The sequence below is a fragment of the Benincasa hispida genome, chromosome 9 (genome assembly GCF_027475165.1).
Source record: "Benincasa hispida cultivar pf3 chromosome 9, pf3_genome.v1.1, whole genome shotgun sequence".
Lineage (NCBI taxonomy): Eukaryota > Viridiplantae > Streptophyta > Magnoliopsida > Cucurbitales > Cucurbitaceae > Benincasa > Benincasa hispida.
Genome location: NC_143486.1, coordinates 42,076,118 through 42,148,206, shown reverse-complemented (window position 1 = coordinate 42,148,206; position 72,089 = coordinate 42,076,118). Strand labels below are relative to the sequence as shown.

The 72,089-nt window shown below is 33.0% G+C and overlaps 2 protein-coding genes across 2 annotated transcripts; one reads left to right on the top strand and one right to left on the bottom strand.

Annotated features, from left to right (window-relative positions):
- Positions 1-35,224: 35,224 nt before the first annotated feature.
- LOC120085777 (uncharacterized) lies at positions 35,225-39,274 on the top strand. The gene is made up of 2 exons (XM_039041961.2): positions 35,225-38,336; positions 38,665-39,274. Exons 1-2 carry the CDS (start codon positions 35,528-35,530, stop codon positions 39,117-39,119), a joined length of 3,264 nt encoding a protein of 1,087 aa, XP_038897889.1. The 5' UTR covers positions 35,225-35,527; the 3' UTR covers positions 39,120-39,274.
- Positions 39,275-40,124: 850 nt separating this feature from the next.
- On the bottom strand, positions 40,125-42,587 carry LOC120085778 (Thioredoxin superfamily protein). The gene is made up of 9 exons (XM_039041962.2): positions 42,187-42,587; positions 42,041-42,106; positions 41,874-41,954; positions 41,677-41,730; positions 41,533-41,601; positions 40,937-40,999; positions 40,769-40,851; positions 40,608-40,673; positions 40,125-40,506 (listed from the first exon to the last, which is right to left on the bottom strand). The coding sequence occupies exons 1-9, from the start codon at positions 42,403-42,405 to the stop codon at positions 40,476-40,478; spliced, it is 732 nt and encodes a 243-aa protein (XP_038897890.1). The 5' UTR covers positions 42,406-42,587; the 3' UTR covers positions 40,125-40,475.
- Positions 42,588-72,089: the final 29,502 nt, after the last annotated feature.

Sequence of the window (72,089 nt, the reverse complement as noted above, 5' to 3'; positions counted from 1 at the left end):
GTAGTTAGTACAAACGATGTGATCCTAAACCGTTCATATGGAGATATGAAAATGGGAGCATCCTATGTAAAGAGTTTACATAAGACTGAACCATGAAAAAGTCACTTTTTACGTTCTAAATGTCGTTTTAATGTATAAAACTAACTATTTCGTTAGTTGATGACCTAGGTAATTTAATCTTAATCCTGAGCTAACTATGAACTTCTGTTCACTCGGAATTATCCTTAGATCTACATAGGTGAGGGCAGCTCATTATCGTTGGCCCAATAAACCTCCAATTTCAAGGGTAAGATCAGGTGGATAGCTGGGAACATAGGGTGCAAGACGGAATTCACTCCTACCCATTATAGGGATAGCTGATAGGTTGTTCCTTTTAGTACTGAATCCAGGTCTTGAACAAGGGGCCCCACTCATTGGCTCGAGAGAGGTTCGGTTTATAGGTTGGACCTTAAACCAATTGTTCATTAGAGGATCAGTGGAACTTAAGGAATAAGATATAGTCTGGAGGGTAAAACGGTTTTTATGACCCAGCCGAGATTACGAACAACCTGTGAAGGATTAACTTACTAATCATGGTTATATTATATGGACACAAATATATCTATAGTGGAAGGAGTGCAACTATGGGACTATAGTGGAATGACTCGTGAGTTAACAAATGTTGATTAGCTCCATCAAAAGAGTTTAGCCAGCTAATCTTGGATCGTTGGAGCCCATAATCTATAGGTCCATTAGGTTCCCTTATTAGCTCATATGGAATAAATTTAGAACAGTAGAATAGAATAATTCGAATTGTTCGAATTAGGTGAAGAGAGAGAAACCGATAAATATATGTGATATAGTGGTCGATTTTTCAGTTTAGAGATACAGCTTTAATATTTAAATGTGATTTAAATATCAAGAATATGAATACGCTCATTTTCGGAAGCTCGAAAATAATGGAAATGGTCAAAGATTTAAAAAGTCAAAGAGTTGGCTTTTGACTTTGAAAAGTCAAACTTTGACCGACCTCATATTCAAATGTGATTTGAATTTCGAGAAAATGAATATGGATTCAAGCTTGGGAGGTCAAAATTAGTCAACATGGAAAAAATCATAAAAAATCAAAATGTTGACTTCTTGGTCAAAGTTTGACTTTGACCAAATGACTATTTTGCCCGTTCACTAAAGTTAGTGGGAAAATCCAAACTTTTGTTGGATAATTCCACTAACAAAATAGTGGGCTCGGTGTTGGCTTATAGTGGAGACATTAAGCCCACTTAGATAGTGGATTCTAGGTGTTGGGTTTTTATGAAGTTGTTTCATGCAATTTTGCATGGTTCTTTTCTATAAATATGGGCTTTTGAATTTGGATTAAAAACTTTTTGACAATTTGCAAAAATTAGATTTTAAAAATTGGGCTGAAAAAAAAACCAAAACCCAACCCAAAATTCATTCTTCTATTTTCATCTGTTTCTCTCTCTCGGGTTCTTCATCCATCGGGTCCACAACCCGATTCTGAGTCCAGAGGATAGTAGGTCAGCTCTAGTGGTTGTCCGGTTCGTGTTCGAGCGAAGATAGGAGAGTTTCGGGAGCTTCAAAGTTAATGTTTCTAAAAAACCCTAATTAATTGATTTAGGGTTGTATGTTTAATTTATGCAATTAGATCTTCATTTCCGCTGCGCGTGCCTATTTTTCCATCAATTTAAACATATGGGCTAGAAGAACCTTGGTTAACATATCTGACAAATTCTCAACTACATGAACCTTGACCAGTTCAACATCTTTCAGAGCCACAACTTCTCTGATAAAATGAAATCTGACATCGATATGCTTAGACCATTCATGATTAGAAGGATTCTTTGTAAGATGAAGGCTATCACAACGGACGATAGGAATGAACTCCTGCGACAACAACCCACCAATTATCCTTTTCAACCACACTGCCTCTTTAACAGCTTCAACCACCGAAATATACTTTGACTCAATAGTAGACAAAGCAACAACTGACTGTAGAGCAACCTTTCAACTGACCACATTACCAAACAAACGAAAAATGTGACCTGATAGAGACCTTCTTTTGTCAAGGTCTGCAGCGTAATCTGCATCTGTGAAGCCTTCCAACAGTGGTAATTTATCACAATCCCTGCTAAAACACAATGATACACAAGCACTACCTTTCAAATATCGAAGCACCCATTTAACTGCATTCTAATGCTCCTTCCCAGGATTTGACATAAACCTACTTATCATACTCATAGCATATCCCAAGTAAGGCCTAGTACAAATCATCAAATACATAATACTTCCAACAACATTAAAATAGGGAATATTAGACATCTCTAACCTTTCTTGTTCAGTAACAGGACACTGAGACGAAGATAGCCTAAAATGAGATGCTAAAAGTGTCGAAACTGCCTTACAACCAGAAATATTATACTTCTCAAGCAGTTTATGCACATAACTCTCCTGCTAAATTGTTAATAAACCTTTCTCTCTATCTCTTTTCACATTCATGTCTAGGATCCTTTTCAGTTCACCTAAATCTTTCATCTCAAATTCACTACTCAACTGTTTCTTGAGATCACAGATTTCAGAATAATTCTTAGACACTAGGATCATATCATCTACATACAGAAGTAGATAAATATATGTACCTTTCTTAGATAGTTTCCAATACACGCAAGCATCATATGAGCTCCTATGAAACCCCTGCTTCAGAATAAAGGTGTCAAACCTGATATACCACTGTCTCGGTGATTACTTCAGTCTATAGATGGATTTTTGAAGACAACAAACCATGTCTTCCTTTCCTTTCACCTCATAGCCCTTAGGTTGAGCCATGTCCTCCAATTCTCCATGAAGGAAAGTTGTGGTGACATCCATCTATTCAACAAACACATCAAAGTGAGCAATAATAGATAAAATTAATCAAATGGACAAATGCCTCACCACCGGAGAGAAAATCTCATGAAAGTCAACTCCATCCTTTTGAGTGTAGCCCTTGGCTACCAGTTTAGCCTTATACCTAGGCTTGCTGTCACCTCCTGTACCTGGCTTGATTTTATAAATCCACTTTGACTTAATGAGTTTCTGATTAGGAGGCCTCGGAACCAATGACCATGTCTGATTCTTCTGCAATGAGAACAACTCTGCTTCCATATCATCCTTCCATTGTTCCTTCGAATCAGATACAATTGCCTCCTCAAAAGTGAAAGGCTCTGCTTCAATACTATCAACTGCACAAGTAAGAGCACAAGCAACTAAATCAGCATAACCATAACTCGTAGGAGCCTGTCTCACCAGTTGAGGCTTGTCACGTGTAAGTTGATAGTTTTGTAGGTCACTGCTACTTGAACTTTCTTCATCGAAAGCTCCCTCATCAATCAAAGTCATTTGCAGTTGAGGTTGTCTACCATCAGAACTGGATGCCTGATCACTGGATTCGCCTGAACTAACTGATGGTCGTGCTTTAGAATCAATTCTAACCTCTGCCTTAACCTGATCAATTGTCTTTTGTTTCTGCTGCTCTTTGACACAAAATGGCATCTCTGCTGATAATATATTTATTTCTGCTCTCTTCCAAGCACCAAAGTTTATATCCTTTAACACCCTGAGAATAGCCAATAAACATACATTTTAGTGCCCTCTTATTCAACTTTCCTTCTTTAACATGAGCATAAGTTGAACATCCAAACACTCTGAGATGATCCAAACTTGGAGCTTTCCCTATCTATATCTCTTGAGGAGTCTTTAGGCCTAAAGCGGAAGATGGACTCCTATTAATAAGATAACAGACTGTTTGGGCAGCTTCGTTCTAAAACTTCAAGGGTAGTAAAGAATTTGTCAAGAGACATCTTGTACGCTCCATAATTGTTCTCTTAAATCTCTCAGTTAAACCATTCTATTGTGGAGTGTACGTAACAGTGAAATGCCTCGTAATTTCCTCAGATTTGCAAAATTTATCAAATTTGTTATTCAAAAATTATAAATCGTTGTCTATCCTTAGATACCTTCCTGCCTGTTTGGTTCTCAACTTGCTTTTTTCATTCAAGAAATTTCCCAAAAGCTTCATCCGTCTGTTTCAGTGGATACATCCAACCCTTCCTTGAAAAGTCATCGATGATCGACATGAAGTATCTCGAACCTCCAATAGAAGGTACCTTTATAGGACCCCACAAATCTAAATGAACCTAATCCAAAATTTCTTTGGTAGAATGCTTCCCTTTCCCAAACTTCACTCTAGTAGACTTTTCCATTATGCAATTTTCACAAAATGGAAGTTCAATGTCTTTAACTCTTCCAAGCAAACCTTGTTATGAAAGAGCTTAAAGACCTCTTTCACTCACATGAGCTAGTCTGTTATGCCATAACATAGACTTATTTTTTCTTTCCCAGATGTAACAGCAACACTACCTGAAACTACAGTACCCTCCAACACATAAAGACCATTCCTCAAGGTCCCTTTCAACTTAACCAAAGAACCCTTGATAACCTTCAGAACTTCATTCTCAGATTTATAGGAATAACCTACTCTATTTAATTCACCCAGAGAAATTAGATTTCGTTTGAGTTATGGAACATAGCTTACATTTGTAATAATTCTGATCATTCCATCATATGTTGCAATTCGAACGAACCCAATTCCTTTTATGTCACAAGCACCATTATCACCAAACAAAACTGATCTCCCATCATTTTCATGAAAGTCAATCAAGAAATCTCGATTAGGAGTTATGTGAAACGTGCACCCTGAATCCATAATCCAGGCATCCTAAATATCCCTGCTGGACACCATCAAGACCTCTGTTGAATCATACCCATCAGTGACATTTGCCGCACTAGATTCCCCTGCATGCTTGTTACTTGATGCTTCCTTGCTCTTATTCAAAGGGCAATTTTTCTTAAAGTGTCCTTCTTTATGACATAAGAAACACTTTCTGACTTTCCCTTTTGATTTTGACCTGGATCTCAACTCTTTTCCTTTTTCGTTCTTTTTCTCACTTCTGCCTCTGGCCATGAGTAATTCTTCATCATTGCGTTCCTTTTTAATCTTAAGGTTTCTCGTTTTCAAGGCATCCAACACTATATCCATGTACAATGAATCTCGTCCATATTTAATAGCTTCCTTAACTTCTCGATACAATTCAGGCAATGAATTCAGAAGAATAACTACTTGATCTTCATCCGATATATTCTCATCGATGTTATTGAGATCAACTATAATCTTCTGAAATTCATCCAAGTTCTCTTATAAGCCTTTACTAGAGTCCATCTTATATCCAAAAAGTTTCTCTTTCAGATATAATTTCTTCCATAACTTCGCTGTAGTAGTGGCCTCATCTACTATAATCATCGAATACGCCATTTCATCCATATACTTTTTTCAGCTTTTGCAATTGTTGGGAGAAGGTCATTTTCGTCTAAGATTTTGGCTACCTTTTGTTGTACCAAAATAGCTCTAATCTTTCATCAAATCCATCTGTCAAATTAATTTCAATAAAAAATTATCCTGAACAAAGAATATGTCAGCACACTACCACACACCCTCCTTGGATCGAATGGAGCGCTGATACCACTTGTGAGTTTTGAACCTAACTTAGATGGTCAAACAGAATGCAAACAATCAGCAGAATAAATTGAAAACACCAAGATATATAGTAGTCAACAATAATCACCAATCTTTAATTTGATACCCACTAATACCGAGAGATCCGCACACAACGTCGCCTCTGAAACCGAGAACAACCCGTTGGAAAAACAGCCCATGTCGAGTGCACTGCTACCTGCTCTGATCAGCGAACACACGTGTAGCCTCACCGTTGGACACAACCTACTGCACGTCAAAGCACAATTTTCGCCACCAGACGAGAACGAAAATCACTGCAGACCCACGTCGAACGATACCCACGACGGACTCCCAGACTACACGGCGAAAAACGAACCGTTACCTCGTCAGACGCAAACGTCCACTGTCGAATGCCTCAACCGGTGAACTCACGCCGGTCGCCTTGCCTGTACACTGCCGGAGAAGACACACATGGCCAAACAATCGTCGGACCCTCTCTTTTCCTCTGCATATGCTTCTCCCTCTAAAACCGGCTGCCTCTCTTTTTCGTCGCTTAAGCTTCACGATTTTTTCAGCCCTAAAAAAGAAGATGGGTTTAATTACAAAAATGTCATTTGTCCATAATTACCATAATACTGTTGGGCTTTAATTTCACCAAAAATCCAATAAAGCCCACTTAAATTCCTTGTTATTTTCTACAAGCAATGTCCCACCATTGTCCATTTTTTAGCTCTGCAACAACATTTTAAAGCCATCCTTGGGGTTGAGACACTTCCTCCTTAGATCTATGGGTTTGAACTCCAATTTTCATGATTTGATTGCTCAATTAAATCTAATTTGATCCTGATTTGATCAAAGCACTCCAAAACAACTAGATTTACTCAATTTCTTAACACTGACAATGAAGTACATGAGAGTAACAAATTTAGCCTAAATAAAGGACATAAAATAGTATAGTAAATGTGTCATTAGGCATGCATAAATTTTTTAGTTATTCAAGAAAAGCATAGTGTTGAGACTCTATCCATAGTGTCTTAACGCTGTGATGATTTTTACTTATTGATTTCTTTTGTTATATGATTTTAGGGTATCCTTTCGTTAGACTTTTTCATAGTTTTTAATATGAGCAAGCACACGCGTCGAGTAATAATATAGTTTAAAACGACCTGAGTCGAGTATTTTCCTTTGGAAAATTGGTTTGATACTCTTAGCTACTCAGAAATTCTTCTAATTTTATTTAAGGAACCGAACTGTGATGGAAACTAAATTGAACTAATCCTAGAAAGCAAATAAATGATAACATCAAGGAAAAACTAGGCAAAGACATGTCTTAGGGTAATACTAGGCAAAGACATGTCTTAGGGTAATGACTTCATTAAATGGATTAACCAAATTAATTTTTTAGAACGCAGATTGATTTTATGCTAACTATAGACCTAGGAGTCTTATATCTAGGTATCCTCTTCAATCCTTTCTAATACCTAACCACTAATTCAATTTGATGCAATTAATTGATTGGCTATAACATTAAGTTTCTCCATTATTGATCTTTATTACTCTCTTATCAATCTTGTGCATACTCGAATAACAGTTTAACATGTTTGATCTGACCTAACACTCTCCCGCAAGCAAGACATTAAGTAAAGAACATTCAAACAATGGTCAATCGCTCAAATGCATTAAGATTATACATGCTAAAATAGATTATGCATAAATCAAATCCAAAAAACAACTAACAAGGTCTTGAGAAATCCATAAAACTAAATCAGATACCTTGAGAATACAAATCAATCACTCATGTCTACGATATGAATAAAGAAAATTGACAGTATTCTAAAGAAAAATTAAGGATTAGAGAAGGGAAAGAAAGCAAGTCGGGCTCTTAACTATTTTCCTTAACCTGGGGATCACTCTTCGATGGTCTCCTTGACCATCAGCTTCTCTAAGCTTCAAGATGTCGCCTCTGCTAAAAAATCAGCTCCTCGTGGAGGCCTTGACAAACTATCAAAATAAACCCTCAAAATAGCCTCCTAAGCTTGACAGCCAAATGTTGTATTTATAAAATTTTTTACAACGTTGCAGTCCTGTCTAAAAAATGAGTTTATGTCGCGCTGGAAAATTCATAGCGCCACGGCATTATCCTGTTTTTAGCCCTCTAGGGTTTTTGCACCGAGCACAACACCGCAATGCACCATGCACGCTCCCTTCCGTGTTTTTAACCCTCTTTTGACCTATTTTCTTGCCCTAGGTCAAAGTTTGACCTTCTTGGGATTTTGGTCATTTTACCCTCAAAATTTCTTGTTTCGATCCAATTGCTTGATTTCTTATAAATTAAACAAATAAAACATCAAAGAACATAAATTAAGCATGAAAACTTACAGAACTCTAAGCCTAAGAAAGCACTTTTTGAGTGCTTTTACCATACCAGACTTGGAATTTTGTTAGTCTCAAGTAAAGAAAGAACAAGACTATAAGAAAATTCAAACAAGCATGTAAGTGATTCAAAACATCATCATTCAAAATAAACACATTAGAATCATTAGCAGAAATTTTCAAGCACATTCTAACATTAAAGGATTTCAAGGCCAAATCTTATCATCCCTCATGTGTGTGTGCGTGCGCGCAAGCCTTTTCAAGTAAGTCATACTAGCTTGTCATGATTTTAAATTAACCTCTCTAGTTTTTCCCCTACTCTAGTTCAGTGAAACTCATCCGAATTTTCTTTAATCGATTGTGTAGCAAAAAGATCACTAGATTGAACTTTGTTTTGTTTTTAAACAAAATTAGAACTTCTTAAGACATACTACCTTCATTTTGGCTTGCCCACATGGGTTACATGAATGATATCCAACTACAAGCAGTGTCTCAATCGAAGTGCCTAAGTTTACTCACTTACTAAGCTAGCATAAAAAGGAAGGAGGAGTAGTTGTCTTAGAAACCTATTTTCTTTTGCTTATTCTTTATTTATTTTTTTTCTTTTTCAACATGCCTTTCTTTTCCACTCAATCTATTAGCAGAACTACATAATACATAGAGAACTTCCTAAATGATTTCAAGATCTTTCGAGGTAACAACCTGATTAACTCAAGTAAAAACATGCTTCACTAATAATAACTAAAAGAAAATGGCTACGTGCTCAAATATGCAAGAGACTTAAAGAGGAACTTAAAGATAACTTAATTTAGGAATATGCTATCCTATTTCCATAGCAGATTATCTTACATGCAAATTTAGGATAACTCATAGCCAATCATAATCATCACATACTCATAAAATTTCACAATTACAGCACATCAAATTTCTATTCAAAACTGGGAAAAATTCTTCAAAATTCAGCCACTTAAAATATTCATTCATAACATGCATAATCAGTTTTTCCTAAATAACATGCGTAACAGGATAAAAACAACAAGAAAAGCAAAAGTATACCATATTTTCCCACCTTAAACTTAGAAACATGCATTGTACTCAATGCAATAAAATAAAATAAAGCATAGAGAATATGTGAAATGGGCCTGATTAGTGAAGTAGTCCAATAAAGTTAGACTTGTGAACTACTGTTTTATTTGAGGGCTCCTGTCAAACAGAGACTCAAAATATATAAGATCAAATACCATGAAAGCTGAACAAAAATAAATAAATGGAATAATGAAAAGCAAGTAAAACTTGGGTTGCCTCCCAAGCAGCAGTGGATTTAACGTCTCAAGCTAGATGATAGGGGAGATTATACGTCAAGGTACATAGAAATTCTCCCATTTTTCAAGTTCCTTCTTTCTCGAATCAGTATAACCTACAAAGTCTTGTAGGCTTACCCTCTTCTCTTAGGTACCTGAAAGCGTGAATTTATTTTTGCTATTTTTAATTTGTAAAAAGTAAAAGACGGAAATTAAAAGTAGGTTCATATTTACAAGGCTTATAAGAAAGAGAAAAATCAAGAATGGGAGCACTCTCAAGGGATAGAACAATAGGCCTTTCAACCTTAATCTTAATCACTCGAACGTCTTCATCTAAATTAGGCACATTTTCCCTCTCAATCTCATAAACCTACTATTGGTGCGACTCTAATGCATCTAACTCATCCTCATTAGAAGACCTCTCTATCTCAGTGGTAATGGAAAAATTCTCTTCATACAAAGCTCAAAATGCATCAACTATCAAACTAAGCTGGTCTATTACTACTTGAACTTCTACCCTATCCAACCTCTCCCTCCCAGCCATACAAAACCACCTAATTAAGTTTGGATTTTAAGATAAACCCTTTTATTTGATCTTCTAGAGAAGGTTTCTCCTTTACTGGGGTTGGATAAGTATAAAAATCTCTATAGTCATGGGAAGGATAGCTGACAGGATAAGGATATGAGTTAAAAGGAATTGGTGGTGGTGGTGGTGGTGGTGGTGTTGGACCTACGTTATGTTAACAAAACCTATAAGGCCACCCATAATTATAATAGGGCATAATTAATCATGCAAACACTACAAAAAATCAACCAAGTGAAGATTCAAACAAAATAAAAATAAAGATACAAAATAAATAAAACTAATTTACACCCTAAACTAAAACTCAAATCTCTTATATTAAAAGAAATCAAAATACAATTCTCCAGCAACTGTGCCAAAAATTTGAGACGGGCAAGCACACACATTGAGTAATAATATAGTTTAAAACGGTCTGGGCGGAGTATCGTTCTCTAATAAATTGGTTTGATACACTCTTAGCTACTCAAAGATTCTTCTAATTTTATTTAGGTAACATAATTGTGGATGGAAACTAATCTAACCTGATCATAGAAGGAAATTAAATGATAACGTACACCGAGGCAAAATTAGACAAAGACATGTCTTGAGGTCATGACTTCGTTAAATGGGTTAACCAAATTAATTGTTTAGACCTCAAAATGATTTTATGCTTGTTGGGGCTTATGTCCTCGCGGTGTATAATATATAAACAAAATTCATTTATTTATTTAATAAAATAAGGAGTTATTTTATTTGACATTTAGATTTGTGTAACTTAATCCAATAAACTAAGATCCAAAGTTATTTTATGTAACTTCAACAGTATATGGTTGACATATAGGTGGATCATGTTCAAGTAATAACCTAAAAGGTCTATAGTATATGGATAAGGTTGGGTACCTTATCTTGGTAACACTATGGATACGACCCACTTTGTAAGTGTTACAAATGATTTGATTCAATTTGTTCATGTATAGACATGCGACTGGAGGTATCCTATACAAAAAGTTTGTATAAGATAGAATCACAAAATAATTAATCTCTTTTTGTAACACCGTTGACTTAAGAGATTAATATTTAATAGGATGACCATATGTAACTCAATTTCAATAGGATGTCCTTTGATTTGTATGAGTGAGAGTGACCCGAGTCATCGACTCAATAAGCCTACCATTTTGGCGACGGGACCGAATGAGGAGTTATAGAATTCCTAAATTTAGAGTAAGTAGATGAGTTGTTCTCTTAAGTATTAACTTTGGGTCTTGAACAATGAGTCCCCTCCCTTTCATTGACCTAAGAGGAATTTTGTTTATAGTTGAACTATAAACATATTGTTTATTAAAGGATTAGTGGGACTTAGAAAGCAAGAGGTAATTGCAGGGTAAAATGATAATTTGACCCAACTATAATTATGAACGATTCGTGAAGGATCGATTTACTGGTTATATCCATGGATATAGAATATTCTATGGTTGCTTTGTGCGAAAAGTGCAAATACGGATCTTCAATGAAGTGACGGATAGTTAATGAATGTTGATTAATTTAATTAAAGAGTTTAATTAATTAATCTCGAATCATAGGAGCTTCTAATTTGTAAGTCCATTGGATCCCCCTACTAGCTCACTAAGGATAAAATAAAGATTAATTAGTTTTGAAAGAATTTGAAATGTACAAATTAGATACATTATATTATAAAGTTAATTTTGAATAAGATTCAAAATTAAACTATGAGAGAATAATGTATTTGAATAAGATTCAAATATTAAATAACATGAATGAGATTCATATTAAAACTATAGGCTAAAATAGATTATGCATAAATCAAATCCAAGAAACAACTGACAGGGTCTTGAGCAATCCATAAAACCAAATTAAATACCTTAAGAATACAAATCAATTACTCATGGCTTCGATATGAATAAAGACAGTTCACAACGTTCGAAATACAGAAAACTAGGGATTTGAGAAGGGAAAGAAAGCAAGCCAAACTCTTAATTATCGTCCTCAAACTTGGGATCACCCTCTAATGGTATCTTCGATCATCATCTTCTTTGAGCTCCAAGATATTGTCACCTCTGCCCAGAAATCAACTCCTGGTGGAGGATTTGACGAACTATCAAAATAAACCCCCAAAACAACCTCGCCTAAGTTTGACAGCTAAATGTTGTATTTATAAAAATTGTCATAGCGTCACGATGTTTTTTAAAAAATGAGTATCTGTTGCACTAGAAAAGTCATAACGTCACGACACTCTAAGGCAGCGCCCCAGTGCTACACTATTTTTAGCCCTCTTGGGTTTTTGCGTCGTGCATACTCCCTTTCATGTTTTTCACCCCCTTTTGACCTATTTTCTTGGCCTAGTAAAAATTTGACCTTTCTTGGGTATTTTGGTCATTTTACCTTAAAATTTGCTTGTTCCGGTCCAATTGCTCATTTTCTTACAAATAAAGCATCAGAGAACATAAATTAAGCATGAAAATTAATAGAACTCTAAGTCCAATAAAATACTTTTTGAGTGCTTTTCAGTTTATGCATAGACTTCATGAAGAACTTTGGTTGTATTATCCTAATGACTGGGTATAGCTCCCTGCTTCTTATTCAAGGGCGATCAAGTTCAATTGTGAGGCTATGAGGCTTCGAGTTTCGTTGCAAATTCAGTGTTTAATTTAGGTATTGGTATCCTTTTATTCTTGTTTTTATTCCTCGTGTGTTTTCATTGATTTAATTGACACTTCAATTATATTTGATTCATTGTATATATGTTATACTTGCAAGCTCATAAGGAATTAAATCCATGAAAGCTTAATTGATTATAGGATAGGTAATTGTCTCGATTGATTGCTTGATTATAGTAGCATAAGAGTTGGCTCACGTGTATTTTTTTATGGCTTTTCTATAACTACATAGAATAAAATAAATGAAATTGGTTTAGTGTAACTATCTCTTCTACCTAGTTTTATCTTAGTCTTTCCATCGTGGCTCTATACATGTTATTATATTAATATAGAACACTATCGTACCCAATAATAAGATACCAAGATTTGGTTGTAATACTTTGTTATAAACAACAACCTTATGAAAGTTGACTTTAACACAATTTTTTCGAATAAAAAGATTAATTATTTAGATGCTTGATTGATTTATTTATTATAAGTTTGGGATCAAAATTACAATCCGACGAGACTACCTTGAAATAATAAGATTTGATTTCTTCTTCTTGCTTATATTTGTCTTTAGTTATTTTTTTTCTTGTTTAATTCTAACAATCTCTCCTACTTATGTTTATTTAAATTTGTCTTAAACTATTCCTTTGGTTCTTTGAAAAATTGACATGGTCTACTATTTCTATAGGTTAGATTAGGAAGCTAGCTGGCCTCAATAATTCGAATAGTCAAGTTCCATCTCTCTAGGGATGTACATGAGTTTGATTGAGTTGAGGATGTTTCTTGGACCAACCCGAAAATTCGGGTTAGTTTGATTGACAGTTCAAATGATCCAAATAAAAATTCCAACCCAATAAAAATAGAAAAATTCAATCCAACCCAACCCAACCCAATCCTTACATTTTAGGTTAGGTAGTCCGGATTGTTCCGATTGTTGGATTATTTGAACACTCTTACATCTTCCCACATGTTTATACATTGCTCTTTTTTCTTTGCAAATGTGCTAATGGCAAACCAATGTTATTTGTGAAGATGAACAAACAGGACAAAGATTCCATAACTTTTTTCTTAAGTAGAAAGAGAGAGTATTATTGGTGTGGGCTTTTATGTACAGAAAAGCCGAAGGGAAGAGAGATTAAAAAAAAAAGGAAAGTTTGAGTGAAGTGACAGAAAGGGTATATATGGTGTCAACAAAAATATATGATGTTGGTTCCATTCAATCGAAGAATGAGAATCAAATGCATACTGATGTAGTGGTTGTTGGCGTAATCCGATTACGGGATGACGAGTAAACATACTGATGTAGGTTTTAGTAAACATTGATCAATCGTAATTAAACGAGTCCAAGAAATTTCTATTTTTGTTTCTTGTTTATGATTCCCATAGAAGTAAATAGGGCCTTCGTATCTATATTTAGTCTATGAATATTTCAAAATGAATACTTTCGACCATGTTTGATAACCATTTGGTTTTAAATTTTTTAAAATATGTTTTTGGTTTTTAGTTTTTAAAAAACCATACATGTTTGGTTTTTGTTTTTAATTTTCTATTTTTTAAAAATGGAAAAAGTAGATGCAAGTTTGATAATTTTTTTTTTTGTTTTTAAAAATTCAAAATAAGTTTTGATGGCTTTTTTAGTTTTATGTTTTTGATAAAAATAAAATCAAACCTTTTTTTTTTTTTTTGCAATATTTTTATATCTAATATACATAATTATAAAAATTATATATACTTTTAACTTTTTTAAAAAATTCATATTGGAAAAAAATATTAATATTTTAAATGTTTTGATAACCCGTGAATGCTTCAACCACAGGAGTAGCGACAAACACTACATGTGAATAAGTACATATAAAAGAAATTGAGATTTGAGCGAATGATTCTCTATATTTTTATAGACTATATGTGACAACTCAAATAATTACATATTCTACGGAATTATTTCTTTTGATAAAAGGTGTATCATTTCATTAAAGTTAGTGTTGATATTAAAAAAAATAAAATAAAATAAAAAAAACTTATAAAGAGTTGTGGCATTCTAAATTCTTTAAAAGTAAATTAATTTTATGAATAGTTTCCCACAATTTTAACTTTTAATTTTGAAATTGTTTAAAAAATTGAAGTTGTTCCCATCGAAAAGAGAGAATTAATTTAGAATTGAAGTGTAAAAATAATTAGTTGATATTTATCCTTCAATTTCATAAAAAAAAATGGAAAATGTTATTATAAAATGGAAAAAAAAAAACTGAAAACAAATGTTGCAATTGTGATTCGAACTGAAAGCACTCTAACGTCTAGGCACGCACCACAACCGTTGGATATCATTGATTAAACATGTCAATTTTTATACTTCAAAAGCATGTACGCGTGCATTTTTAAAATCAGAAACAGGTCTTTAAAAACGGTTCTTTTTTATTTATAATTTTTTTAACAATTTTGATAACGTCTTTAAAATAAAAAAAAAAAAACAGAAAATTAAATCGTAAATCAAACATACTCATTTTCAAAAATTAAAAACCAAGAACTAAGAGGTCGTTTGGCAACCAATTAGATTTAGGTCTTTTATTTTTTTTTTTAATTTTTAAAAAATGAGTTTTTTTTTATATTTCCAATTAAGTTTTCTGTTTTTCTAATTTCAAAAACGTTTTTCAAAATGCTAACAAATTCTAGAAAAGAAAAAAGTCGTTTTCAAAAAAGGTTGTTTGTTTTTCAAAAACGCACGCGATGTTATTATATCGTAAGGATGGGTTTTTCATATTATTTCCGTGGTTATGGTATCTGCCTACCACCGTGCCTGCCGCCTGCGTGCCTTCGAAGCCGCGGATTGTATCATTTTAAAAAAAATTTCCCTTATACAATAACAATTTTCATTTTATGTGCAAATTGTAAAATATAACGGTCAATATAAAATAATGATAAAAATGGTTTATACTATTATATATATAATACAAAAATAGATGTTCAATGCTTAGTGTCCTAAAAATTATTTGTCATTCTTCCATCTCTCCATATGTCATTTTTCATGTTGTCTATGCACCTTATAATTATTCATTTTTTGTGTCCATGTAAGATCGTAGTTACCAAAATAGTGGCATTTGGTGGAATATAAAGTGTATATACATTGGTGAGAAATTTTCATAAATTTCATATTTTTATTTTATAATTTTCTTTAATTATTTTATTTTAACTATTTATTTTAATATTATATTTTCTTTATATCTGTGTTTCCGTTGTGCACCATTTTGCTTTTCATTTTTACAACAGGTGCAAGCTCTTGTTGTTTCCCCTGCTGAAGATAAGTTCAAAAGGTAGGTCGATTTTTTTCTCCTTATTATAATTAATAAATTAAATGTTATTTTGCATATTTGTACATATTAAATTTAAAATATAAATACAATGTTTTATGATAGTGTTACCATGACAAACTTTATAAAATTAGAATTTGCAGCCCTTGACATTAATGACAATAATTATTTTTCATGGATACTCGATGTTGAAATTTACTTGGATGCTATGAATCTTGGAGAGACTATTAAAGAAGGGAATACAACATCCAGTCAAGACAAAGCAAAAGCTATTATTTTCCTTTGTTATCATCTCCACGAGAGATTGAAAATGGAGTTTCTTACAGTAAAAAATCCTCATATCTTGTGGAATAATTTGAAAGAAATATATGGTCATAAAAAAACATTTATTCTTCCTAAAGCTCGTTATGAGTGGGTGCACTTAAGAGTATAAGATTTTAAATCAATAAGTGATTACATTTCTGCATTTTTTAAATCAATTCAAAGTTGTTGTTTGCAAAGAAAAATTATTGATGCGGATATATCAGAGAAAACATTTTCTACTTTTCGTATCTGGAATATGTTCATGCAGCAGCAATATCGGGAGAAATGTTTTAAAAGATATTTTGAATTCATCTCATGTCTTTTTGTGTCAAATAAAATAATGAGTTATTGATGAAAAACCACGAATCTTGACCAATTAGAACAACATCATTCCTTGAGATGAATGCTGTGAATTTTAATAATCGTGATCGACGTTGAGGTCGAGGTCGAGGTTGTGACCATGGAAGAGGAATAAATAATTATTATTTTCATGGTGGTCGTTTTAATCATTCAAATTTCAAAAGAACCACTCGAAATGATGATCATAAAGTAAATGCTCCACAAGATAAGAATTCAAAAGGTGATAACAAAAATGCTTCCGATGTGGTATGACTGGTCACTGGTCACGTATTTATCGTATATCAAAACACACAGTTAATCTATATCAAGCTTCCTTGACAGAAAAGGGGGGAAAATATAGGAGCTAATTGTGCCTACCAAGATAATAATGTATTTGACCCATCCAATCTGAAAATTTTGGATGTGGCAGACTTCTTTGAATTCTTGAAGAGAAAATCGACACAGTAGATGGAACAATAAGTGTTTCTTTTGACTTTGAGAATATCTAGAATTAATGTTGTTGTTTTCTTTATCTATCTTCACATTTTTTTTCTTAGTTAATGTTAACCTTTGTATATTCTAAGTGTTGTTTTTCTTATTGTAATTATTTTATTTTAATGAGAATCATTTTCATATTGTGTGTGATTAAAAAATTATCAAAGATCTACGTTTGTCAGACAATGGAATTACACACACAATACTTATAAGTAAAAAAATACTTTTCTAAATTGACAATGTTGAAAGTAAAAGTAAATACAATATCAGGTTCTACAAACTTGATTAATGGTTTTGGAAAAGCAAATCTTACTTTGCCTAAAGAGACAAAATTTACAATTGATAATGCATTGTACTCTAGTCAATCAAAGAGAAATCTTCTAAGTTTTAAAGATATACGTTACAGTGGTTATAATATTGAGATTGATAGTAAGAATAATGTGAAATATCTATATATTATCTCTACCGTCTCACGTGAAAAAACGTATATTGGAAAAGTTATCTACTTTATCTTCTGGATTGTATTATATTCATATACGAGTAATTAAAACATATGCAATAATGAACCTAAAGTTCATGAATCCAGACATATTTACAAATTGTTATGACCAATTAGGTCATCCGAGGTTTATAATGATGAGAAGAATTATTGAGAATTCACATGGACATCCATTGAAGAGCTAGAAGATTCTTCAATCTAATGAATTATCATGTGATGCTTGCTTTCAAGACAAATTATGAATTAGACCATTACCAGCTAAAGTGGGAACTGAATCACTTGCATTTTTTGAATGAATATATGGTGATAACTCACCAAGTGGACCATTTAGATATTTTATGGTATTAATAGACGCATCTAGTAGTGTTGGGATTGATATCCTAAATCTAGTATATCTTGTGGTTTGTAGTTTTGTTAACACAATTTATTTATTTAATAAAATTGGATGTATTTTATTTGACATTTAGACAACATTAATTCAATTCAATAAACTAAGATCAAAGGTTATATGATGTCCCTTGAATAGCATGTGATTTACATATAGGCGATTCATGTTCAAGTAATAACCTAAAATGTCTGTTGTAAATGGATGAAGGTTAGATATCTTATCCTTGTAACACTAACGATACAGCTGATAGCACCAAAAAGGTGCTATCTCTCTCATTAATTCGGGATCGTTAGGCTATTTAATATGTTTAATTGATAATTTGTAGGTCTCGAATGTATAAGAGGTCGAATGAAGCATTCGGGGCGAAAAGACGATAAAACAGCCAAGTTGGGAGCTAAATTACAAAAAGGGAAAGAAAGTCGAAGTATTACAATTTTGCCCTCAGTCGGAACATTGCAACGCTCAAAAGGAGCGTCGTGCAACGCTCAAAGATAGAAGTGTTATATTTGTGTGGAACAGGGCATGCAATGCTACGAATGCCAAATGGAGGCGCATGCGTTGGCTTGCGCAGCGTTGCGACACCCGTGCACAGCATTGCAACGCTGCGCACCTGCTATATATCACATTTTTTGTCCAAAATGTAGGTTATCATGTCGTTTTGTCATTTTTGGGCGTGTATTCCTTCTTTCCTCAACCGAATACTGTAATTTCTTGCCATTTTTAGCATCATAGAGCTTGATTATTGGTTTTAAAGCATGATTTGTGGCTAAGAAGTAAGTACTTAGCTTGAGTTTTGTAGTTTATCTCTATTCCTTCTTTATTTTTGAGACTTGGATTGTAATATTGCTGAGATTGTTCTAAATTTTATGAGATTTCATCTCGAATTATTCTTCAATCTATCTTGCATGGGATAATCTGACAAATTAACTATGTTAGTGAGATTGATTGCTTTGATTAGCCCTAATTTGTAATCGTTAGGTAGTTAATCACCTAGAAGCAGGTTAAGTAAGTTTGTGATGTCAAATTGGGATTCCATTTGATAAGCATTATTTTTTAATCTAGATAAATCTCTCTTGAATAGTTGGTTAGACGACGGAAATCAATTATTCGGCTTAGCGTCGCCCTTAATCTTAGTGCTTGTTGTTTTATTGATTAGTTGAGGATTCTCACTATTTCTTTAAATTAACTCGATCTTAAGGACTACCGACTAGTATTCTAAGTGAGTAGGCTAAGCTTTCATTCAAAAATCTCACATTAATCTTATGATTAAATCCATGATAGAATTGAAAGGGAATAGAAAAAACTAGGCCGACCCGAGCTAGGTGTTTTGTACGATTGATAACTTTCACACAAAAATTCACTCAATTCACTCTATGGATATATTTTACTCCGCACCATTTTAATTTTTGTACAACTTACGTTATTCATTTTCACAACCTCTTCCCCCCTCCCCCCCCGGTTACATTCTATAAGTTTCAAAGTTAAGAAATCTAAATCGGCTCTCTGTGGATCAACTCCATACTTCCCTTGCTATATTTAGTAAAGTAGGTAACGAAAATTAATTTGGGGTACGATACGACCTAGCGCATACCAAATTTGGCGCCATTGTTGAGGAGTCAATGGATTTCCTTTTTTTTTTAGGCTTATAGTTCCTTCCTTGCTAATCCATTTTCTCTTTTTGGTGCATGATTGACACTCCCAAAGGGTCTAGACTATTCTATTTTGCAAAAATTTATCGGAAGGAGCGAAGAATCAGAAGAGAGAGGAGACAACAAGTTAGGCTTGAAAGAAATATTTGTGTTAAAGACAGGCCAGAAGAAGAGTCTGAAGAAGAATCCTGAAAACGCACCACCAATCATGGTTGAACATGAAAAGATACTTAGGGAGCTCGCAACACTCAATTTTACTCAACAACCTCTTTGCATTGCCTATCCAGAAACAAAAGGTAATTTTGAACTGAAATCTGGATTAATTCACTTACTCTCTTCCTTTTCTGGTCTACGAGGAGAAGATCCGCACAAGCACCTGAAGGAATTCTACATTGTGTGTGATGGCATGAGGCTAAATGGGGTGACCCAAGAGCATATCAACATAAGGGCATTCCCCTTCTCGTTGAAGGAAGACGCCAAAGAAAGACTCTACATCCTACCACCATGGAGCATTGCTTCCCAGGAGGAGTTGTAGAGGTAGTTCTTGAAGAAAATTTTCCCTACATCACGAGTTGCTAGCATAAAAAATGAGATCTAAAACATAATGCAGTTTGATGGAGAAACACTTCATGAGTACTGGGAACTTTTAAAGAAGACCTATGCAAAACTACCTCACCATTAGATTTCAGACCAGCTACTGAGTCAGTATTTCTACGAGGGGTTGATGCAGGCCGACAAGAGTAGCATTGATGCAGTTGCAGGAGGAGCCTTAATAAAAAAAACTCCCACTGAGGAGATGAAAGTGATAGCAACCATGGCTGTCAACTCTCAACAGTTTGGCACGAAAGCCTCCATCAGTGTGAAATTAGCTAATGAGGTAAGTGAACTTCGTAAGGAAATATCTAACATTGTTTCTATTGTGAAATAGTTAGCAAAGACAGAGAAGGGACAACCTGCTATTGTTTGTCAAATGTGACATGGATCGGGACACACAGCTGATGTTTGCCCAAGTGCTCAACAAAGGACAAAATCTAAGGTAAATGTTTTTGGAGGGTACAATTTCAATGGGCAAAACAGACGACGAGACCCCTATAGGCAAACATACAATTCTTGGTGGGAGGATCACCCAAACTTCAAATGGGGCAGACAGAATGAGCAAGCTCAACCTAGTCATGGAGCTTCATCTAGCTCAGCTATGTCCATGGAAGATATTGTTAAAAGTCTAGCTAACCATTCTCTTAAATTTCAACAGGACACCAAGAATGCCCTTGACATTTTAGGGACTCAAGTCGCTCAATTAGCCACCTCAGTGAGCAAGCTGAAGAGACAGTCTGGAAAGCTCTCATCTCAACAAAAATTGAACCCTATAGAGAATATGACTATCATAACACTCAGGAGTGGTAAAGAGTCGGAGCTACCTGTTGAAATTAAAATTTAAAATGGTTGAAAAATATAAATAAAATCATTTTCTGAATTTAGAAAACCAACTTTTTTCTCCTTTATAAAACACTACGTCTTTTTTCAAAAAAACACAACTTTATACCAAGAGATGTGATTATATGCTACAAATAGTCTATAAAAACATAGAGAATTATTCTCCCACTTCTCAATCTTTTTTATATACACTCATATGCTATCGTGTTCATTATGTTTTGTGGTTAAAGTGTTGCATTTACACGTTATCAATTTCTCCTATCTTGAGAGATACTTTTTCATGACACTTTATGTTGATACCCAATTTTGAACAAATAAAACAAACCTGACCTTCACATGACACCTGCAGTAAATTTGTTTGATGGAGAGAAGAATGTGGTTTGCAAAAGAGAAAATCTATATATTGGTGTGGAGCTTGCAATGCTTAAGTCAAAAAGTGAAAGAGTATGGAAGCTAAATAGTTCGAAAGTAAGTCTCAAATTACCCCATATGAAGTTATAATTATGTATTTATAGAGAAAGTTGATCTGAGTGCTTCCCTAGAGTTTCAAAGTCACCTTAGGATAATTAGATAACCTACCAAGCCAAGGGACATGCCCAGTTTCATGTTTGGTTAGTGTCGGCCTCGACCTTGACCAAGGTCGAACATCTTCTTTAGGCCATATTTTGATCCTAAAATAATCTTTTGGGTCAAAGCATGGGTAAAGCATGCATTTTTAGGTGGTTCGTAAGGCTCGGCCCCAGACTGAGCACACTTGACCCAAGTCAACCCCTTTTCCTATATCCATTTTGGTTATAAGTTGTCATGTTCGACCTGTATCATGCTTTCTTCTTGATTTTTTCGTCCTTACGTATGTTAGATGTCAATTATATCCTTTAGTTCAAAATCACTCATAACACTTTGAATACAATAGAGTGAACAAAATTGTCATAAGAAAACATCGTTAATTCATTAGGTTCAGATTAATCGTTTTCATTATTTTTTTTATTCTACTATAATTTACTCTTTCAAAATCGATACTATTTTCTTATATTTTCTTATTTTCTTCTTTTGATTTGTAATTAATCAAAATCAAAAGCATTTAAAGTATTGATATCATTTTATAAATATGGAATTTTAAAAAAAATGTTTAAAGTAACTAAAGATATAACTTTATAGCTATGTATATTAGATAGAAGAATATTTTAAAAATAACATGATTTTATTTTTATAAAAATAATATATAAAATTAAAATCCATCAATAACTTATTTTGATTTTTTAAAAAATAGAAAAAAAAAACACAATTATCAAACATTTTTTTTTAGTTTAAAAAATAGAAATCCAAAAACAGTTACCAAAAATGTTTTTGATTTTTTGCATTTAGAAGACAGAAAACAAAAAGGATTAACCAAACATGTATAATTTTTGTTTTTTAAAAACTAAAAATTAAAAGCAGGAAATTATTTGATAACCATTTCGTTTTTTATTTTTATTTTTGAAAATTAAGTCTATTTGATTCACATTTTTTACAATGATTTACATCTTTTTTAATTATAATTGTTGAATTATTAACTAAATTCAAAAAACAAAACCAACTTTTTGAAAGCTACTTTTTTAGTTTTCAAAATTTCACTTGATTTTTTAAATCATTGGTGAGAAGTAGAAAACAAAGGAAAAAATTTTGAGGTAAAAGTAATAGTCATAGGCTTAATTTTTAAAAACAAAATGATTACTAAATGGGTCTAAATGATTATTAGGAAGGGCCTAAATTTTCCTTTTCCTTCCTTCCTTCCCACCCTTCTCTCATCCTCTTTTCCAATTTCCCCTATGTTTCCCTTCTTCTTCTTTGGAAGTTGTGTTGCTGCCACGCCAACCAGTCTCCTTTACCTCATTATTTTATTAGCATTTTCAAAATCATTTCTCTCTACATTTTTCATGGAAAATTGTCTGTTTTCATCCAAAAACTTTTTTCCCATTTAAAAATAACTTCATCTTTAAAACTTACTTTTTTTAACCCTTTTTTCAACATTTCAGACTTTAAGTGGATGAACCCACCACGTAAAAATAAAAATTTTCTTCTCAATAAATGGTCATTTCAAAAAGTTAAATCAAATCTCATCTTTCCATGGAATTTAAGATTTTCTATTCTTATTCTTCTCATTGAGTTTTCTCCACCATTATTGAACTTGCTTCTCGCTAAGACTTCCCTATCTCTGTAAAAATTCCCATCTTTCATCTTCTTTTACCCCTTCCCCGATTCGGATTTTGACAAAAGGTACCTTTTCCATTTTCTTTCTTTATAAATGTATGGATTCTATTGTTTATAGGGGGAGTCTATGTGATTTGTAGCAGGAATGTGTGGTGAAAAACACAAAACCTCTTTTTTATCATCCTTTGAACTTTAACAAACTTGAGGTAAGGACTATATGTTCGTCTGGGTTTGATTTCACATTTTTTTGGGTGTATTGAACTTCACGAGACAAATATCGATAAATATCTCGTGAAATTGTTGTGAATATTTGTCTCGTGAAGTATTCGCAACCGTGAGAAGTTTTTAAAATAGCTCGAAAGCTCTCTATCATTTGTCTCGTAATGTTGTAAGTTTGTCTCGTGAAATAACTTTAGAGAGATAGAGATCAACTCAACTTCACAAGAGACGAAAGACTGACTTCTACTTCTGGTGAAATTGAGTTCATTTCTGTCTTTTCTCTCGTGAAGTATCTTAAAGTCTGAAACTTTGAGAGACAAATTTTTCTTTTTACTTAGTGGATCCCTCCACTGAAAGTCTGAAATGTTGGAAAAATTATTAAAAAAAAAAAAAAAAGTAGATTTTAAAGATGAGATTTCTTTTGAATGAGAAAAAAGTTTTTGGGTAAAAACCGAAAAATTTTGATTTTTTTCACCGTGCTTTCTTCTTCCTCCAAAATCTTCTACAGGTTTGAATATCCAAAAAGAACAAATCGAAAAACATAAAACATAATAATAATAAATTATGAGAAAAATAAGAAGAAAGAAGGAAGAAGAAAGGTCTATAACAAAATATACGTACTATGTACGCGCGTGTGTATATATATATAATTATTATTCTATCAAAATTCTATTCAAATATTAAGAAAAATTATCACGAAATTCTTGATGATTGACAAGAAAATGAAAATCCACCCAAATATTTTAATAAAAAGTCACTAAATATCCATTTGATTTTCCAGTATTTCTCCAATAATCTTAGGATAATATATTCCGTTTAAGGAAGCCTTAAACACTTGTTAGAATTAAGGATTAATAGTTTTAAAATGAAACCTTACTGGATAATGTAAATTTATTTTCTCACAAAAAATTAGGATTTTAATTGATACCTGTAAGAAAAAGATTATAATCGAATGGAGTAAGATCACAATTAACATAGATTGAGAATAATAATAATCAACAAAAAAAGGGAGAGGATAACACACAATGATTTTACGTGCAAAATCCTAAACAAAGTAGAGCAAAAACCACGGACAATGATAAACGAAATTCACGCTATATGAAATAGGAGTTACAAAATTTCTTTCTTCTAAAGGAATAAAAACTCTCTTATATAAGAACTCTATTTTGTATCACAACTCAATTGATTTGAGATTTTGGATAATTTGGTAACCTTGGGTCTCCACATATTTATAACCCAAAGAAACTTGACCATCAAACATATCGAATAGCTCCAAACTTACCTCGATCAATGTGGAAGATCTAAGAATCACAAATTAGCCTTGGACAATGTAAAAGATCTAACAGTCACAAATTGATGTTGGACAGAATGTAAGATCCAATACTTCTAGTTGTCTTCCAATAAAACTTCTTAAATAATAAAGAACTTCATTATTTAATAATATGATTACCGGTTTGGGATTTTAAACCATATGACTTCAAAGTCAAGAGATATAATTTTTTTAAATAATAATAATAAAAAAAAAGATTAAAATGATGTATAAAATGAGAATTTTTCTTGAAAGGACACCAATCTTCAAACGAAAAATCTAGGGTAAAAACAAAAAATAAAAATCTTCTTATCCCAAGATAAAGGATGAGTAATGCATCTCCAATCATACTTGACCACTCCGATAACGTGTTTTTAGTTCAACAACAAGTGAGATAGGAGATTCAAACACACTTCTAACATATTGTTAGTAAAAACATATATCTTAACCAGTTGAATTATATCTAAACTGATACTATGATGACTAGTTATCACGTTGTATAGAATTCGGTGCAAGGAGAATACAAGAACAAGGCCAAGGGGACCTACAATGGAGCAAGTAAAAGACATTCCAATTTGTTTCCATTTCAAAATCAAATGGACACATCTTTGGTATACCCTACTCGTCTCGTGTGTCATCATTTTCTTCCTTCTCATTTTCTCCTTGTTTGTTTCCCCTTTTCATTATTCCTTTTCTTTCCCTTATGCCTCTTAGCTGTATAATCTCATTACCATAATTATTATCATTACTAATTATTAGTAATATAGCAAGGATAACAAGTTACCACCTTAAAATTTTCAACTTTAAAAAGAATAATGTGTAATAAGTTCTTTAAATTTTCGTATTGTTCTATGTAATCAATTTCTAAACATTGAGATGTTATCCAACTTTATGTTTTACAAATTCTTAATTTATCGTTTTAAGTTCAAAATACAAAGCTTTTGAAGGCTAAAGGTTAATGAAAAAAATGATCTTTTTTAGATACTTTTTAAACTTTAGTTGACTTTCATTAGATAATTTTTAATTAAGAAATTAGAGGATATTATATTAGACACAATTTCGAAGGTTGTGTAACCAAAATTGTAATTTCCTTTTATCATTAGTATTAGTTTTTGAAAAAAAAAATACATTTTGGTATTTAAGTTTTGAGTTTAGTTTCCTAGTTGGACCCTAGGTTTCAAAATGTTATACTTTTACCCATGAGTTTTGAGTTTAATTTACAATCGATCATTAAATTTCAAAATGTTACATTTTTACCTAGTTTTAAGTTTAGTTTTCTTTTGGTCCTTAAATTTCAAATTTACTCTCGAGTTTTTTCGAAGGCTCATTTTGGTATATGACCTTGACTTTTAGTTAACAAATTTAAGATAATTATTATGTGATACTTTTTAATTAGTTTTAATGGAGTGATGAAAAATTAAGTAATACTAATTTAATTTTTTATATTGGTTAATAGTATTCAACGAAAAATCAATGTTAAGGTGTAAATCTTAAAATCATAGAGACCAATTAGAAATAAAACTTAAAACTCAAGAGTAAAAATATAACATTTTAAAAATTTAGAGACCAAATAATAGAAGTTAAACTCAAAACTCAACAAAAATGGATAGTATTTTGAAATCTAAAAACCAAATAGTAAAAACTAGATCCAAAACTTAGTTAATAAAAGCTTAGGGTTTTTGCCATTGGTAGTTTCAAAGGAAACGAAAATGGCTTTGAATTGGTAGTTAGGATCGGAGAGAGGGTGAGGAGATGTCAGTATTTTTTCAGTACAGTAAGAATAGGGAATTCGAACTACAGATTTCTTGGACGCTAATAATATGTCAGTCGAATTATCCATACTTAATTTCATAATATTAATAATACATAATATATTTAAGTAAATAAAATATGTTGAATTAACATTTTATTGTGTGCCATCTAATTTTTCCACCTTTCTTGGAGATATTGTACTTTCTTAGCTTCAAATTATACAATTTAAAATTAAAATAACATGGGATATGGCAAAAGTAGAGGAGAAATAATGGGAACAAAAATTGTAATAGTAGCAACCACTTTACAAAATCATTATGCAAAGATAGCAAACTCGCTCAATTGATATTGAATATATATTAGTAACTAAAAGATCTATGGTTCAAATTCCCCTCTATATTAAAAGAGAAAAAACACATAATATATATCTAATTGGATATATTATTGATATCCCTAATTAAGATTGTTAGAATATTCATTATATACTTTATATAAATTCTGAATGATATGAATAGTATACCGATGATATATCTTATATATACGCGATTTGATATACTACTGAAATTTTGGAAGGGCAAAATTGGAATGAAAAAATATTAAAAATAAAATTTCAAATATTTTGTCATATATATTTGCAAAATCCAAATTTGGTTATCTTTGCAAATATGGCAAATAATTTAGGTTTGTATAGTAGGAATTGTTCAAAAAAAAAGAAAATTATATGACCATTTTCTTTTAACTTCTCGATTATGGAAATTTTCATTTATCTAAAAAAAATATTTGAATTTTAAGTCAAATTTAGAAACAAAAACAAGTTTTTGAAAACTATTTTTTTTTCAAAACTTAGATTTTTTTAAAAATATTAATAGAAGGTGAATTTAGCATAGATATTAATGGATGAAAGTGAAAATGGTGTTTATAAGCTTAATTTTAAAAAATTAATAATAGTAATCAAATAAGGTCTTAGCTGTTTATTACAAATTTCATTATTGTTAGCTAATTAATTAATAATTTATGAGATAATTAGTTAAATTCATCCAATAAATTTATATTTGTAAAAATGAATTAAGTAATAAATTATTATTTATTTATTAAAATAAATAAATATTGTATTTTTTTAACATTGATCTCTATTAGTTAGTCAATTAATTACCTATATTTAAAATAAAATTTTATATAAAATAAAAAATAAATGACAATGGTGTCAATAATTCACAATTTTAGAAGATTAGTAAAGAAAATTCTTATTAAAGAACCTGAAAAGCGTATAACAAACAAGAACATAGGTTGCTTGTATCAAAGAAAAATATTTTTTTATTACTTTTATTAATTAAAAAGTCTAGGAAAATACAAATAACATGGTCACTACATCATGATATAAAGAGAAATTTGCAACATACATAGGTAACAAATAAGATGGGGAAGATTTGCTTGATTTTCCCCCCTTTCATTGGTGAAGGAAGGTTCATGAATGGGGAAAAAAGGGGCCCTTCTCATGTTTATTATTATCATTAAATATTTTATTATTAATAATTCCTTTAGAGGTAGATTCACTTGCATTGATGGAACAACTTTATCAATTCAATAAATGATTTAGAGTTCTTACAATATTTGTTCATACACGAACGTATAGATCTATTAATTAAGGTTGGCGTAGAATAACTAGAATCCTATTTTGATCTTTAAACTTTCTTAAATAATATCTTGGACCTTAAATTTATAAAATATTAATTTTAGTATTTGTAGACCGACTAGGAAACTAATTTTTATATTTTACATTCACTAAATTTAGACATTTGAAAGTATATAGATTAAAATAAAATAATTTTCGAAGTGTAGGATCCAAAATATTATGTCAACAAAACAAATTTATTTTGGTTATTGTCATTATTCTAACACCAAATATTCACCATTTAAGCCACAATGGATAACAATTTAGTTTTTGAAAATTATGTTTGTTTTCTTACAATTTTTTAATTATAGTTTTTATCTTTCTTATGAAAAGATTTGAATTCTTAGCTAAATTTCGAAAACCAAAAATATTTTTTTCAAATTATGTCTTTTAGTTTTAAATTTTTTACTTCGAGTTTAGAATTTGGTTAAGAATTCAACCATTGTATTCAATATAGATGCAAATCATTGTAAAAAATGTGAATAAAATAAGTTTAATTTTCAAAAACAAAAAATTAAAAACAAAATGGTTATCAAAGGAGCCTAAATCATTACAAAAAAATTCAGTAGAAAATAATCTTTTAAAAAAAAAAAAAAACAAAATGTATCAAACAATGTCTTAATATTTCTTTTAACCAACTTATATAGCTCTAGTGTACATATACATATACTATGTTAAATGCACATTATTCAACTATTGTACAATTTAAAAGATGAAAAAATGGCAAGAATTATAATATATATATATATATATATATATATATATATATACATGTTTTTAATTCATAGACAATAATATTTATTTTGAAAATTCAAAGATAAAAGTGAAACAAATCGAATTGCGTCCAAACTAAAATAGAACTTTTAAAAAGTTAAAAAATACAAACTATCATAAATTGACCTAGCGGTGAATAAAGGGTATGAGTTTGATAAAGGACTAAGAGAGTCGGGTTCAATTCATAGTGGCCGTTCAACTAAGATCTAACATTCTACGAGTTTCTTGGACACTCAAATATTGTAGGGTCGAGCATGTTATCTCGTGAGATAAGTCGGAAAATATATAAGCTGGTCCAAATAAAAGTTAAAAAAATAGAAAGAAAACAAATGTTGAAGGTTGGTGGATAAATGAAATATAAGCATTTAGTGTAGTATAGATGATTTTGCCTTTAGGTTTGGCAGGCTGCTTTGTCACTTTCACAATTTGGCTTTCCATGCTTTAAGTAGATAAGCAATCTCTGTTCACAAAACTTTTGCATAACCACACAAATACACATGGATATATCCCTTGTGACTTTATATTGCTTTAACCTTTTTTTTTCCTTTTCTTTTCTTTTTTCTTTAAGAATAAAACATCACTCATGTTAAAGCTATAAACCTTTATGCTATTTCATACTCTATATGTGTACATATTTGTTTGTTTTTTCCCCTTCAAATATATACTTCTTTTCTTTTTTTTAATCATTCTCTGTATTAATGGCTTTTAAAGCTATTTTGTAGCTTTTTATTTATAAATATAAATACTTAACTTTGTCCTTATAATGTCTGTATCATTTTTTTAGTTTTATCCAAAATTTTAAATTTTATTCTTTATGTATTAGATTTTCCTTTTTAATTAAGGATCTTTAGTATCAGAAACAATTATATTGTTTCAAGAATAGATTTGAAAATTTGTTTCTGTTAAAAGACAAATGCAGTATTACATTGTTAAAAGTATGAACAATATACCAGTTGAGCTACGTTCTTGTTGATTGTAACAAATGATTTTAACAATATTTTTTTTTAAGATGAATTAAATAATAAAGGCAATTAATGTTCAAAAATTGATTATGTAATCCATGAATGAATTAAATGGTAACAATGATTTTTTCTTCTTTTTTCTGACAAAAAATGGTAATAATGATTGATCTTAATATCTTATACATAGTTTTAAATAATCTTTTTCATTAATATAAAAAACGAGAATAAAGGATATAGCAACAAAACATGTAAATATTAGAAGGCATACATAATAGTTTGAAGGCAGTTTTTAGACAAATTATAATGTTGATGGTGAAAAATGAAACTTTTTCGAGTCATCTTTTAGAGGAATATTAAAATTTAAAAATAAATTTAGATTATTAAATGAATATTTTATGATTTTTAAATAAGTTGATATATCTATTATTTATATTATATGTACATTAGTGATATTTTAATACTTATTTTTCATATTTCATGAATTTTTCTACAATATAATAGAAATATCAATTCATCTCTCATGTCGATGTCGAACCCATAAAAACGTAAAAATATCGATAGAAATATTGGCATATCGAGCGAAATTTAATATTATGGTATATCATGCCTATTCATATTAAAACATAAGAGATTTTGAACTATATGTTTTTTTTTTAAAATTCATTTTTTGAACTAAGTTAAGAACGTAACATGTATTTTGATGTCACCTCATTAATAAATTTGAATTTGTAGTGTTCTATGAACATAGTTGAGTCCTTAATTAAGCTCGATTAGGTTTATTGTTATTGTTATCATTATTAATTTTAAAAAATATTTAAAAATAAAAATTTAAACATTCAATTTCTTCCATATATATGTCAATTATCATTAGGCTCACTTTAATGTCAAACCTTAAATGATATCCTTGTTTTTTTAATACAAACGATAATATAAGAATTCTCAAGGGTTAGGAATATATTCAAATTGAGCCATGACAAATACATGAGACAAATTAAATTATATATTTAGGCTTTAGCCAAAAATAAGTAATATGTTAATTATCTAATTACACCTTTTTATGGATATGATCAACTAATCAAAAGATGAATAATAATCATTCAATTATGAATTAATTATCGTGATAAACTTGTGAAGGGTTTTAAAAGAAGTCTAAATAGTCTTTCAAATCATTTCGATGGAAATATGATTTAACATGTTAGAAGATTATATGATAATTTGTATCTAGATTAATTGCATGATAGTTGAATGGTGGAATACACACAAATAATGAAGGAAAAAAAAAACTATAATATGTCGTATGATCTCATACCTTGTCGTGTAATTTTTCATCTGAAATAAATAATTGAAATTTTATTAGATACATTTCAATATCATCAACATATTGATATTAGACAATTAATCTATATTTTTAATATAAGCCTTAAAAATAATTTAAAAAAATATGAGATAAAATATCATCATAATAAATATAAGTATTAATCATATATAATATCTTTTTTTTAAAAAAAAAAAATGAAATGCTTATCTATTAGTTTAAATTATTTAATTTAATTTCTTAATTTTCATAAGCTAGCTTTATATAAAAAATAATAATAATAACAATATCAGTATTTCCATCAATACGTTGACATTATAGTAAAATTGAGATTTAAATATTTTCATTGATATTGACCATAGAAACCAAATATAATCGCCTTTTAAAAAAACATATATAACAAATTGAACTACAAATTTGTAGGGAGTCTTAATAAAAGAAAAACGCAATGCACGCATGCACTCGTGCACTCGTGCACACACACTACTTTGAATTATTTTTCTATATGTATTGATTAAAAATATAATTTTTTTTTTTTTTTTGTCTAGTTGCATAAATGGAATTCAAACCCAAAATAATAGAATATATAGTACAAGGATAAAATATTTACATATATATAACAAAAAATGGTAAAAAAATCACTAAAAAGCCCACGCCTAGCCACTATTTTGTTCGCTTCTTTATAATTTTCTCAAATTGAAAGTTATCACTGATAGCCACTGATAGCTGCTATCACTGGTAACTGCTAATAGTGGTAGCTTTCAATCTTAAAATATTAGCTTTAATTTTCTATTAGTTATCAGTGGCTATCATTGATACACTTTCATCAATTGGAATAAACCTTCAAATATTAACGGTTAAGGCTATTAGTGGTTATCAATGGTTGACTTTTATAAGTAGTAATCAATATTGAAAGAAAATAATAATTTTGAAAGATTGAGCTATACCAGTGATGCAAAAATATTAGTGGTTATAGCTGATAGACTTTCATAAATAACTATCAACTTTGAAAGATTAACACAGTAGCTATCACTAATAAGCTTCTATCATGGCTATCACTGATAGCAGCTATCAGTTGCTATCACTGAGAGACTTTCATCAATTAAAATCAACCTCGAAATATTAACACTTAAGGTTAGCAGTGATAGACTTCTATAACTAGTTAGGAACTTTTAAAGAAACTCATTATATAGATTTCACCTAACTTCTATCATCGATATCACTAATATCACTCATATCGTGGTTATCAGTGATAGCTTTTTTCACTAATAACATCACTGATAAAATGCTATCAATGATCTCACTAGTATCATGTTATCGATGATCTCATTGATATCATGTGATATATAGCTCTCTATCATTGATAACATGTTATCAGTGATAGCTTCTATCACCGATAATGTGCTATTAGTGGTAGCTTTTATCATTGATAACGTGTTATCAGTATTAGCTTCTATCACTGATTTGTCCCTTTTCTTGTCATTTCCAAACGTTCCTACGGTCCATTTTCTTTTCGATACCTTTCAAAGGCACTTCTGTAAAAATAGCAAACAGCCAAACCAAACCATTCTTCTTCGTTTGATTGTAAACAAATATTTCTATACACAAATATACAAATATTTCAATTTATACCCTTCATTTTGGGTCATCTATGCCATTTTTTCAAGTTTATTTCTTATAGACATCATATTCTTTAAAGTTCTTTAAACATGAAAAAAAAAAACTATTGGCCTATCTGATTCCATTTGAATTTCTCATTTTTTTTTTAGAAATAAACTTGTTTAATAATTATTATCGTTTCTTATTTCAAACTTTTAAGAAATGTTTCTAAAAATAGTGTAAGTTTGTGGACTAAAAAAATAGTTTATTTCAAATCCATTTTCGTTTGCGGTTTATATTTAATGTTTCGTTATAATAATCAAACTTGATGATTGACTTGTTGGTGTAAATTCACTTATTAATTGGGTATTTTCAAGTCTTGGATACGAGACTCAGTCTCATAATTCTAAGCATAAAAACATCTAATATTTCAAATGTGGTAAATTTCATAACAAGACGAGTTATGTTCCAATTGTCTTTCAACTACGGGTGTACATGGGTTGAGTTGGGTTGAATTGAGAGTATTTTTAAGATCAATCCGAAATTCAGGTTGGTTGAGTTGGCAACCCAAATGATCCAAATAAAGTCTCAAACCCAATGTAATTTGGGTTGGGTTGGATTGTTGGATTATAACTTATTTTTTTCTTTTTAATTAAAAATATGTAAACTTATATAATTAAATGCTAAACACCAAATATCTATGATATTTATTGCAAACTACAAAGACAAATATCATAACAATTTTAAAAGAAAAATATTAAAAAATCACAAATTAATTAATACAAACTAATCAAACTTTAAACAAAGATGTATATATATTATTAATATATATAAAATTCAGGTTAGATTGGGTCAACCCAAAATTTTTTTAGCCAAGTTATGACCCAACCCAACCCAAGAACAAACGTAACCCAACCCAATCCTTACATTTTGAGTTGGATAGTCCGAATTGTACGGGTTATTTGAACACCCTACCTTCAACGTTAGTTTGTTACCACATCCATCGCATATAGTGAACTTGTTTTTATTTTATTTTGTTTTCAAAAATGTTAAATTAAAAAGAATTATATTCTTATTTTAATATTATATATATTACGATAAGGAGAATTAAGATAATTAATATTTAGTTTAGTGGGTAATTTAGATTAATTAATGTTTAATTAGAATTAATTAGTTAATTATGTTGTCTTTGAATTTCTTTGTAAGGCTATAAATAACAATTTTAGGTGTGTAATAGAAAACTTTTGATTTTCTTTGTAATAGAACCTTTGTTCTTTTGTGAGAGTTATCCCATCTCTAGGTGATGGATTTTCCTTGCTTAGCTATAAATTGGACCTAAATACCTAAACCCGGTGCATCATATTGTCGAATTGATTTTCTATTATATTCATAATAATTATGTATATTTATAAGGGTTGTTTTCAAATATAGTAAAATGAACCAAAATATTTACACATATAGCAAAATGTCTCTATCTATCAATGATAGATTACTATTATTTATCATTGGTATACACTAATAAACATTGATATATATTTATGAATGTCTATCAATGTCTATGATGAACTGTGATATTTTACTTTTTAACTGTTTTTCTATTTAAAACAATTTCTCTTTTTATATTATAAAATTAATATAGTTTTTAAAACGTGAAGACGCAAGCTTGGAAGTTCATGTTTGCAATACTATAAACAGTGTTATCTAATTATAGTTAACCAATATCTATTCTAGAAAATACAAACGTATTAATTTACCAATATTGTCTTTAATGGATGAATAATATGTGTTATGCTTATAAATTAATTCTATATATCATATATCCAAATTTGGGTAATTCGAGTATAAATCAAGTAGCACAACTGCATGTACTTCATACGTAACAATCACTTTTTAAATATTTTTTAAAAAAACATATCTAATAATTTAGAGGATAGAGAAAATTAAAAATTTGTTAGTTAATAATAGTTTTGGTTTAAATACTATGTTGGTCACTCTACTTTCGGCTTTGATTTATTTTGATTACTTTTAAGTTCAACTTGGCCCCTATCCTCTCTCGATTTTGGTTCATTTTCATCATTTTATTTTATTTTGATATTCTACTTCCAACTTTAGTTCATTTTCATCATCATAAAATATTAACGGTTTTCATTCAAAACTAAGGATTTGTTTAGATTGACTTGAGAAAAAAATGTTTTTTAAAACGTTCATTTTTATTTAAACACTTTTGATAAAAATGGATTAAAATACACTTGAAAAACTATTTTGAGTAATTGTCGAACATTTCAATTTCTCCCAAAATGACTTATTTGCAAAATTAAACACTTGAAAATGTATTCCAAACACGTCAAGTTCAATGGTAGTTTCAGAACAAATTACAAAATTTATGAATATTTTGTATAATTTAGCTTACATCCAATCATCAATCAAAATGAATAGAACCGAATAAACTAAATCAAATTTACATGACTAAAATAATATTTTAACCAAATTGAGCATAGAATAGCAAAATAGTAGTTACTACTCTATATGTGTTTTCTTCTCTACCCACACTCACACACCCATGAATCAGTAGAATGAGTTTTCAGAGCCCAAAATGAAAACAAAAGCTTCAAAGGAATCAAAGTATGGTAAAACAAAATAAAAATAAATAAATAAGTAAAACCCATCATCCCATCTTTCTCCCCCACTTGTTTGTATCTGCCAATATGCATGTTACCAATAGCAAATCAATGTTTTTTATGTCAACTTTTTCTTGAGATGAACAAAATGCTTGCCAAGAGGATATATATTTCATACATTTCTGTTACTGTTTAAGAAGAAAGAGTGGGAATATTGGTTGTGGGTTGTTCTTCCAAATTAGTTTATATAACAATGTCATGATGATACCAGTTTCAATTTCTGTTTCAATCATTTTCTTCTCCTTGTTGTTACCATCAATTTCTGGTCTCAACCAACAGGGTATCTCTCTGCTTTCATGGCTTTCAACTTTCAATTCATCTTCTTCTGCTACGTTTTTCTCATCTTGGGATTTAACCCATCAGAATCCATGCAGTTGGGATTATGTTCATTGTTCAGGCAATGGATTTGTTACTGAAATCCAAATTTCCTCCATTAATCTTCAAACTAGTTTTCCGGTGCAGATTCTTGCCTTCGACTCTCTCACCAAACTTGTTTTGTCTAATGTCAATCTCACTGGGGAAATTCCACGAGCAATGGGTAATTTATCGTCTTTGATCGTCTTGGACTTGAGCTTCAATGCTTTGACAGGCAAGATTCCGCCGAAGATTGGGGAGCTGTCCAAGTTGGAGTTCTTGTCGTTGAATTCCAACTCCTTGAGCGGCGAAATTCCGCCGGAGATTGGGAACTGTTCGACGTTGAAACGGCTTGAACTGTACGATAACTTACTGTTTGGGAAGATTCCCGCGGAATTCGGTCGGTTGAAGGCGTTGGAGATTCTTCGTGCAGGTGGAAATGAAGGCATTCATGGCGGAATTCCGGATGAAATTTCGAAGTGTGAAGGACTTACGTTTTTAGGACTTGCAGATACCGGCATTTCGGGGCAGATTCCGAGGAGCTTTGGAGGGCTTAAGAATCTCAAAACGCTTTCTGTTTATACTGCGAATCTCACCGGCGAAATCCCGCCGGAAATCGGGAACTGTTCTTCGTTGGAGAATTTATTTCTGTATCAGAATCAACTTTCGGGGAGAATACCGGAGGAGTTAGGAAATATGATGAGTATCAGAAGAGTGTTGTTATGGCAGAATAATATAAGTGGAGAGATTCCAGAATCTCTCGGGAATGGAACAGGGCTTGTAGTTATTGATTTCTCTTTGAATGCTTTGACCGGTGAAGTTCCTGTTTCTTTAGCCAAATTAATTGCTCTTGAGGAGCTGCTTTTGTCTGAAAATGAGATTTCCGGTCAAATTCCGTCGTTTTTCGGAAACTTTTCGTTTCTTAAGCAACTTGAATTGGATAACAACAGATTTTCCGGTCCAATTCCACCGTCCATTGGCCGATTGAAGCAGCTCTCTCTGTTCTTCGCTTGGCAGAATCAACTGACTGGAAACCTACCGGCGGAGCTTTCCGGTTGTGAGAAACTCGAAGCACTCGATCTTTCACATAATTCTCTCACCGGACCGATTCCGGAATCTCTGTTGAATCTCAAGAATTTGAGCCAATTGTTACTGATATCCAATCGATTTTCAGGTGAAATTCCTCGGAATTTAGGGAATTGTACTGGCCTGACTCGTTTACGACTCGGATCGAATGACCTCACCGGGAGAATTCCGTCGGAGATTGGGCTACTTCGTGGTTTGAGCTTTTTGGAGTTGTCGGAAAATCGATTTCAGTCGGAAATTCCGTCGGAGATTGGTAACTGTACTGAGTTGGAAATGGTTGATTTGCATGGAAATGAACTTCATGGGAATATACCTTCATCCTTCTCCTTTCTTGTTGGACTCAATGTGTTGGATCTCTCCATGAACAGATTAACAGGCTCCATTCCTAAAAATTTAGGCAAGCTTTCATCTCTAAACAAATTGATTCTGAAGGGAAATTCCATCACTGGTTCAATTCCATCTTCATTAGGTCTTTGTAAAGATTTGCAGTTGTTGGATATAAGTAGTAATAGAATCTCAGATTCAATCCCTTCTGAGATTGGCCATATTCAAGAACTAGACATTCTTTTGAATTTGAGTTCAAATTCCTTGACTGGTCAAATCCCTGAAAGCTTTTCAAATCTCTCTAAACTTGCTAATTTGGATATCTCTCATAACATGCTCATTGGAAATCTGGGAATGTTGGGAAATCTTGACAATCTTGTCTCTCTTGATGTCTCATTCAACAACTTCTCAGGTGTTCTTCCTGATACCAAGTTCTTCCAAGACCTCCCTGCCTCTGCATTTGCTGGAAATCAATATCTATGTATTGAAAGTAATGGATGCCACTCCGAACGCAATGATCGCGGCAAGAAGTCGACTAGAAATCTCATCGTTTTCGTGTTTCTTAGTGTCATTGCGGCAGCATCGTTTGTGCTAATTGTGTTGAGTTTGTTTATGAAAATACGTGGGACGGGGTTTACCAAGAACAGCCATGAAGACAGCTTGGATTGGGAATTCACTCCGTTTCAGAAGTTCAGCTTCTCGGTGAATGATATCATTACCAGATTATCGGACTCGAACATCGTTGGAAAGGGTTGTTCGGGTATAGTTTATCGTGTTGAAACTCCAACAAAACAAGTCATTGCAGTGAAGAAGCTATGGCCTTTAAAGAATGGTGAAGTTCCTGAAAGAGACTTGTTTTCAGCTGAAGTTCAGATTCTTGGATCTATAAGACATAGGAATATTGTTAGGCTTCTGGGTTGCTGTAACAATGGCAAAACTAGACTGCTTTTATTTGATTACATCAGTAATGGAAGTTTGGGTGGACTGCTCCATGAGACGAGGCCATTCTTGGATTGGGATGCAAGGTACAGGATTATACTGGGAGCTGCCCATGGCTTAGCTTATCTACACCATGATTGTATACCTCCAATCCTTCATCGCGATATTAAAGCAAACAACATATTAGTAGGATCACAATTTGAAGCTGTTCTTGCGGATTTCGGCCTAGCGAAGCTCGTCGATTCTTCAGGCTGTTCGAGACCGTCCAATGCAGTTGCCGGTTCTTACGGCTATATTGCTCCAGGTAAGGTCCAAAAGCTTGGGGTTATTTTCTTCCACAGAGCAGTAAAATTTACTTCAAATCTGGAAACAACATACTGTTTGTTTGGTGTTTACTGTTTAGAGTCTAAACACTAATGATATATTGAATGAACGTTAATTTGCAAAAGTTCTAGGATTTCAGAAGCTAGATAAACCTGCTACTGAATTATTTTTACTTGGGGCATTAGCACAAACCATATAATTTGTAAATGAGACGTAAATCAGAAACTATTTTCAGTGACAAAAAACTATACCAGTTCAAAATCTGAATTTTATTGATAGAATTCTTTTCATATACAACTTCAATGCAGAATATGGGTACAGCTTGAGGATAACAGAGAAAAGTGATGTGTACAGTTATGGTGTTGTGCTTCTAGAGGTCTTAACAGGGAAGGCTCCAACAGATAATACAATCCCAGAAGGTGTCCACATTGTCACATGGGTAAACAAAGAACTAAGAGATAGAAAGAACGAATTTGCAACAATTCTTGATCAGCAATTACTCCAACGATCAGGAACCCAAATCCAACAGATGCTTCAAGTGCTCGGTGTGGCTCTCCTCTGCGTCAATACTTCGCCAGAGGATCGACCGACAATGAAAGATGTCACAGCCATGCTTAAGGAGATCAAGCAGGAGACTGAGTATGAGAAGCCTAATTTGTTGGAAAGAGGAGCTATCACAAATCCAAAAGCAGCAGTTCATTGTTCCAGTTTTTCTAGATCATCTGAGCCTCTAATTAGAGCTGTACCTTCTGCAGTACCATAGATTCAGGAAAAAAAAAAAAGAAAAAGAAAAAAAGAAAAAAAAAAGCTGGAGAACAGTTCACTGATTATTTCCTTTTCAAGCATGACATTTATTTGTATAGATTTGAAGTATGTAGAAGTAATAATGAGAGGCTGAATCTGTACTTCTGCTTGAAATATGTCTCTCCTTCATACCGAGTACTTCCCGTTTGTTACATTCTGATGCCGTATTTCCCATTGCATGTATGAACTAAAGGAAATGAAACCTGCTGTTACTTTACCATAAAAACTTCATAAAGCATAAGTTTGGTAGCAGCTGGTGTAACCTATATGGGGAGGGGACCAAGAAAAGAAGTTTTTGCCTTCATAACCAACTGACTTGTCTGTGGGCAGCTCAACCAACAAATAGACATCATAGAAAGACAAACTTTTGGCATTAGACAGATAAAGATCAAGCTGTAAAGAAGCCATTCTGGACCACCATCCTTTTAGTAGTTTCCATCTCAACAATAATATGTGGAAAAGAAAAAGAGAAAGCTCATGCACCATGATCTTGAAAGGATACATTACCTTGTAGCCATGTGACGCCAAAATATTGTTGGCCCCCCCCCCCCCGGACTATTTATCCGTACCTATCAGACGCCAACAGCTAGGAAGGCGAGAAAGATCTCTTACTACTACTACTACTACAACTAAGGGTAATCCGGAGAAATGTTTGAACATCGAGAAGGATATTAGAATAAAGTTCAATGTTTTACAAGAAAATGTGACAGAGCCATACCAAAAAGAGAGGCAAAGACACACATCCAAACATATTACTGATTTGAAAGGTATATTCACAGTTCACTGAATTTTATGTTTCTCGCTTTGAATTTTCTGTCTAATCAATTAACCAAATCCAAGTAATATTCTAAATAGAAAGTTTTCATTCTAATTGTAATTTCAATCTCATCAACCAACATCTACGGCAAAATATAGCTTTCGGCACAAAATGGTTAGATCCCTGCTATAAAACAATAAAAGCAGCTAGACTAAAATTTACTCCTTACATATTTCATAAAAGTAAAATGTGGACATTACACTATGACTCAGTTAAATTTAAAATATACATGGATGAGAAATAATAAAACCATAACCTTTTTTTTTTTCTTTAGTTGATATAGCCCTGGCCAATATGAAAGGAAAATCTCTATAAAAAGAGAGAAAAAAAAAAAAGATAAGAAAAGAAAACATCACAGGAGTAGGATGGATCAAATGATTCAAAAAATCAAATTGCTTTTCGGTTTGGCTCTAACAGACTGCGTGCTGCATCAAATGCCTTTGCTCAGAGATTTAATCTTCAAGCAGCAAAAAATGAGAAGAGTGATCATAGTGTCATCTAAGGATGCCACTTTATGCTACATCCAACACTGAAAAGAAAATTTTGGGTAAAAATTAGGTTAACATTACATGTAATTTAATGTTACCAAGAAACAAATGCAGAAAGTTGATGATATATCAGAAAGAAGACCTGGGTTTCTGCAATGAAGATACTGGTTGGCCACTGAGAACACAATCTAATGCCAAACTTAAGTCCCTAATCAAATTATCAAACAATATGATTATTAACTTCGAACAACTGCAGTGTGAATGTATGGATCAAAAATTGAAAATTAAACCCATGACACTGACCTCCCAGTGATAGGCTTGTTATTGCTCGGTCGAGAATCATCAAATTGACCATGATAAACCAACTCAAATGGCCTACGCCCATCCTGTTACATACTTAAGCACTGAACTTAAATCAAGTATACTAGTTATATTTACATTAAAAATGAACAAAGCAGCTTAATAGATTACCTTTTTGAACAAGAAAAACTCTGGTGTACAAACTGCACCGAAATCCCTTGCAACCTCCTGCGACTGCAATTATACATGTAAAATTAGCTTTCAAATTAATAGCAGTGCTTCAAAAGAGAAGATGTAAAGAATTCTTTGACATAAAGCTTGTAAAATCAAAGTGAGTAAGCATTAAAAATTTAAAATAGTACAAGTTACACTAAAGTTCAACTGCTTTTCAACGTGAACACACATACAACAAAAGTCTTCAGACCCTCATAACTTTCTGAGCAATGCATGTATTTAAGAAAATAAATATAGATATAAATTCTAGCCATGATATGTAGAACAAATATCACTCAAAAGTTTTGCACAGTGAATACAAGTACAGTCAGCTATTGGGTTGTAGATTCTGTTAGGATGTTCAAACAGTATCCATAAGCATGTGCCTAAAGTGCTGCAACATCATTGCTTGAAAGGACAAAGCATGATTAAGTGATGCTAAAACTACACAATCACTGGATATTTTGTATTTAAAAATCATATAAAGAATCAAATTATTTTACAGAAGTAATGACTAGATAAGAATAGTGGCACTAAGTTCTAAAGAATCATACTTCATCATATAAATATGGAAATGGATAACTGAATGCTTTTGCATCTTCTGCCATGAACTCTGGTCCATCCTGTCATCAGAAATTCCCCGAAAATTAACCAATCCATCAACAAACTACCAATTCCAATCACGAAGTTAATCTAACCTGTGGATGTGTAGTTACAGAGTTTGAAGATATGGCTACAACAGCCAGCCCTTTCTGTAAGACCAAGTATGACAATTATGAATGATAATTGTATAAAGTTATTGTATGGACTTCAAAGTTCCTGCTGTAACAACACACAGAACTCAGAAGGAAGTAACAAGAAAATCAAAGGGAAAAAAGGACAATATCCTTTATACCTTCATATAGAAATTTGAAAGTTTCACAATATCCTTTTTCAAGTGTATAACAAATGGGCAATGATTACATAAAAACATAACCTGCGAACAATGAAGAAAAGCTTAAACGTACATCCATGTCTAATAAAAAACAAACAATAATCGAACAAAATGCAAACAAATTTTACCAGTAAAGCAGGATAGGGTTCAAAATCTTCTAATTTCCATATTTTGCCTGTTAGAGGCTCAGGAAGCTAAACCAAAAACAAATTGTGATTACTGAAAATGGGGTCACACTTTCAATTGCTTAGATACAGAATTTGGAAATAAATACCTCAAAATTTGGAGCTCTGAAGCCTAATGAGACCCCTTTGGATTCGGTTCGAGCGCATCGAAGAACGAGGGTTCTCCGTCTTGGAAGAACCAAGGGTTGAAACCTCATTTTGGAGAAGCGTGGCGATGAAGTAATTTGAATCTTTGTGATCGATGGCCGAAACGGGTGGGAAAGAAACGGTGAGGCGATTACCGAAATGCTAGAAGCTGTAGCGGCCATGGTCGATAAGGTTCGAGCAGGGCAGCACGTGGCCGTTGCCTCAAAGTCAAAACCCACAATAGTGAAGTAATCTCTTCAATTTTTGTTTTCTCTCTCTCTCTCTCTCTTTTAATTATTATTATTATTATTAAGAATTTTTTAAAGGACTTTTTGGCAATTCAGCAAATATCCACTTGCTAGTTATTTTGTTTTCACTGTTTTCAAATTATATTATTGAAACCGTGCAAGTTATAAAAATTATATTTTTATGTTTTTATTTATCAAGTTTTAGATTTAAAATTTTAAAATGAATATCTACATTTTAAAAGATAAAAACAACAAATATAAAATTTTAGATAATAAACACAATTATTTTTATTGAGTTAAAATATGTATGGTTTAATATATTATATGATATTATAAAACAATAATTATACAAAAAATTTAACACAAATAAGTTTGCAAAAGTAATAAGTAATAGTTTATATACAACCTATAGTGAGTAACATAATTAGTTTTATAGTTTATAAATATATTATTAAACATGTTTTGAAAAATTATTAAATTAAAAATTAATTTATGTATCTGCTACCAAATACATCTAAAAATTTGAAACACAATTTTATTTTCGTTGAATCTTTTGTTATCAAAATTCAGTTTTTAGATTACCACTAAATAGGCTCTAAGATTTTTTTTTTTTTTAAATACTACTTTTGTCCATATATTTTAGCTTTAATTTGTTTTGGTTCATATACTTTTAAAGTGCTTATTTAGTTCTTGTACTTAACTTTTGTTTATTTTGGTACCTTTACTTGGAAAATGTTTATTTTGGTCTTTGTACTCTATAAAAGTAAACTTTTGGTCCCTTCATTTTCATTTTTATTTCATTCTTAAGATCCAAAATGGTCACTTGTTAAAAGAAAGGAGACCAAAATGAACTAAAATTCAAAGTATAAGGAATCAAAATGAATATTTTAAAAATATATGGATCAAAGTAGTATTCAAACCTTTTTTTTAGATTAGTTTTTTAAGATAAAACAATGGGGTCGACTATCATATATTAAAAAATATTTTAATGCATCTCGACTGTACCTATTTGCGTACAATCTATCTAATTGTTCAACCATAATCTGTGACAAACTTTTGTTTAATACTCCTTTAGGACTTGTTTGGAAGAATGTACTGGAATGGGCTTGCAATATATTGTAATTCGAAGCTCATATTTGGATTGATGGCTTTGGATCCGATTTGTAATTCTAACCTCATTCCTTCCCACTATTTTCACATTCATCCCATTTCCCACTGTTTCATATTTCACGATTCCATTCCAACTACGATTTTACCATTTACCTTACACACTTCACGATCAACCATCAACTCAGCATTAATTTCTTTTCTTCCTCATCAATTCTCTATTTTGTTTTCTCCACACACTTTCTCTCACTGTTTCAGTTTTCATCTTTCTCTCAGATCTACTTCTCTCTTCACTTCTCTACTCTAATCCATTTCCATATCTTCTTTACTTCATTCATGTCCACCTACCACCATCAATGCTCATTCAACTCTTTGACTTCCTCTTAGATCAACTTCCTTTTTCTCTAAAACCTAAAACTTTGGAACCTTAAAACCAAATGAAATGTTGAAGTTCCCCTTTATCGCACCAACCACTAAAAAACCCATTTTATGCCATCTTGAAGAACGAGAGGCCTGGTAGGAGAGAGTCCTTTATGACGGTTGGGAGCTTGAGATGGGAGGGCTCATTCTCACAAAAAGGTTCGTCTTCAAAACCTTTGAGGTCGATGATGATGGTGTTGAGTTTTGTGTCCTAAACTCGTGGTTGTAAATCTATAAACAAATTATTGGTAATTACTAAAATTATTTGTTATTTTATTATGTTGCATAACTCAATCCAAAAAAATAAAATAAAATTCAATATTATTCTATGAGACTTGCATGATATGTAGTTGACATACAGTGGATCCATTCAAGTAATAACTTAAAGGGTCTATAGTAGATGGATAATGTTGGTTGTCTTATTTTGGTAACACTATGGATACACCCACTTTGTAAAGGTTACAAGCAATGCAATCCAAATCGTTCATATAGAGACATGTGAGTGGGGTATCCTATACAATGAGTTTGTATAAGATTGGACCACGAAATAATTAACTCTTCTTTGTAACGTCGTCAAATGAAGAGATTAATATTTCACAGGATGATCATATGTAACTCGATCTCAATCCTAAGTGAGTTATGAACTCCTACCTATGAGGGATCGTCTTTTGATTTGTATATGTGAGAGTGGTCTGAGTCGTTAACTCAATAAGCATATCATCTCGGGGACTTGACCGAGTGAGGAGCTGAGAACATAATTTCACAAGATGGAATATACCCTTTCTCGATTAAGGTAAGTAGTTCCTTATGAAGGAATCCTTACACAAGAGAACCATTGAGCGGAAGTAGATCGTTCCAAACCCATTGTGAAAGAACAACACATTTACAATCAAACAAGAATAGTTATGCATCATCGAGTAAATTACAACATGCTTTTAAGTTAAAAACAAAAGGAATCGAGTGACATACCTTTGAAGAACTATTCTTCGAGTACTCCTTCGATCAACACCAGTCCAACATCCAAGCAAACTCGATCAAGTGCACGAACACAACTAACAACCAGTGAATTAAAAACAAACTGTCAGATCCTCGAACATAATCTAGTAACATTCGACCTCGAGCCTCAAACAACAAACTCGACACTACCAAGAGGCTACTTTGGTATTCTTAGTGTGAGAACCCAGGAGGTATGGGCTCTGTGTGGATTTGGTAGAGGGTAAGAGGAACTATACAATCGAGTAAGTGTAAGAATGAGAAAGTCTATCATATAGACTTGGTACTTGATCGTTGGGTAACAAGGAATTATCGTCTAGCAAACTCGATGCTTAGATGCTTGATCGTTCACTCTCTTAAAGGCTATTGTTTAGCTATTTTCTTCACCCGATCGAAATGAGTTGCATTAATGAAAAATGAAAATGATTTTCACTTTTATCCATCAGTTATTAAAACTAGTTAAAAACTTCTCACTCAAATGGTTAAAGGAGAAATATTAATTAACCATAATTATCTCATAATTTTTTTATTATAAATAAATATAATAACTAATTTATCATATTATATTTATAACCTATAGTTTTAATATCACATCATATGTAATATTTAAACCATAGTTTTTTTTCTCCTTTATTGCATTTAATATAAATCATATTTATATTGATTTCTCCAATTAATGTATCTAATACATCAATTCAATTATATCACATATAATTGAAACAATTTAATTATATCATATATAATTAAATTTTCTCTTGTTAATTAGAACACTTCAAACTAACCCAAAAATTATTCTCAACATGAATCCATTGAGTTACTAAGGGGACCTCGTGGTGTAGCTTGAAGCTCTAACGGAACGTGAATAACTGACTAAACTCTTTAATCACGATATCCACCATCCATTAATTGTCGGGCACTCCATTAAAGACCAACAGCTACACTCTTTTTACTATAGATATATTTCTGTGTCCATCGGATATAACCAATCAACAGTACGATGACCCTTCATAAATTGCTCGTAAGTACAGCTGGGTCAATTTACCATTTTGCCCCTGTAGTTACATCTAACTCCTTAAGTACCACTGGTTCCTCTAATGAACAATACATCAGAGTCCCACTATGAATGAACACTTCTCGGGCCATGAGAAGGTGTGGTGCCACATTGTTCAAGCCCCGGAACCAGCCCTTAAGGGAGTAATTTATCTACTTATCCCTGCTTCGGTGCTTCGGGGAAGGAGTGAATTCTGTCTTGTGTAGCTAAGTTCCCAGCTCCCTAATTAGATGAATCCTCAAAGTGGTAGGTTTGAGTCGGCGATCTAGCCACTCGCACCCATGCAAATCAAAGGACCGCCCTCATAGGCAGAAGTTCCCAACACACTCAGGATTAAGGTCATGTTACCTATGGTCATCCTAGTGAAATGAAAGTCTCGGACATGAAAAGCGTTATATAACGAGACTCAACATTTCGTGGTCCGGTCTTATACAAACTCTTTTATATAGGATACCCCCACTCGCATGTCTCCATATAAATGACCAAGATCAGATCATTTGTAGCACTTTACAACACTTAAAACATCTACAAAGCGGGCTCCATAGTGTCACCAGGATAAGGTTTCCCTCCTTTATTTATATACTATAGACCATTTAGGTTATCACTTAAGGCACGATCCACTTGTATGTCTCCACATACATATTTAAGTTACAACGATAACTAGGGATCTTAGTTTATTGGTTTGTGGTTAATGTAACTAAAATATATCATATTTCATAGACTGAAATGAATAAAATATCTCATATTATAAATTACAAAACGTTTGTTCATATAGGTATTTACAAACTACAAGACCCTACGAGATTTAGGGCATCAACCCCAATACCTTAAGTGCTGACTCTGGAACTTGAACAATGGGGACCCACCCTCTCACTGGCCCGATAGGGACTTAGTTTACAGTTGGATTATAAACAACGTGTTCATTAGAGGATCAATGGTACTTTAAAGATAAAGAGGTAAGTACAGGGGTAAAAGGGACATGTGACCCGATTGTAATTACGAACAACTCATGAATGATCAACTTATGTGTAATGGTTATATCCATGGACGTAACACGTTCTATAGTTTCTCGTTATAACACCATTAACTAAAGAGATTAATATTTCAAATGATTACCATAGAACTTAATCTGAATCTTGAGTGAGTTATGAACTCCTACTCATGAGGGTCATTCTTTGATTTGTATGGGTGAGAGTGGCTCTAGTTGTCGACTCAATAAGTTTACCATCTTAGGGACGATACCAAGTGCGTGCTGGTGCAGACACCTGAAGTGACAGGGACAACATCACTTTTTGAGGGATTTCGATGTTGATGCGGATCTACGACGGTGACCCAAGAGGCAATCAACAGTCGGGTGTGCGCACGGTGGGTGCTAGTGCGGCGAGGTAAGCAGATGAAGGGTTGGGCTAGCGTGGTTTGTTGATGGCATGAATAAACTCACAAATAGAGATGTCCATTTACCTTGTAGGGATCCGTCTCAGAATAGGCAGAGAATCCTCAATTGGACGGGGAATGAGGGAGGGAGCGGAGATAAATTTCTCCCCATTGACCAAATAGGGATGAGGACGGGGAATACATTCCCTATCCCCGACCCAACCTCGTCTCAACCTCGCCCCGATTGAAAAATATATTTTTATTTCTCATTTATAATATATATACATATATATTACTTCTTTTATATATATATATATATATAATGAAATATATATACACATATATACACACACATCATCTAAGTTCACAGGGAGTTTATATAAACTCACTGTGAATTTATTTTCATTAATTTTTTTAATTAGTTTATTTTAAAATGTTTTAACGATTATTTTTTAATTTTCATCTTAATGTTTTTATACTTCAATATATGTATACATTTTTTTTAATAATCAAGACTTTATTATTCTTAAGACCTAAACATTGTAATATTTAAGTTGAAAGTGTAAACTTATAATATTTAAATTTTATTTTTTCAAAAATTGGTTAGATATTTTAATTATATATTTGCATATAAAATATTATTGTTTTATTAAGAAATTTGATAGTGTCTATTTTTAATAAAAAAAAAAAATGTATTAAAAATGACTGATTTAATATACAAAATTTTATAAGGTTGAGAATAAAATTTTACAAAATGAATAAATTAAAAAATATAAATGGGATATTTCGCAGGGATGGGGATTAAAATAAAGGTGTGAGGCCGGGGATGGGGAAGCCTTCCTTGTCCCCACAGAAGAATGAGAGAATCGGGAGAAGGGGTGCATATGCGTGAAGAAGAAGGGTTTAGCTATTATTTTTTTTCTTTTCCCTTTTTTTCTTTCTTTCCATACATACATACATACATACATATATATACCAAAATTTATTCTAATTAGTCAAAGTCAAATTTTCTCCTCTCTCTTCTTTAAATCTAAATCCCCTAATATATTTGTCAAATTCAAATCAATAAACCAAACACCTTTTATAAAATGATCAATTTTGGCTCCAAACTACCAAAATTAAAGAGAAATAAAGCACAAATAAATTTTAGATAATTCATTTAAAATTGTCTAAAATTTGGGATGTCACATTCTTTCCTCTGTAAGAACTTTCATCCTCAAAAGTTCTAATCTTGAAATAGTTTTGCGTACTTCATTTTCAGTTCCTCCTCTCGTTCCCATGTTGCCTTCACAAACTGACGATTCTGCCATAGAACTTTTACTAGTGCTATCTCCCAATTCTGCAAAGTCTTCACTTCTCTAACAAACATTTGCTTAGGTTTCTCCTCGTAACTCACATCCCCATTCAATTACAAGGGCACATAATCTACTATATGAGATGGGTCTACCATATGCTTTCTCATGGAGACATGAAAAGAATATCGTGAATTGTAGAAAGAGGCAGTGACAATGCTAAACGGTATGTCACAGGGCCAATCCACTCTAAGATAGCCTAATAAATTGTGGATTTAACTTCTCATTCCTTCAAAACCTTAGGACACCTTCCATAGGCACCATTATCAAGAATACTTTTCACAATAGTAAACTCCAAGTGTCTTAGTTTAATATCGACGTAACTTTTCTATCTACTCTGTCTTGTTTGTATTCTGGCTCTAATTTTCTGAATAACCTCACTGATAGCTTGCACTAACTTATGTCCCAACAACTTCCTTTCACTGACCTTAACTCAATAAACAGGAGACCTGCAACTTTTTCCTATATCAAACTTCAAAAGGCTTCATGCCTATAGTATCTTGGTAACAGTTATTGTAGTGGACTCCGTGAGATGAAAATGGGACTCCCAAATTTCTACAAAATATAATGCACAAGTGCATAACATGTCCTCTAGTGTTTGGTCCAAATGCTCAGTTTGACCATCAGTCGATGGGTGAAAAGCTGCATAGTAATCTAGTTGAGTACCTAACATATTTCTCTTTAGTGTGGCAACATCTTTCATATACCACTATAGAACTTAAGATATTGAAGAATCAATAGCACCATAACACATTCACTCTGAAAAATGTCATGAGCTTAGGAAGTCTAATGTACTAAAAACTTGTATCTGAACTAATCGTGCTGGCACAGAGAAATCCTCATACGTGCGGTAGAGCATCTACGTCGTAATCTCAATATATACAACAAAGAAAATTTGGTCAGTTGGAAACCGCTTCTACTCTAGAAGCACTAAATGTGATTTTTTTTTTAGTAACTACATGTCTGAGAAACAAATTTGTCCAATTAAGTCTCATAATCATTAAAACTCATCATAAGGTTTTTTCTTTTTCTTTTCTTTTCTGTTTCTTTTTTTTTTTTTTTTTTTTACTACAAAGAGCTGTAGAACTTACTCGAGACAATCCTCATATTACTCTTTAGTTTTAAAACAATCACATGTCACATTTGGACCCTGCTATGGATGAGTACGAAAATCCCTTTCTTGATGAGGTTCCTGAAGTCCTTGGATACTATAGAGTATCAGTCCATCTAAAACACATCATCATAACCCCATAATAACTGTACTACTCCCTGAAGATAGTTTCTAAGATAGAAACATTCTTGATCCATAAATCTATCTCAAGAATGTTCATACTCCTTGGAGTTAATTAACTCATTGCCCATGCAAAAGCAAACATGTTATCCTATAGTGCCTTAAGCCTAGGATTCAGAATCTGGATTTAGCAACTGATGGTCCTGACATTCCCCTGCATCTCCTGTGACCTAGTTACACTACCATATCAACTTCTAAAAGTTGCTATATAATAACGCATGGATTCCACTCCCTTCATGATAAACAAAACTGGTATACTCAAAAGCAAAACATTAAAGCATAAGAAGAACTTTATTGAATAGTTCATATTTCTGGGACTTAAGTTACTTCCTCCTATCTATATCAACTTCTTGCTATTAACTCGAGCTCTATTCTCAAGTCCACTTCTTATGTCAGTGGTGATATTTGGAGATCTAGCTTACTCACTTTAACACGTGCATCTTTTGTCTACTTCAAGCGAGATTATATTCATTTTTCAATCAAATTAATGGCTTATCTAGCTTATGTTTTCAACTCTCACAAAGTTAAAATCTCTTGAGCTTAACTAACACTTTCAATGATTTGCCTTTTCACTAATAAAGCTTCAACTTTTCTACTTCAATAGTTTACAAACAACTATTGTTACTAATAACTCCACTTTAGATTATCTCTCCTCAACATTTTATTTTTAAAAAAGATTCCTATGCTAAAGTTGAGCTTCACAACCAACACTTTATGCAATTTCTTCCACCAACACTTAATAAGGTTCAGAGTCTCAAATGATAACAAGAGATTCCTCTTTTACTTCAAAACCAAACCATACCTAAGTACTTGGAGTTTTGAATACGTTAATTTTCTCTGTCTCCAAAATAACCACCTTCCTTAAACACTTATCTTTTCTTCACACTAACCTTTGTTAAGTCCAAAACTCAAAGTGCAATTTTCACTTTCCATGTGAAATATAATCCCTATATCAAGACAAGTAACTATTTATAACTGTTTCATAATCTACAATCCAATTCCAAACTTTAATCATTGGTAGGCTACTTTCCATCAGTTAACATCGATTTTGAACTCTATGAGTTTTTCTCTTGATCAAGTCTACCAAATAGGATCTCTTCCTCACAACAAGGCTATGGTTTTAATCTAGGTACCCTGAAAATAATTCCTCAATTCAAACAAATAATGCTTTGCTTTTTACACTTTAGGTCTAAACTCATGTCCAACCATTTTGGCGTCCTTTAATGACATCAACTTAGCTAGATATTCTAAAAGAATTCCTCGTATCATTACATATACTTCAACTGGTAACTTTTCTCCCTTTTCAAGTATGTACCTAAAGAACCAAAACATAGTACCTTACTCAGGCCATCAACTTCGGCACCGCGAAAGTGATTATGACCTATTATGTAGTCAAAATTCCCCTTGAAACATTTGACTTTAATAATAGTAACTTTTAAAGGTGATAGTCTCTTCTTCTTCTCTTCCTTATCCAAAAAGCACCTTTAATCTCTTACCTAATTACATGTCTTTTTGTGATAAAGTTTCCTTTAACACCACTAAACATATCTTATCCCTTAATAATTCCTCATTTAGACAATTTATATGATAGCTTAAACATGTGCAACCTTTACTTTCTTCACTGTCATAACACTGCATAGGTTCATCAAATTTCAATATCTCTAAATTGAAATATATATTCCTTTCTAACAGTCACACCATGAGATAAATTAGTGCCAAATGACCACATTATTATTTTTTTCCGTTTCATGACACCAAAACAAAATAATCATCTTGCACTAACTTCTCTCAAGTCGTTAAACCAGCCATAACAATCAATCAGTATATTAAGCTTAATCATAAATACTTTTATGCACAACTTTCATAGAACTTTTAAATTATAAGGCATACCTGGCGATGACGAGGAATCCGTTATTAGTCCATAGGGACATTCTGGACTTACAATGTAAGTCAATTTACAGAACCTTAAAACTTAGGCTCTGATACAAACTATAACGACCCAACTTTCTAGGACTTATACTCGGTCATTACTACATGCATGCATGCATAACTCTCAAAGCGACTATTTCATAAATTTAACTAAAACCAACATAATTTTATAAAATAATAAACTTTTATACAATATAAATAACTAAAAAAAATTGATTGAGGTCCCTCCTAAAATAGAAGTTTGAAATTTAGGTAATATTTCTGTTATGAAATATTGTGACATCTAACTTTTTTTGTTATGTAATTTTTCTGTGATAAAATTGGGGCAAAGCGATAAATCGTTTCCATACTGGGATTCAATCTCTTCAAGTGAAACTATGGATCTATAGTAATTTACCTCATAGTTAAGGAATGTTGATTAATTTAGTTAATGAGTTTAATTAATTAATCTCAGATCATTGGAGCTTATAATCTGTAGGTCCACTAGGTCCCCTTACTAGCTCACAATGGATTAACAAGGACCATAGTTTGAAAGAATACTTTAAGTTGTTCAAATTAGCTTAGGAAAATATATTAATTGTATATGATATGATTAATATAAAGTATAATGTATATCAATAAACTATATATTTGGGAAGAATTAATGTATTTGAATGAGATTCAAATACTAAATTAATATAAATAGGATTTATATTAAAACTATAGGTTATATATTAATGTGAATAAGATTCATATTAAAACTATAGATTATGTGAGAAATGCACATTTGGATATGATTCACATGTTTAATTAAATATTAGATATTTAATTATTATTAAATTAAATTAAAATCTTTTACTTTAATTAAATTAAATAAAAAACGATTCCCCTAAATGAAGAGGAGGGAGAGTGGAGAGAAAGTTACAACTCCCTCACATTAAAATGATGAATTGAACCACTCACATTAAATGATGAATTGAACCAATACTTAGAAAAGTTTTTCTCTCTAAAAAATTCTCTTTAAAATTATACAGAGAAGAATGTTCTCTGTGGGAAATTCATTTTCCCTTTTCTCTCGATAGCAATCCCACAGGTGAGGTTTCTTCCCAAAGACATAGTGGGAAAGATCAATTGGAAGCGTCCAATTTGCAAAGAAGAAGAATTTGCTTTACTGTTTGAGAAGGAGAAGTCTTGGAGAAGGTTTTTGAAGGTAGTCTTCATAGGTAATTTGCCAGAGATATATTACAGCTTGAAGAAGATGTTTGTTTTTCTCTTAATTTTTTGTAATTCCAACTTCCCAAAATCAAAACAAATGCGATTATACGCTTCCGTTGCGAGATGCAATCTTGTCGGATGGTTCTTTTTTAATTTAATTTTTCTGATGTATCATGCCATTTCAATCATGATCTTTTTGTGTTTTGATTTTTTTCTTACACATTCTTTGATCTTATCCTAAGTTTGCATGTATCAGATCCAGGTTCTTATTCAACTTTTTCGTTGCTTTATTTGTATATTTTCAATCATATTTTATTTTTTGTATTAATGAAGGAGATCTAAACGTATTTGCTTCTTTGTTCTTCTCATGGGTTTTGTATTAACGAAGGAGATGTTCTTCGTCTTTTCTTCTTTGTTCTTTAATCCTAGTTTGCATGTTTCGGATCTAGGTTCTTATTCGATTTTTCCATTGTCACGTTTGTATTTGTTGTTCCAATCAATTTTTCTCACTAAACATCATTATTGCTTCTTTAAATTCATCTGTAAAACCAATTTTCTTATTCTAATTCTTTTAAATATGTGTTATATATTGTGTTTGAATGAATTTGTTGATGAATTTATCATTCATTTCAATTCGTAGCCGAGGCCTCCATTTTTATAATTTTTGTTTTTGCATTTCATCATCATCGTTTCTATTTTGACTAGAATATAATAGGTTCTAGTTTGATTCTGATCAGATTGGTTACTGAAGAATATAAGCTCATACATCAACATCAAGAAGCTGTTTCACGTTTCTTTAAGTTTTACAGTTAGTTTTTGTAACTACTTGTATCAGAAATTAGTATTTAAACTCATCATTTACAAATTTTAGATACAACAACAACATATACATAGCTTCAAGAACATCTTGAACAATCTATAAAGAAAAGGGTCTGTGACTTAGCTTCTTAATAAAACTCTCTCCTTCCCGTGGACGTAGGCTTTCATAGTAGAACCACGTACATCGCAGAGTAAATTTCTTCTTCTCTTCTCATTGTCTACAAGATTGCTCATCGTTTACCTTTTTCTTCATATCGTCTAGAAGAACAAACGATTGTCTACCTTTCTTCCAACAATCGTCTACACGATTGCACGATCGTCTACCTTTCTTCCAGCAATCGTCTACACGATTGCATGATCGTCTACCTCTTTTCTTTTACCATTGTCTACCCGACTGCAAGTGTCCTCCATTGTATACTCATAAACAATCGCACAGATTAAACAAAAAGGAATTAGGGTTAGAAGAAAGAAAAGAATAAAGAAAGACAGAAAACGAGAGAATCTGAAAGCTAGAGAGAGAGAAATTTTGTTATCAGAAAACATAAGTCTTTTTCATTTTTCCATCAGACAATGGTCAGTGGGATCAACCACGTGTAAGCCATCAGCTGGAAAATCGTGGGCACTTCTCAACCAAGTTCTCTACCAACCAAAGAAATTTGGGGTAAAGATCAGGGCCTCTCGAATTGGATCAAGGTAAAGGGCCTCAGTTATTTTTTCATCATTTGGGCTAATTAGCTTTTCTTTTGTAGAAGTAGGTCCAACAAATGGTAGCAGGCCTAACAAAGTGATATCAGAGCAACTAGACATTCATGATCTCAATTCTTGGAGAATCAAGACACAAGTTTTCATCCAAAATGTCAGTAACAAGGTTCGAGGTGGAGAAATTCGATGGCAAAGGAGACTTCGGACTGTGGAAGGCCAAGATCAAGGCGATACTCGGCCAGCAGAAAAACCATAGAGCCATCTTTGATCCATCAACACTCCCTGCCATAGTGACAACCCAAGAAAAGGAGGATTGGGAGCTGGCAACCTACAGAACGTTAGTTCTTAATCTAAGTGACAGTGTTTTTAAACAAGTATTAGATCAAGAAACTGCATATAGAATTTGGACTAAACTAGAAGAGTTGTATGCTACTAAAGACCTTCCTAGCAAAATGTATCTTAGGGAGAAGTTCTTCACATTTAAAATGGATTCATTTAAACACTATCTAACAACTTAGATGAGTTCAAGAAGATAGTTACTGAATTTAAAACTCTAGGAGAAATACTAGGTGATAAAAACGAGGCCTATGTGCTCCTAAACTCTTTACCTGAACAGTATAGAGAAATTAAGAATGCACTAAAGTATGGAAGAGATAGCATAAGTACAGACACCATAATCTCAGCTTTTAGAACTAGAGAGATTGAGCTACAGGTTGATAAAAAAGATAAACCTAGTTGTGAAGGACTGTTTGTAAAAAGAAACTTCAAACAAAACCACTATAAAGACAAGAAACCTCATAACCCAGAAGAAAATAAATCAAAACAAAAAATAAAGTGTAAGTATTGTAAGAAGAAAGGACATATAATAAAAGACTGTTTTATTTTAAAGAGAAAGAACCAAGAGAAAGAGAAGGATTCAAAAGGCAAACAACCCGAGGCATCTGTTGTAGAGGGTTCATTCATCTACTCATATGTCTTAGCCTCAACTCTAGACAGATCTAATCATATAAACCCTCTAGGTAAACATGATTGGGTTTTAGACTCCGAATGTACCTACCATATGACATCAATGAAACTCTAGCTTAACACCTTTAAGGAAATAGAAGGAGAAATGGTTTATATGGGAAACAACCAAGCCTATAAAATTGAAGGCATTGGCTCTATTTCCATGAAACTCAAAGATGGAACGATCAAACTTCTTACGAATGTGAGATATGTTCCTCTACTTAAAAGAAATCTAATCTCCTTAGGCATGTTAGATGCTATAGGGCGTGAATACAGGAGTAAAAGAGGAACTCTTGAGTTGCTAAAGGACTCTAAAGTAATATTAGTTGGGGAAAAGGTAAATGATTTATTTGTGGTCTAAGGAGTAGAGATGATGACTAGAGCTTATGTAGCCACCACAAATGAGATTACCGAGGCTGATTTATGGCACAAAAGGTTATCTCACATAAGTGCTAAAGGCCTAGAAGTCCTATTTAATCAAGGTATTCTCCCTTAAAGTCTTTCAAAAGATCTAACCTTTTGTGAACACTGTGTTTTAGGAAAAGCCACAAGGCAAAGTTTCACTAAAGCACAACATACCACAAAAACTATCCTAGATTATATACACTCTGACCTATGGGGTCCAACTCCTACACCTAGCCTAAGTGGCTCAAGGTATTTACTTTCTTTTATTGATGATTTCTCTAGGAAAAGTTGGATCTACTTCCTTAAAACTAAAGACCAAGTGTTTGATAGGTTTAAGGAATGGAAACTCATGATAGAGAAACAAACTTCTAAAGAAATTAAATACTTAAGAATAGATAATGGACTGGAATTTTGTAGTGAAGAGTTCAACAAATTTTGTAAAGAAACAGGAATTACTAGGCATAGGACATTTAGATACACTCCTCAACAAAATGGAGTTGCTGAAAGACTCAATAGGACAGTCATGGAAAGAGTTAGATGTCTCTTATCTAATGCAATTCTAAGTGAAAATTATTGGGCAGAGGCTGCAAGCTACACTGTGTATACCTTAAATAGGTGTCCACATTCCTCCCTAAATTTTTTGACCCCTGAAGAAAAATGGACCTCACATCCACCTAACGTAGATAACCTAAGGGTATTTGGATGTGTTGGTTATATACATCAAAATCAGGGGAAATTAAAATGTAGGGCAGTAAAATGTATGTTTGTAGGGTTTTTTGAGGGAGTAAAAGGATTTAAAATGTGAAACCCTATTGAAAAGAGGTTTATTATAAGTAGAGATGTCACTTTCAGAGAAAAAGAAATGTTTATGCAAAAGGAAAGGACATCCTATGATGTTCCTAATAGCCCTAACACTACTAGGATTGAGGTGGAGTCACCTAAAACTTCTTCCACTAACCAAAACCCTCCTATAGATTTAGAAAAAGAAGAGGATGTCTCAAATGAGACCACTGGGAATACTGAAGTTGCCCTTGACCTAAGTCAGTATTCTTTAGCTAGGGATAGACAGAGAAAAGTGATAGTTTCTCCAGCTAGGTATACTGAAAATAACTATATGAACCTAGTTCTAAATGCCACAATAGCTCCTAATGACCAAGAACCTGCCACTTTTGAAGAGACAGTGAACTGCCCTAATGCTAGGTCTTGGATTCAAGCTATGTGTGAAGAGATGGAGTCACTCACTGTCAATAATACCTGGACCCTAGCTCCTCTTCCTAAAGGTTGTAAACCTATAGCTTCTAAATGGATATATAAAATAAAGGAAGGTTCTACCAAAGATGAAAAGCTTAGATACAAGGCAAGGTTAGTGGCTAAAGGATTTACTCAGAGAGAAGGAATAGACTATACTGAAATCTTTTCACCAGTAGTGAAACAAACCTCTATTAGGCTTCTTTTATCTCTAGTTGCTCAGTATAATTTAGAACTAGATCAACTAGATGTTAAAACTGTCTTCCTACATGGAAACTTAGATGAGGTAATATATATAGTTTAACCTAAAGGGTTTGAGGAAAAAGGTAAGGAAGACCTATATTGTCTCCTAAACAAGTCAATATATGGTCTAAAACAATCTCCTAGATTCTGGTACATAAGGTTTAATGACTACATAGATAGCATAGGTTTTCAAAGGAGTGCCTATGATATTTGTTCTTATATCAACTCTACGACCTATAAGGACAAAGTCAACCTATTACTCTATGTTGATGATATGTTACTAGCAGGAAAGCCTAAGGAGGATTTAACTCATGTCAAAAATCTCCTAAAGAGAGAATTTGAGATGAAAGACTTGGGTCAATCTAGAAAGATCATTGGGATTGAAATTCAGAGAGACAGAACATCCTCAACCCTAACCATAAGTCAACTAAGCTACTGTGAAAAGGTTATAAACAGATTCAATATGACAAATGCAAAACTAGTCACTATTCTTATTGCTACACACTTTAAACTTTCCTCTGAGAACTCACCAAAAGAGACAAACATAGAATATTTGACTCAAATGCAATCAATTCCATACAATCAAGCAATAGAGAGTCTAATGTACTTAATGCTATCTACTAGACCAGACTTATCATACAACACTAGTTTAGTCAGTAGATACATGTCTAACCCTGGAAAAGGACATTGGGAAGCAACAAAATGAATTTTAAGATATCTAATTTGGTCTAAACAGTCAAAATTAACATACCAAAGTACTAATGAATCAAATTTAGAACATGGATGTGTTGATTCAGATTTTGCAGGTGACCAAGACAAAAGGAGATCTCTAATAGGTTATCTATTCTTATTTGATCCTAACTTGTTGTGTTGGAAAGCTAATTTACAGTCAATCACTGTATTGTTAACCATAGAAGCAGAGTATATGGCACTTTCAGAAGCAATAAAGGAAACACTGTGGTTAAAAGGATTGATGAAGGACTTTGGTATTAATCAAACAGTAATTAAAATCTACTGTGATAACCAAAGTGCCATTCACCTTTCCAAAAACCCCCAGTACCATTCAAGGACAACACATATAGACATCAAGTATCACTTTGTCAGAGAAAGAATAGAGAAAGGAGAAGTCAAGGTGCTAAAAGTTCATACCACTGAGAACGCAGCCGACATGCTTACTAAACCTATGAGTAAACTCAAGCTAGCTAGTTGTCTTGGTTAGATCGGATTTCTACTTCCTGAAAAAGGGTGAAGACATGTTAAATACAGAAGGAGAAGAGGTTGCATGTTGAGCTTAAGGTGGAGATTTGAAGAATATAAGCTCATACATCAACATCAAGAAACTGTTTCACATTTCTTTAATCTTTACAGTTAGTTATTGTAACTACTTGTATCAGAAATTAGTATTTAAACTCATCATTTACAAATTTTAGATACAACAACAATATATACATAGCTTCAAGAAAATCTTGAATAATCTGTAAAAAAAAGGGTTTGTGACTTAGCTTCTTAATAACACTCTCTCCTTACCGTGGACGTAGGCTTTCATAGTCGAACCACGTACATCGCAGTGTAAATTTCTTCTTCTCCTCTCATCGTCTACAAGATTGCTCATCGTTTACCTTTTTCTTCATATCATCTAGAAGAACAAACGATTGTCTACCTTTCTTCCAACAATCGTCTACACGATTGCACGATTGTCTACCTTTCTTCCAGCAATCGTCTACACGATTGCATGACCGTCTACCTCTTTTCTTCTGCCATTGTCTACCCGACTGCAAGCATCCTCCATCGTATACTCATAAACAATCGCACAGATTAAACAAAAAGGAATTAGGGTTAGAAGAAAGAAAAGAATAAAGAAAGACAGAAAACGAGAGAATCTGAAAGCTAGAGAGAGAGAAATTTTGTTTTGCATTAATCACCCATCAGAAAACAAGTCTTTTTCATTTTTCCATCAGACAATGGTCAGTGGGATCAACCACGTGTAAGCCATCAGCTGAAAAATCGTGGGCACTTCTCAACCAAGTTCTCTACTAACCAAAGAAATTTGAGGTAAATATCAGGGCCTCTCGAATTGGATCAAGGTAAAGGGCCTCAGTTATTTTTTCATCATTTGGGCTAATTAGCTTTTCTTTTTTCCCAACGAAGTGGTAGCAGTCTAACAGTTACCTTGGTTACATTTACTTCAATTTAATTTATTTAGGATAATTATTATATTGGTGTACATGTCAAAATATTTATTGGGGTTCGATATTGTACATGTAATAAATGGGTCTTAGTGAAAATAGAAGTGATATTGGGTAGTGTGCAGAATATTAAAGTAAATAGCAGATGGAAGCAAGATTTACAATCAAATTTCAACCAATCGGCTCTATGCCTTGAGCTATGCGGTCATATCATGTTAGCGGTGACTCAACATGGACAAAAAACTTCTCATATTCAATCTTGTTCTCAGGTTCCTTTAGGAGCTTAAGTATCTAATCCTATATTTCTATCTCTAAGGTTACATGACTCTCCTATCTCTAGTTCTTAGTCTCATATTTCTTTGTTAAATCAATTTTTATCTAATTTTCTCAGTATTAAGACTCCACTAGCATATTAAATTAAGTGGTTAATTTAACTTAACAATAATAACAATAAACTCAATAAAGAAAATGTAAAGGTCAAAACAACATGATAAATTGGTATAAACTCAAGCCATAAGGTCTTAGGGTATCCACATGACCAAATTCTTAAGAAATCTAGCTCTTAACTAAAAAAGGATAAGTGGATTTCATTAATTCAAAAGTCATTAGTTACAATATCAACTTTCAAAAATAGAAAATAAAGAAAATGAAAAGAAGTGAAAAGAAAGAACTATATATTACATTTTGTGCAGTCTGGTGGCTATCATGCCTATAACGAAACATTGAATTTTTGGCGAATGTGCTAAGGATGATGCAGGCAAAACTTTCAGGTTACAACATACAAGTCAGCCCAAACCTGAAATCTGGTTCTAGTACATTATACAAACAGCAATGAGTTTGGTTGGAATGTAGAGTGAAAATACATTGACTGTGGAACCAGAGATATTTGATGCATGGGTCAAGGTAATGACATAATATATATATAAATTTATTTTCAATATACTATGGAAGACACATGACCCATTCCATGCCATGCAGAGTCACCCCAATGTCAAGGGATTGAGACATAAGTCCTTCCCTCTGTATGATGATTTAGCGATTGTCTTCGACAGAGATAGAGCCACAGGGGTACACACCATTACACCAACTGAAGTTGGAACAGAACCTACAATGGACGAAGACAATGCTGATTTAAATAACTAGTTTCTAGACTTTAAGAATTTCTACATTTATGATCCACCATCGGTCGATTCGACCGTACGGGAGGACTTTCCCAACACCTCAGGTGGTATATCGGTTGGAACTAAAGCGAAAACCAAGACTAGGAGGCCTCCATCATCACCCTAAGAATACACTGGCGTGTTTTTAGAGGGGTTTCACTCATAACAAACTCTATTGCCACGATTGCACAGTGACCAGTCTTAAAGGATGACATGGCAAGACTCGTAGAGAATTGCTCGTCAAGCTGTAGTCATTCACTAGATTATCAATGCAAGACGATCTAGTGGTTGCACGTTCATTGCTTGTGAATTCTATGTTGCTGAGCCATTTTATGGACTTTCAAGCACAATGGAAGCTTGATTATTGTATAGAAGTCTTTAGGCAAGCTCCAAATCATATGCACCTTGCATGTGGAAGTAATCAGAAAATTAAGCACTCTAATTACATTAATTTTAGGAATCAAGAATGCATGTTCATAACAACTATGTAACATATGTAGGGTTTTGGAATGCAACCTTTGAAAAATATCCAAATTTCAACCATCCCTTGCTTGAATCTGATCACGAACTATTCGTGAACCACTGCTAGAGTCTTCTCTGCTATTCTTCGACCTGAGAACGGATTGTGGGATCCAATTTATGTGATATTGAAGGGAATTTTGAGCTTGAGTGTGTTTTGGTATAAAATTTTGAAAGGACAAATTCTTTCCAATATTTCAAAATTGCGTGAAATTTTAACCCAACAAAATTTCTTTTATTTATAGAAAAAAATCATGCAATGCAATTACATCTAATGTTGACACCAAATAAACCACTAATAAGTGGGATTAGGTGTTAGGGTTAGTGGAAAAAGTGGGGTAAATTCACTAACCCTAATATTAATTCAATTTTTGATTTTCTAAAAATCAATTAAAATGAATTTTAATTTAATAAAATTAATTCAAATAATTAATTTTAAATAAAATCAATTTTTTTAAAAATAATTTTAAATAAAATCAATCCAAATAATTAATTTTAAATAATTCATTAAACAATTTAATTAATTAAATTAATTTAATTCAAATATCAAATTAATTAAAACACCAATTCCGAACATGAATCACTATTCATTTGTAATAGTTAAATTATATTTAAATATTTTCAACTCTCCTATTTATTTAATTCAAGAATTTAACTTTATAATTACATCAATTGTATCACATATAATTAACTATAATTCCTTAAACTGAATTTGAACATTTTAAATTCTCATCATACTGTTCTAAGGTTTAGTTCGATATGAGCTAGCAGGGGGATCTCATGAACCTATAGATCATGAGCTAACGTTCTGAGATTATCCGACTAAACTCTTTAACCTAATTAACCAACATTCATTAACTACCGGAACACTCCATTAAAGCCCAATAACTGCACTATTCTCATTGTAGATATATATTTTGTCTACTTGATTTAACTATAATTAGTAAGTCGATGCTTCACAGGTTGTTCATAATTACAGCTGGATCAAAATCACCGTTTTACCCCTGTAATTACATCTTGTTTCTTAAGTCTCACTGATTCTTTAATGAATAGTTGGTTTGTGGTCCAACCATAAAACCGAGTCCCTCTTAGGCCAATGAGAGGGTAGATCATTTGTTCAAGACTCGGAGTCAGCACTTAGAAAACAACCTATCTACTATCCCTAAAATCGGGTAGGAGTGAATTTCATTCTTGTAGAACTATGTCTCCAGCTATCTACTTGGTCTTACCCCTAAAATGGAAGGCTTATTGAGTCGGCAGTGTTGAGTCACTCTCACCCATGCAGATTAAAGGAAAATCTCGAATAAATAGGAGTTCATAGTTAGCTCAAGATTAACATTGAGTTACCTAGATCATCGAATTGAAATAGTCAGTCTTAAAAGTAAACGATGTTGTAAAGTAAAAATGATTATTTCGTGATCCAATCTTATATTAACTCATTGCATAGGAAGCCCTCACTTGCATTTCTCCACATGAATAATTCAGGATCACATTGTTTGTATCAAATACAAAGCGATCACATCCATAGTGTCCCCAAGCTAGGTACCCAACCTTAGCTTATCCCTGTACTATAGAATGTTTTGGTTATTACTTGAACTTAATCCACTTTTATGTCTTCACATGAAGTTCAAGTATTCATGTTATAGCCAGTGGTTCTTAGTTTATTAGATTTGGGGTTAAAAGGTGCAATTCATATATTCAATAACATTTTCACTAAATAACCTCAATAACAACTTTATTGTGATATAATTTGGACTAATATAAATTGTTCACATTAATTGAGAGAATTAATTATATATGATATAATTAATACAATATATTTGATGCATTATAATATAAAGTTTATTTTGAGAGAAAATAAATATTTGAATAGGTGAGATAGGTCAACAGCGCCGCTTAATAAGCCTCCCATTTTAGGAGTAAGACCAAGTAGATAGCTGAGGACATAGTCTTACAAGATGGAACTCACTCCTACCCATTTTAGGGTTATGAGATAGGTTTTTTCCTTAAATACTGACTTTTAGTCTTGAACAAAGAGGCTTAACCCTCTATATTATTGAGAGGGACGTGGTCTATTGGTAGGACCATAAACCAATTGTCCATTAGTGGATCAATCCAACTGTTAATACAAACAACATGGAGACTTAAGGAATTAGAAACTCAAATGTGGAAGTAAGCTTCTTAAGAAAATTCCTAACAAGTTTCATGAAGGAAGTTTTGTCTAATTCGAGCTGGAATTGATGCTATAAGTGTTGGAAATTGAAGGAAAACAAGAAGGAACATGCGCCTAAAGAGGGACCATGCATCCTAGAATGGACCATGCATCCAAAGAGAGACCATGCGTCCAAGAAGGGACCATGTGGCCAACTACATGGAGTATGTGTTAGCCTAAGGAATACTCAAGGCCTAAAATGATAGGAAGGGAGCTAATTAAGTGTGAGTGGCTTCTAACACTTAAAGTATTTCGAAGTGTATGCTTTTACTATTTTTCAAGCTTTAGCATGTTTGAAATGACTAAGTATAGTATGTTTCATAGATGAACTCAAAAGCACGTTTTAGAAGAGTAGTACTTAAAACATGTTTAAGTTTTCCTAAAGGCTAGAGTTGAACACATGAGAGTTATATGGAGACTAAGTATCAAACTCATGTTTTATTTATGACATCAAAGTTTTAAAGGAAGTTAAATCATGAATTTCTTAACAAAGCTAGATGATGTTTTACCTAAAGGCATGCCTTAGTATCAAACATCATGTTAACGCAAGGTTTGAAATTATATGAGTTTGATGTTCTCAAAGCATACTAAACAATGAGTTAGTCTTTCATAAGATTTTGTTCTTCAATATCTTTAAAGTATGTTTTTGTAGAAATATTTCTTACTTGAATTAGAAGCTCATATGTTTCCAAATACGTTTAAATGCATCAATGGTTTCAAAGGAAAGTTCATGAACCATGAGTTATGCAATATTTAAATATGATTTGAAAGGCATAAATATTCCCTACATAAGCATTTCTTAAATGACTTCGCTATTTATATGCTTTTAGTGGAACTGTGATGAGATCTATAACTTAGGTGAAAAGTTTTATAATGATGATGATATTAAAGAAACCTGATACTAAAGGACTAGAAGAAGGTATCTGGGTCCCCTGATACCTAAGGTATGACGGTATCCAGGGTATATGAGTAGTCACTTGCATGTAGGTATTATCGACGTTGGTTGTGTTAAGATTACTCCACACCAACTAAGGACTTTGAAGTTGAGTGACTGAGCAAAAGGGCTAAGGATTTACGAATGGGTGAGGTTTTTGTGAAATGATAACAGAGTTTTCAGGATTTTATGCATTATGATGATTTATATATTTTATGACGTAATCATTTCTAAACCCTAAGCTTTTGGAGGATTATACGTCTTTTTAAAAGGAAAATTATACTTTGAGTTATTTGAATATTTGAGTATGGATCTGGAAAGTAAGTTTATCAAAATGCATTGCTATATGATTTTATTTGCTATACATTTCAAAGAGTTTTCTAAGTTTAAGCTGGACGAGAATGCTAATGATTTAGAGAGTTGCTTGAAAAATAGATAGTAAGAGCTTATGTTCTTAAATATGCCACTCATTAGGCTCCCCAACTCACGCTTTTCAATGTTTTATTTCCCCTCCTCCCCTGCCCCCCCAAATAGCAAGAGAGTTCCAGAATTCCAGGTTTGTAGGTTGCTTGACAAGAATGGTCTAGTTTACCACCGTCGTAAAGTGTTTGTTAGTCAGGTGTGGACATGAAAGTGGTTGATAATTGGATAGTCCTTACTGTTGGGGTTTGGCCCTAAAGTCTCGTGTCTTATAGTTTGTAAACAATGGTGTACGAACACTTGTGATGTATAATATAAATGATATTTACTTCACTACTTGACTTTGCACATTTAGATATTTAATATCACTAGTTATCTGTATGTAACTTAAGCATGTATGTGGTGACATACAAGTGGATCATAACTTAAGTGATAACCAAAATGGTCTGTAGTATATGGATATAGGAGAGAAACCTTATCCAGGCAACGCTATGGATGCGGTCTGCTTTGTGGAATGGTCACAAGTGTTGTGACTTGTCACAGATGGTCTGATCTTGATCATTCGTGTAGGGGACATGCGAGTGGGGGCATCCTATACAAAGAGTTTATATAAGACCTGACCACGAAGTGTTAACGTCTCATTATATAACACCGTTCATGACTAAGACTTCACTTCATTAGGATAACCATAGGTAACATGACCTCAATCCTGAGTGAGTCGGGAACTCTTGCTATTGAGGGCGATCCTTTGATCTGCATGGGTGCGAGTGGCCAGAACGCTGATTCAAACCTACCATTTTAGGGATTCGTTTGATTTGGGAGCTGGGAACTCATCTTCACAAGATGAAGTTCACTTCTTCCCCAAAGTAGGGGTAAGTAGATAGATTGCTCTTTTAAGGGCTGACCCCGGAGCTTGAACGATGTGGTGCCACACACCTTCTCATGGCCCAAGAGGTGTTCACACATAGTAGGACTATGTTGTATTGTTCATTAGAGTGATCGGTGGTACTTAAGGAGGAAGATGTAATTACAGGGGCAAAACGGTAAATTGGTCTGCTGTAATTACGAGCATCTATGAAGGGTCATCGTACTGATGATTGGTTATATCCAATGGGCATAGAAATATATATATGGCAAGAAGAGTTCAACTGTCGGTCTTTAGTGGAATGCCTGGCAGTTAATGGATGGTGGATATCGTGACTAAAGAGTTTATTCAGTTGTTCACGCACCGTTGGAGCTTCGAGCCATAGGTCTATAAGGTCCCATTGGTAGCTTGGATACAAGTTGAGAATTAGTTTTTGGGTCAGTTTGAAATGTTCAAATTGACAAGAGGGAGTTCAATTATATATGATATAATTGAACGAGTTAATTAAATATGATATAATTAACTTTATGTATGAGATACATTAATTTGGAGGAAATTGGATATAAATATGATTTATATCTAGTATAGGAAAATATTATAATTAATATATGATATTAATTTATATGTTATGAATATGATAAGATCACATTCATTGGACAGTTATAAAGAAAATGGGAAGGTGCCTCTTTTGTTCTAAATAACGGATGGGTGCATTATAAATAGCAGATGGTGTATTAATCTCGGCGTGCGCGGACATAGTGAAAAGATAGTGTCATCGTTTAGAAAATCAGTGCCTATACGATAATGACTGCACGATCGTTTACATGTATGATATTGCTAAGCGATCGCATACCGATTACACCGTCGCGCGCTATTATCTAAACGATCGTTTACCTTTTTCCTTTGTGATCATTTAGCTTTTGGTATTTACTAAACGATCGTATAGACGATCCCTTAGTTTTTCCTATGCGATTGTCGGACAATCGCTCACCCTTTTCCTACACGATCGTTTGTATGATTGATGACTTTTTCTTACACGATCGTTTAGATGGTCGCTTACTTTTCCTATACGATCGTATACTTCACCTAAATGATCAAACATCTTGTCTATGCGATAGACGACCGTATCCCCCATTTGCTTGATCGTTGTGTACGGTCTCTTTTCCTCCTTCCCTCTACCAAAGCTGAACAAACTCCACACTTTGGATTCTCACTCCAAGAATACTAAGGACTCTGAGTGGTGTTGTCTTCTCTGTTTCCTTCTGTTCGAGTGGTGATTGTTTGAGGTAGACGGTTGGGCTTCAGACTCGTTGTGAAGAAGAAATCTTCATCTGGTATGATTTCTTAATCTCTTTAGCATTATGAAAGTATGTTTGAATGTATATGCAATAATTCTATCAAAAGGAATTTGAAAGATCCGCATCCGCTCGTAGGTACTCTTGAATAAGAGTTTCTTCACATAAAGTTAAAGTCAGGGTTTAATCTGTAATAAAATATCTCTTGAGTGATGACATTGTAATTAGAGTATAATGTGATGTTAAGTTATGTTGAGTTTTGTGATAGATGATGTTTTGTAAGTTTAGTTGGCAGAAGATGTCATAAGAGGGTTGACATCTGCGGTCTCACATCTCTTTTTAGATTAGAAAGGTAATTTGGGAAGGGATGTGACAGTTGACCTTAGAGGGGTTCTAGCTCTCGTACAAGCACATGAAAAATTCTCGCTCAAGATGATTCCTTTGTTATTCTCTTACCATTGGAGTTAATTTGGGAGCCTTTTTATTTTCTAGGATTGTTAGAACCCAACCTTACACTATCGTGCTGCCTAGATCTAGTCAATCATCATCCAAGTTTGAATATTAGGATACACTGATTTTGTTGATACCTACATGTTTGATTTTCATATTATATATTTTATTTATATTACATGTTGCTTATTCATGTCATGTATTCAACGTCCACTAATTCAAGGTGCATATATTATATTCATTGTAAATATCTTTCTTGATCTCCTATTTTTTTCTCTAATCCTTAATTTTCTTTTTTTAAAAAAAAAAATCTCAACCATTTGTTCTTCATGGCCAATATTTTTCTTTTAATTTTCCCTATGTATATATCATTTCATACTTCATACAAAATTTCATTTGTTTATCTACAAAAATATTTCATTTCATAACTCATGCAAAATCACATTTTTTTCACTTCATTTTTTTGTTGTTTATTCACTAATAGTTAAATAGATTCATCTCTCACTTTTTTTTGTTAACCTTCATATCATTTATCTTTGTTTTAAAAATAAAAAATAAAAAATAAAAAAATGTTTTCTTTTCTATTTATGTTATGCATTTGAACATTTTGTTTATTTTAGCATTTTATATATCACATATGATTCCTCAAAATTTATTGTCTAGCATCATTAGATCGGGACAAAAAAATCTTTAAAAATAAAAACAAATATATGAATTGCATTCACATTCTTGCATCAAATTAATTTCATTGTTTTGTACTTCACTAAGTTATTAATTTCTCATTTATATCATTTTATGTGAAACCCAAATTTCAATCATCCTACTTAAGTAGGTGATTAAGATAATTAACTATGTCTAAGTTGAATCCTATGTTGAAGAAAAGGAAAATTTCTAAGTGTTGAATAGGTTTTCCTTGAGTAGCCTTGAGATAAGCCTTAACTAGTGAAAATTTGGCAAGTATGAAGTAAAAAAGAAACCACGTGTTAGGTGTTAGAAAATATTAACGCATGAGATAAGGCTGAGTAAGTAGAGGTTTAAAAAGAGATAAAGCATTGAAGTCGAGGGCAACCATGCGCTTGTGAGGTTGGACGCATGTTGGCCGAAGCATTGGCAAGAGGCATTGGCAAGAGTTGCTCATGTGTTGAAGCTACGTGATCGAGAGTGGAGAAAGCGAGAGAAGCTTGAGCGCAAGGCGCTGGACAGACGATCATATAAGCTATGTATGGGCCCTGAGTGATGCGCTAGACGATAAGACATCAGCACTGCACAATGGAGTTAAACGATAGGCGCAACAGCTATGCGATAGGCTATGCGCGAGATCGTTGAGAGTGAGATCATTGAGAGCGAGATCGTTGAGAGCGAGATGTTACTAAATGATTGAGCTACACGATGGGGCATAAGTGCTATGCGATGGGACTAGTCGATTGGCAATAGTGAGAGGGCTGGTTGTTAAGCGACAGCGAGAGATTCATTAGACGATGGTGCTGTGCGACTGCTCAATGGGCCAAACGATGGAGCGGTGCTGAGGCTTGCGTTTCGCAAGGCTGATGAGCTCACCCGGACAAGTGGCTATACCGAGAGAAGGTTTCAGGTTAAAGGTTGAGTTAGTAGGAGATAGACTAATAAAGTTTCATGCAAAGAGAGTCTTATGCATGAGAAAGACAACTCAAGATGGTGAGTTTCATAAGAGTAGGTGAATGGAAAAGGGAGTAAGTGGTGGCATAACATGGTGCAAACACTCCAAAATAGGTGGTGTCTTGTGTTGAGGCTTAGTAAAGATGAAAATGATCATTTCTTTTGGTCTATAAATACCATTACAGAATGTCTCTTTAATTCATAAGCCAAATCCTCTTCAAAGAGCATAAGGAAGAGTGTTAGAAGGTATATTTAAAGGAGACTATGCATTGATCATGAAGTTCCAAGAAGAGAAGATATTGTCGGACAGTGAAGTTTGAAAGTAGCATCAATTTGGGACGAGGAGTTATCCTAGAATACTTGTGTGTTTTGAATGATTTGAAAGCCACCTGAAAGCTCTGTGAGTCTAGTATTCAAAATAGGTTGCCGGAGAAGAAGCTCCAAGGAATCGGGCTGGAAAGTGAAGAAAAAACAGAAGGGTCGAGCTATCAGATAAGCTTGAGCCAGTCTTGATGATTTGAGGATTCCGGCCAAAACATGAAGAGTTCTAAGCTAAGATTTTAAGATAAGCTTCCTGAGGCATTTTAGAGCATGTTTGTAGAAGGAAGTATCTCTAAATAAGGCTTAGAACTAGGGTAATCTAAGCTTGAAGTTGAATCTGGATTTTAGGGATCAAAAGAGAGCCGAGGTGACCAAGGAACTTCTAGAGAGAAAGGTTCCTACGTAACCAAGGTGAGTGGTAATTTTCTTTAAGTATTAAGCATACCTTTTAGAGTATAGAATATGTTTATGTTATGAATGAGTAATTAGCATGAGTATGTGAACGAGACGGTCAGAAGGTCAATAGACCTAGTTCCTAAGCCTCAAGTGGAACCTCACGGGATGGTCAGGGGACCGAGAGGTCTAGTTCTTGAGCCTATAGAAGGAACCTCGTGTGAGATGGTTAGAGGGCCGAAAGGCCTAGTTTCTAAGCCCATAAGCGAGAATTTATGTGCACATAGGAAACAACCAAAACGTAAAAGAGTAAGCGTTTATGATTAGTAATAGTTTAACTATCTACTGTGCGTGTAGATAGAGTTGAGACCAGACTCATTCAAGGCTGAAGTTTGAGTATTAAACTCGTATATATGATATGCTTATTTTTATTACGAGTTGAAATAAACTATAGAAGTTGCTTACACTCACTGAGCTTTGTGAAGCTCATCCTGTTCTTTCATGTTTTTCTTCCCAGGTAGCGAAAGGTTGGAGTTCCAAGGTACTGCTAAGGTCAAGGTCTACCACAGCCACAGTCACACTTTCGGTGTTTTAAAAGTTGTTTTTGTAAATTTTGTAGTTAAGTCTTGGAGTTGTATAAACGTTACACTGTTGTAATAAAATGGGTCTAATCAACCAGTTGTTGTTTATCTCCTTGACTTAAAGTTTACTGTGAGTAAAGAGATTTAGATGGGCAGTAGATATCACAAAAGGGTAGTATCTGTGGTCCCTCACACCTCTCCTCGGGCTCATGAGACGGGCTTGGGTGGGGTGTGACAACTTGGTATCAGAGCATAAGTTTTCGGGAAAGTTGAAGAATTAGTTAATACCAGCCTAGTATCAAAGCAAAGGTATACCTGGGGAAAGGTTGAGATTGAGTTGTTACTAGTTTAGTATCAAAGCATAAGTTTCTTGAAAACTGGAGGGTTGAGTTTAGAAAAACCTGAGGTTTAAGTTCAGTAAAACTAGAGGGAAGTGTGGTAAAGTAAAGGTTTAAAGAAAAACCTAGGAATTTAGTCAAAGTGAGACTAGGAGGAATAGCGGAAGTGGCAGGACCTAGCAGGCAACCAGAGCTGGAACTCACAACGCTACCTAAAGATAAGCCATAACTAGTGAAAATTTGAGATAAGCCTTGACTAGTGAAAATTTGGCTAAGTATGAAGTCAAAAAGAAACCATGCGTTAGGTATTAGGAAACATTAACGCATGTGATAAGGCTGAGTAAGTAAATGTTTAAAAAGAGATAAAACATTGAAGTCGAGAGCAACCATGCACTTATGAGGTTGGACACATGTTGGCCGAAGAATTTGCAAGAGGCGTTGCCAAGAGTTGTTCATGCATTCAGGCTGCACGAGCGAGAGAAGATTGAGCGCAAGGCGCCGGACAGACAATCGTATAAGCTATGTATGGGCGATGAGTGATGTGCTAGACGATAAGGCGTCAGTGCTACATGATGGAGCTAAACGATAGGCGCAACAACTATGCGATAAGCTATGCATGAGATCGTTGAGAGCGAGATGTTACTAAACAATTGAGCTACACGATGGGGCATAAGTGCTATGCGATGGGACTAGACGATTGGCAATAGCGAGAGGATGGTTATTAAGCGACAACGAGAGATTCATTAGATGATGGTGTTGTGCGATAAAGTGAAAAAGCTGTACGATGGGCTAAACGATGGAGCGGTGCTGAGGTTTGCATTACGCAAGGCTGATGAGCTCACCCGGACAAATGGCTATAACGAGAGAAGGTTGAAGCTTGAGTTAGTAGGAGTCGAACAAATAAAGTTTCATGCAAAGAGAGTCTTATGCATGAGAAAGACAACTCAAGCAGGTGAGTGGCATAAGAGTAGGTGAATGGCACAGGGAGTAGGTGGTGGCAAAACATGGTGTAAACATTCCAAAATAGGAGGTATCTTGCGTTGAGGCTTAGTAAAGATGAAAAGGATCATTTCCTTTGGCCTATAAATACCACCATAGAATGTCTCTTTAATTCATAAGCTAAATCCTCTTCAAAGAGCGCAAGGAAGAGTGTTAGAAGGTAGATTTAAAAGAGAC

Excerpts from the sequence above, each read along its gene's own strand:
- LOC120085777 (XM_039041961.2), top strand. The coding sequence starts at position 35,528 with ATGATGATACCAGTTTCAATTTCTGTTTCAATCATTTTCTTCTCCTTG. Across the intron at positions 38,337-38,664 it reads TTACGGCTATATTGCTCCAG|AATATGGGTACAGCTTGAGG; the intron begins GTAAGGTCCAAA and ends ACTTCAATGCAG.
- LOC120085778 (XM_039041962.2), bottom strand. The coding sequence starts at position 42,405 with ATGGCCGCTACAGCTTCTAGCATTTCGGTAATCGCCTCACCGTTTCTT. Across the intron at positions 41,731-41,873 it reads TTTCAAATTTCTATATGAAG|AAAGGGCTGGCTGTTGTAGC; the intron begins GTATAAAGGATA and ends TTGGTCTTACAG. Across the intron at positions 40,507-40,607 it reads TCTTCATTGCAGAAACCCAG|TGTTGGATGTAGCATAAAGT; the intron begins GTCTTCTTTCTG and ends TTTTCTTTTCAG.